General features: G+C 46.9%; 1 protein-coding gene and 1 long non-coding RNA gene across 20 annotated transcripts; one reads left to right on the top strand and one right to left on the bottom strand.

The window, feature by feature from the left end:
- Positions 1-15,158: 15,158 nt before the first annotated feature.
- LOC120103007 (uncharacterized) lies at positions 15,159-28,887 on the top strand. Its single transcript, XR_005505046.2, has 3 exons — positions 15,159-20,520; positions 21,291-21,344; positions 23,688-28,887. It is a non-coding gene; the product is annotated as an uncharacterized LOC120103007 (long non-coding RNA).
- Srrm1 (serine and arginine repetitive matrix 1) lies at positions 28,153-60,540 on the bottom strand. Of its 19 annotated transcripts, none has more exons than XM_063287766.1 (18): positions 60,376-60,540; positions 55,788-55,877; positions 55,307-55,429; positions 53,080-53,250; positions 52,529-52,644; positions 51,053-51,256; positions 49,576-49,764; positions 49,163-49,282; positions 46,118-46,392; positions 40,754-40,834; positions 40,307-40,393; positions 37,525-37,645; positions 37,139-37,180; positions 35,397-35,522; positions 32,569-33,030; positions 31,778-31,973; positions 29,964-30,173; positions 28,153-29,132 (listed from the first exon to the last, which is right to left on the bottom strand). In XM_063287766.1, exons 1-18 carry the CDS (start codon positions 60,394-60,396, stop codon positions 29,025-29,027), a joined length of 2,742 nt encoding a protein of 913 aa, XP_063143836.1. In that variant the 5' UTR covers positions 60,397-60,540; the 3' UTR covers positions 28,153-29,024. The 19 variants fall into 19 exon arrangements, with proteins under 19 accessions (XP_063143836.1, XP_006239246.1, XP_006239245.1 ...); XM_006239184.5 differs by having other exon boundaries at positions 35,397-35,525; XM_006239183.5 differs by having other exon boundaries at positions 37,525-37,669.
- Positions 60,541-71,535: the final 10,995 nt, after the last annotated feature.

Genomic DNA, 71,535 nt, shown 5'->3' on the forward strand with positions numbered 1-71,535 from the left:
CCAGAGGTAATGATGGGAGAGAAAGGATAGGGGGTGGGGAGTAGACCTGTTTAAAAAGGTTCTTTGGAGCAACTCCCATCTGTGTTGTCTGGAAATGTGCAGTTCAGTTCACAGACAGCGTGAACAGCGTGAACAAGCAGGCAGCAGCTTGATCCACTCGCAAACTCTTCACAGATACCGCAGCAGTCCAGGTTGGTAGAGTTCGGTTAGCAACAGTGGTGACATGACCTAGCAGAGACAGCCAGGCCTCAGCTTCCATCGAGTCAGCAGGAGAGACTCAAAGGGACAGGAGAAGTTCTCCGTGTGTCCTCCACATGCCTTGCCTCGGCACGGCTCTTGCCTCAGCAAATGCATCCAATCAGCCTGCGTCCACGGAAGTCGTCACAAGAAGAACTGCAGCACAGCCCGGAAGTTTTCTGGTGTGTTTCTCTCTGTGGAGTCCTGACAGATGAAGCTCAACTACAGTGACTACAGCGCAAGGCAGACCAACACACGCTCGTCGTTAATAAAGAATTCCCAGAACATCCTCCCTTCTGTGTCTGCTTCAGCGAAACTTTCCTTCACGCGTTTGCCCCAGCAAAACACCATCCAACTGACTCCAAAGAACCTTTAAGTTTTTGCTTCAGTGTTTCCACGCAAGCCTGGCGTGGTACCCATGTGGAGGTCAAAGGGGCCTCTTCTTCCTTCCTCCACGTGAGTTTTGGAGTTGGAACTCGGGTCATCCAGTCTGGCAGCAAGTGTCTTTACCTACCGAGCCATCTCGACAACTTTCCATCTTACTTTTTGAGAGAGGGGCGCTCATTGCACCCAGAGCTCGCCGATTGGCTAAGCTAGCCAGCCAATGAGCGTCAGGGATTCACTTGTCTCCGCTGTGGTTACGGATGCCCACCACTTGGCTGGCTTTTTATGTGAGTGCCGGGGATTCGAACTCAGGTCCTTGTGCTTGTGATGCAAGCACTTTGCCCACTGAGCCCCAGTCCCCAGAGGGCTCTCAATAATGAATGTTCTTGTTTTTTTCTTGAGGGCAAGCCCATGGGAAATTAAAATCTGTTCACAAGGCCAAGCTGCCACACCTGTCACAGCTGACATGCGCAAGATGAGCTTTCACAGCCCCCTCCTGCTGGCCTGGTATCGGAAACATTTCGAATTGCAACTTCAGAACAGCGTCTCTGAGAATCTAAGTCCCCGGAGCCACATCTCCGGCATCTTAGATCTCTCTACGTATCCCTACCTAACCTCATCTCAGTTCTCGAGAGACAAAACTGGGGCTTTCTTTGTCTACCAGATGTGTCCCCAGCTGCAGTGGCTCCTGGTATGAGCAACTAGGTACTCTCTTCTTCCTACTGCCAGGGTGGGGGCCTGAGTCAGGCCGCCTGGATTTGAAGCTCAGCTCCACCCACAGCAGCTGTGTGGCTCTGAGAAAATCACCTAACCTTCCTGTCTCTATGGGGAATAACAGTGTTCCCAAGCAGATAAAGCTGTCACACGACTTACTCAGCAATGTTCCCTTTTGTTACCCTCTCCCCTCGCGCGTGGAGACGATGCCAGGGATAGAACTCAGAAACCTAGGCGCAGCTGTGCAGATACAAGTTTGGGGTACAACCCTTAACACTATAAACTGTTCTCTCCAGTCTTGTTTTAAGACAGGCTCTCAGGGGAATATCTCAGGCTAGCTTTAAATTCAGCGGAAGCTGAAGATGACATTGAACATCTGATCCTCCTGCCTCTACTTCCCCAGCGGTGTTAGGCACACCCACCCCTGTCTTATGAGGTGCTGGCGATTGATGGCTTTGCACCGTACAGGCAAGCACGGTACTAGCTGAACTACGCCCCCAGCTTCAATTCTGGCTGAGGCTGGTGTCAACTTCTATACTCCCCGCAGCCTTGGCGTTTGAAGCCCACAGACCTTTGCTCATGCTGTCCCCTTTGACCCTGTTCCCATACACCCCCTGAGTTCCAAGTCTTTCTCAGGTTTCAGGCTTCAGGCCTCCAGGGATCTCTGGCAAACAGTCCTCCACCCTCAGTCCAAATAAACCACTTCCTCCGGGGATCCACAGCTCAGAGTGCAGGGCAGCTCCATGCTGCTTAAGTTGTTTGTGTAACTCGGGGTCCCTCCCGCCCCAGCCCCAGCCCACAAGGGGTCACTAGCTCTCAAAGCTCCATCCCACTGGGGGCTTCCTAACAAATTCCTCCTCCCTCCAACCCGCTGTAGGGGGGGGGGGGAGGGCACACTCCCGCCCAACTTTGGGCTCCAGAGGCTTCAGGTGCTGTCATTGGTCCAGGTAGACCACATGACTGAGTTCACCCAATCATATACGATTGGTGTAGCGGCTGTTTTGGTGGTGGTGGTGGTGGTGGTGGTGGTGGTGGTGGTGGTGGTGGTGGTGGTGGTGGTGGTGGTGGTGGTGGTGGTGGTGGTGGTGGTGGTGGTGGTGGTGTTTTGTTTTAAACTTTGTATTTTGAGTTTTTGTTCTTTACTTTTTTCAAGACAGGGTTTCTCTGCCTAGCCCCCAGTTGTTCTGGAATTGACTCTGTAGACCAGGCTGGCCCGGAACTCGCAGAGATCCGCCTGCCTCTGCCCACGACTGCCAGACGGTTGCTTTTTGGTTTCATTTGGTTTTGGTTTAGACTACTATAGACCGTCCTGAAATTTGCTCTAATGGCCTCAGACTCTCAGTCATCCTCCTGCCTCAGCTTCCCATTGCTCTAATGACCTCAGGTTCTCAGTCATCCTCCTGCCTCAGCTTCCCAAGTGCCGAGATTGCAAGTTTGAGCTGACAAGCCCTGCTTGGTCTCTTTTTTGCAAGCTCCAGGACACTCCGTCTCTAAGATGTCGATGGCAGCCACCAATACACCACTACTGTTGGATCAAAGCAACCTGGAGAGAGGCAGAGTGGGGGACATAAGGTTCCTCAGGTCTCACTTGAAACACTGTATCCATCAATCCCCACGCCTGGCATCTCCTGAGACTGTTCCCCACTCCCACTGTCAGCCGCAGCAGTGGGAGGCGTCCCTGTAGATTTTTAGGCACTTAACTCAAAGCAAACCGGAATCGATGGCCCTGGTGTGGAAAGGAATCCCAGGACTACCTCATATGAAGCAAAGCTGAAGTTTAATGAGATGTTTGAAGCCTGAGGGTTGGGAGGAAGAGAGATGGGAGACACACCGGAGACTATGAGTCTGCGTCTTTCAAGGAAGGATATGACATAGCAAGTGAGCGTGGGTCCAAGCACCTCACCGGGGCATCCCATCTCCTGCTGTTTTTCAATGGCCATATATAGGATGTTGGAAGGTTTCGGTTGCTAAGAAACCTAGGTGAGGTCACTGGGTGGTTCCCGAGGCAGCATCTGACAGGATTAAGATTGATGAGGTAGATAAAGGAAGGTAGGCTATCTTTAACTGTAAACAGTTTAAAGTTCTGTTTGAGAGTTTCAGGATGGGGTTGGGGATTTAGCTCAGAGAGTTTCAGGAAATATCTAAGGGAAGGAAAGGTGCCCTACCCAAGGTCATATGGGCTCAAACTTTAAACCTGGGTTGTTGTTATTTGAACATAAAAGACTACTCTTTTTATACTTACAGCATAGAGCTAGAGTTACAAGCAGTTGTGAGCTCTGAAATGAGTGCTAGGAACCAAACTCAGGTCCTCTTCCAGAGCAGTAAACGCTCTTAGCCACTGAGCCATCTCTCCAGACTTTCTTTATTGTATTAACCTTTTATTTTGGGGGGTTGGGTGGGTGGAGGGATGAGTGCAAACATGCTGTGACTCACATGTGAAGGTTTGAGAACAACTTGTATAAGTTGGTTTTTCTCTCTCCACCCTGTGGGTCCCAGGATCAAACTCAGATTAGTCAGTAAGTTTGGCCGAAATCACCTTTACCCTCAAAGCCAGTGGTTCTCAACCTTCCTAACGCTGCGGTTGACGCCCCAACCATAAAATTATTTTTGTTGCTACTTTTTCTTTTATTTTTAAAGATTTATTTTATATATGTGAGCATATGTCACTGTCTTCAGACACACCAGAAGAGGGCATCAGATCTCATTACAGATGGTTGTGAACCACCATGTGGTTGCTGGGATTTGAACTCAGGACCTCTGGAAGAACAGTCAAGTGTTCTTAACCCCTGAGCCATCTCTCCAGCTCTTGTTGCTATTTTATAACTGTAATTTTGCTACTGTTATGAATAGTAACATAAATATTTTTGGAAACAGAGGTTTGCCAATGGTGTTGCAACCCACAGGTTGAGAACCACAGATCTTAAGCTACCTCACAAACACTCCTCAGTCTTGTGGTGGTGACACATCACCGAGCTTGGTGTTCATATCTCCACCTGCATTCTATTAAATGTATATGGCTGTTTTAGTTGTATGTCTTTCTGGATACCCCGTGCATGTCTGAGGCCCTCAGAGGCCAGGGGAAGGCATTGGCTCTGGGAGTGCTACAGTTTTGAGGGGAAAGGTTTTCCTAATGGGAGTGTTGCAGCTCTGAGGGGAAAGGTGTCCTGGCGGTTGGGAGCCACGGAATACAACAAAGTCACACCACATAGCAAAAGTCACACAAGAGGTTTATTAGGAAAGACACAGAAAGGTGCCTACCGCTGTTCTGAAGAGCAGCAGCAAAGAACTGAGCAGAAGGCAGGCTTTATATAGGACTCGTATGTCCTTCCGGCTTTCCAAGGACCATTGTCATCAGTTGGAGCCGGGCCTTCCCTGCAGATATATTCTCAGGCAAGATAGCTGGCAACTGACTGACGTGTTTGGCCTCACAGAGCCCCTGCCCTTCCTGGAGGCTCGCTGTGACTCAGATGTAGTACTTTTGTCAATAGTCAAAAGTACCCTGGGGCTTCTAGCTAGAAGGGCCCAGACCTGTGGCTTGGGGGCTCAGACAGACTCCAGAGAATATCCAGTCACCCTTACCCTTCCTGTGGTCCACCCTAAACCCGGAAGGAGCCAACCTCTGCACCAGGCCTTCTGGCCCCTTCTTAGCTTCCTTTCTGTTAGACTGTGATGACCACCAGACCTGCTAGAGACACAAGTGTGTTAGTAGGCTGTCTTAGTTGGGGTTTCTGTGAAGAGACACCATGACCAAGGCAACTCTTATAAAAGACTATATTTAATTGGGGTTGGCTTACAGGTCCAGAGGTTCAGACTATTATCATCATGGTAGGAAGCATGGCAGCGTGTGGGCACACACGGTGCTGGAGAAGAAGCTGAGAGCTCTGCATCTTGATCTGAAGCCAGTCAGGAGAAGACTACCGTCTTCCAGCAGCTAGAAGAGGAAGGTCTCAAAGCCTACTCTTACAGTGACACACTGTCTCCAACAAGGCCACACCCACTCCAATAAGGCCACACCCACTTCGACAAGGCCACACCCACTCCAACAAGTCCACACCTCCTAACAGGTCGGGAGGGGGGCAAGCATCTGTAAACCATCATATAGGCTATCCCATGGAAGTTGGACTCATGGCTCAGCTCCCTAAGTCCTACAGCTAGCCTCCGACTTTCACTACGGGATGGGGAATTTGTTTCAGAAGATAGGCAATGAGCACCAGAGGGTTTCTGGGTACACAGTGCACCCCAACTCTTTTTTTTTCGGAGCTGGGGACCGAACCCAGGGCCTTGTGCTTGCTAGGCAAGCGCTCTACCACTGAGCTAAATCCCCAACCCCGCACCCCAACTCTTAAAGAGTGAGTAGGATGATAGAGAGTCAGAGGGTAATCTTTGGCGATGAAGGTTGGAAAAAGTCCCCAGGCACATCTCTCTTCTGTTTTTCAGATAAATGGCCCTGGCTAGCTTAGAACTCACTATGTAGACCAAGCTGGCCTCGAACTCTCAATCCTCCTGTCTCAATATCTCAAGCCTGAGATTACAAGAGTTTGACACCAAGCCTGGCAAAGAGGCAAGAATTTTTTTTCTTTCTTTTTTTAGCTCTCTACCTCAACGGCCTCATTTAGGAAGAAAGCAGAATCAGTCGCTCCCCAGACTGTCCAGGAGGCACTGGATGACACATGCCTGGGCTCCAGATGTGAGAGGCTCCGTGAAGAGATTGTGTAATTCTGAAGCCTCAGCCTGGCACACTGCACTTTCTGAGCAGGGTCGGAGAACTGAATAATCAGAACCACGCAGAAACAGTCCCAGGCTAGCCTGGGCCCCTCCCACCAGCCTGACTCCTCCCATTCTCTCTGGCAATTCACTGCAGTCATCTTTCAGACCATTGGTGGACAGCAAGCTCACTACCAGGGATTAGAGTGCTGGGTTTAAAAGCCTGCACCCCTATCCCATCCCCATCCCCAAAAAGCTGACTTGTCTTTTGACAATACGATTTCTGACTGGTCCGGAGCTAGCCAAATGGGCTGGATCGGCTGGCCAGCATACCAGGAATCCTCCAGTGTCTACCTCTCCCAGTCTTCCTTCGACTCACAAATATGTGCTACCACATGTGGTTCTGGGGTTGAAAAGAAACTATTTTATCAGCTGGACCACCGCCTCAAACCCTCTCCAGTGTGTTTTATGCCCAAGCTGGGGTATGAAACAGCCTTGGATTGATTCAGGTCATGTGACTGCTAGAAACGGTCATCAAAATGGAGCGTCTGGGAACGGGGAGGAACACTGCTTAGTCAGGGTAGTGTCTGTCTCTAGGTTGGCTTTTCTTCCCAACTGGCCAAGGGTAGAGTTTGAAGCTCAAATGGGAAGCTGACGGGAGGAAGGGGGCTGTCTGGACCTCAGTGGAAAGCCAGTGAGGGCTTTCACCGAATGCGGAGCCGCTTGACGGCTTGACGAGATAAGGAGACAGAGACGGTTGCGGTAAGACACAGGTTCCTGTTCAGGACCCCCGGAGACGACCAGCAGAAGCTCCAGCTCTTACAGCTGGATTGCTTGAGAAGCAGGCCCACGTCATTCCTGGCTAGGAGCCTACAGATGCCAGCGAGAGCATGGGCGAGGGCCCATGAGTAATCCTTCCCTCTGTCTGCTCCCACACTTACCCTTACTGGGCGCCGGGGAGCCCAAGCTCCGTGGCCCCAGCTGTGGGGTGGCCACCCCCACATCAGGCTGTGCTGTGCTGAGGGTTGCCATCATCACTCCCCCCATCCCTGCCAGCCCCTTCCGCAGTGTCTGAACCCGAATCCCTACCCCATGAGCTGGCTCCACTCTGAATGGAGCCATTGTGAGACTCGCCCAAGAACCGCAGTGGCTCCACGCCAGCACACGTGGCTCCCTCACAGATGCCCGCAGAGGCCTTAGGCCAGGAGGACCAAGCTTGCCTGAGAGGAGGCTGGAGGGGCTTGAGCGGCTGTACAAGGCTCCAGCCTAAAGAGACTGCTTGCACTCTTGGATGGCCGCAGCCTGGCTTCTGCTTGTCTCTAGTCTGAAAGAAAAGTGGAGGGAGGGGCTAGGCTCGTCCCCGGAACCTTTGGAGATGTGGAGAAGACCTGAGGCTGTGTGGGCTCTGGGATATCTCAGGCTCTCATTAAACCGAGTGCCATAATGGGACAGAAGAAGCCAGAACCATGTTCTCTCGCACAGCGTAGTATACAAGGCCTTGTAGGAGCGACAGAGCCCGGGGGCATTCCAGGAAGGTTTCTGAGGTCCAGAGGTGGGTGGTGAGAAGAGAAGCCAAGGATTTGTTGTCTCCTGATAGACTGCCAGGGTCTTCCAGACCGAGCCTGCCACGATGGTGTCATAACACCCTAGGTACTGTTTACTGAAGACTTACTAAACGTCTGGGTACTCTGTGCGCCAAGAACTTCCTATCTCGTTTGACCCTCAAAACATCCATAGAAGGCAAGCGTTATCCTTATCCCTGGGACAGCGGCTGCCAGGTAGTTGGCTGCACAAAGGAACTGAGGAGGGGCGGGAAAATCCACTCCGTGAGCTACTCCACAGTCTCGCTGAAGCCGGACTTGTTTCCCTCGCGTTGCCGTTGATGAGAACTAAACACGCTCACAACGAGGTTGATAGATCAGGGATTTAAACTTGGATCCGATTCTAGATCTGATCAGTTCCCACACCACATACTTTTCCTGCCTCAGAACCTACCTGCCCGCTCTAGCTGGTACTGTCCTGGGGGGCGGCAGCCTGGCTAGGGAGGCAGGAATTGAGACTCTTCAAGGCTCAAGCTCCACCACTCCATCCACTTCAGTCTTCCCTGTCCATGGGAAAGTGGGTGTTTCTTTTTGTGGTGTTTTAAGACAGGATTTCTCTGTGTAGCCCTGGCTGTCCTGGAACTCACTCTGTAGACCAGGCTGTCTTTGAACTCTGCCTCCTGAGCGTTGGGACTAGCCAGGACAATTGGCAAAAGTACTTCATTTAGGATTCTTGTTCTGTTTCGTTGGAGACAACGTCTCACTATGTAGGCTGAGCTGGCCTCTGCCGGTCTGTGCCTCTTTTTTTTTTTTTTTTTTTTTTTTTTTAGATTTGTGTATTTATTATAAGTACACACATGTAGCTGTCTTCAGACACACCAGAGGAGGGCATTGGATTCCATTACAGATGGTTGTGAGCCACCATGTGGTTGCTGGGAATTGAACTGAGGACCGGACCTCAGGAAGAGCAGTCAGTGCTCTTAACCCCTGAGCCATCTCTCCAGCTCTGGCTTGTACCTCTTGAGTGCTGAGATTAAAGATGTACATTACGGTCCTTAGCTTTGTTTTGTGAGGCAGTCTTCGGGTAAGCCAGCTGACTTCGAACTCACTATGTAGCTGGTCCTCCTACCTCCACCTCCTGAGGCCTGAGATTACAGACGTGTGTCACTGTGCCTTACTTTAGAGTCCTTTGATGCAAACAGGAGAGACCTATTTGGCTTACTAAGACAATGAAGGAATGGATCAGAAGGATTCAGGACGGCCCATGGTCTACAGAGGAGCTGAGCTAGGCCTTGGACCATCTATAAATATGGCTCCAGGGACCTGACAGCAGGCAGAGTGAAGGCCACCTGGTTCCCTTAATGACAAGCCAGGTCCTCATACCAGAAGAAAAGGAAGTTCAGTGATAGAATGCTTGCGTGGCACGAACAAGGCCCTATGTTCCAAACTCAGACCCGGAAAGAATAAATGAGCAAAGAAAGGAGTGGGCGGGGCAGTGGGCGGGGCAGTGGGTGGGGAAGCCCAAACAGCCTAACCTCCCAGTCAGGGTTCAGGGCTGCAGATTGAAGGGAGCTGTGTGAGGGAGGTTCCTTGTGGCTGTGAGACTCACAGGAACCTGCTCACTCAGCCCAGGCTGTGGGTGGCTGTGTGTCCCTGGGCATTGTCACTTCTCTCCTGGACTGTAATTCCTCCGACCTGTGGAAGGAAGTAAATTTAGCCCCTCCCACTGCCACTGCACGTCCAGTGCGTGCATGCCTGCATACATATGTGTGTGTGTGCATCTGGTTTTTTTTTTTAAAGATTTATTCATTTATTATATATAAGTACACTGTAGCTGTCTTCAGATACACCAAAAGAGGGCATCGGATCTCTTTACAGATGGTTGTGAGCCACCATGTGGTTGCTGGGAATTGAACTCAGGACCTCTGGGAGAGCAGTCGGGTGCTCTTAACCGCTGAGCCATCTCTCCAGCCCCTCACAACCATCTGTAATGGGATCTGACGCCCTCTTCTGGTGTGTCTGAAGATAGGGACAGTGTACTCATATACAAAATATATAAATCTTTAAAAAAAAAGTGTAGTCACCATGCTCAGACCACTCTTAGCTTTCAAATTTTCCAGAGGAAAGGAAAGAGCGCTCCCAGAAAGGATGAATCACTGATGAAGGGATTCCAGACATTCCTGAAGATGACTTACACTGGATGCTGTCTGTCACCAAGTAGAAAAACACCCCTCCTTCCAGAAGGCTCGAGGGGCAAAAAGCAGCACAGGCCAGTACCCCACATAGTGATTCTAGAACCCACACAGGGAGTGGGCTATGGGCCTCTAGATCCTAGGGCAGTCACAGAGACCTTGGACAGAGGACATTGGACTAATATTATCCTTGGATCTCAGTTTCTATCTCTGTCAGATAGGAACCAGTTCACTGCCAGCTTACAGCATCTTTCTGAAGCTCAAACAGGCCAAGGCAGAGAGAGAAAGCTGGAGGCCTGGCATGGTGGTGTATGCCTGTGAACCCAGTGCTTGAGAGGCAGAAGCAGAGAAGAGGCGGGAAGATGTCTATGAATTCCAGGCCACCTAGGGCTTCGTAGTGAGACCTTGTCTCAAAAATACAAAATACAAAATGGTTGGAGGGGATGGTCCAGTTGGTAAAGTGCTGCCCAAGCCCAAGGGTCTCAGTTCTGTCTTAGGAACATGGAAGAAAGATTGGCATGGTGGCTACCATGGGCTCGTAGTTGCCCATGGAAGCCAAGGGGCACAGGAACTTAGTTACAGACGTTGGGAACCAAATACCGGTCCTCTGCAAGAGCAGTTCTTGACCTTAACCGCTACTCCATCTCTTCAACCCTGACAAGGTTTTTAAATGTTTATTTACTCAGCTCTCTCTCTCTCTCTCTCTCTCTCTCTCTCTCTCTCTCTCTGTGTGTGTGTGTGTGTGTGTGTGTGTGTGTGTGTGTGTGTGTGTGTGTACATAGGTCTGTGCATACAGACACACTAGTAGAGGTTTTTAGGACAATGCTCAGAGGAGGGCTTTCTCCTTCCACCGTGCGGGTCCCACAGATAGAGCACAGGTTGTTAAGCTTGGTGCCAAGTGTCCTCACCTGCTGAGCCCTCTCAGCAGCCCTTTAGACAGTTGGCTGTCCTGTGTCCCGGGCTGGCTCTGAGCTCCCTAAGTAGCTAAGGATGATTTTGAACTTCTAGCCTTCCAGTGTCCCTCTCCTGAGCTCTGAATTATAGTTAGGGACCCCATTCCCTGCTAACTCACGCTCCTCTCTCTCTCAGTCACCACTGTCATAGACTCTGATGACACCATCCTCATCTTAGAGATAAAGAGTCCCCTAGAGAGAGGAGAGACTACCTCAAATTTAGGCAGCCTGGTTTGTGGTTGGTTTTGTTTCCAGATTTGGGGGTAGGGGGATGGGCATCTCACTATATAGTTCAGTCTGGCCTTACAGTTCTGTGACTCCTCCTACCTCAGCCTCCCAAGTGTTAGGATTAGAGATGTTTGTCACCAATGGCTAGTTTGGCTCCCCTCATTGACTCCTCTGGTCCAGGCTGGTTGAGCAGGGCTGGCGCCCTCTGGTGGAGATACTGAGGCTCTTGTGGTTGCAGTCAAACCATGACTAGACCTACTGTGAGCTAAGGCTTCCTCTCTCACATCTCTGAAAGCTGTTACTGGTTGTCACCTTGGAACTCAGGTGGGAAAATTAGCCTAAATACCAAACAGGGCCTCTTCAGTGCCCCGGGCAAAACATGGTGGCTGCCTTCCAAGAACAAACTTCCCAGGAAATAGGAAATCGTAGCTGTAATTTCCTAAGATTAAAGTCATTTTGTTCATACTCTTTTGGTCAAGGGGAAGGCATACACAGCTCTCCGTCTAGCAAGTCCAAGGAAGATGGGGGTGTGTTTTGGAATCGTCTCTGTCTTGTGTTTTTCTGAGTCCTTTTAGGAGGGGACTCCTTTTCCTAGACAACTTCTACCTCCTTCTGTATATCCAGCTTCACCTTTAAAAATAATAGTGTGGGGCTGGAGAGATGGCCTCAGTGGTTAAGAGCACTGACTGCTCTTTCAGAGGTCCTGAGTTCAATTCCCAGCAACCACATGGTGGCTCACAACCATCTGTAATGGGATCTGATGCCCTTTTCTGGTGTGTCTGTTGAATTTTTCCTCTTTTCTTCTTTTTCTTTTCTCAAAACAAATTCTGGTTGTAAAATATCTATGTGTCATACAAGGGAGCCCAATTTAAAACAAAATCAAACCACTCTTTCTTCTGGTGTGCCCGAAGACAGCAACAGTGTACTCACATACATAAAACAGATAAATAAATCTTAAAAAAAAAAATGATGTGTTCCTGTGTTCCACAGCTAATGTGTGGAGGTCAAACACAAACTTTTGGGAGATGGTTCTCTCCTGTCACTTTTAAATGGGCTCTGGGGATCGAACTCACATTGCCAGACTTGTGCAGCAAGCCCTTTACCTACTGAGCCATTTCATTGGCCCACATTAGCTTTTTGTTTTGTTTCAGACAGGGTCTTATTAATGTAGCCCTGGCTGGCCCGATACTAGCTACGTAAGCCAAGCCTGCCTCTGTCCCTGCTGTGCATTGCCACACCAAGCTTGGTTGGCCTTTTCCTTTTTTTAATTGATTTTTTTTTTAATTTTTCGAGACAGATTTTTTCTGTGTAAGCCCAGCAGTCCTGAAACTTGCTCTGTAGACCAGGCTGGCCTCTAACTCAGAGATCCACAAGCCTCTGTCTCTGCTAGGATTCAAGGCGAGCACTGCAACTGCTTGCCTGCTTTTCTTTCCCTTCCGTCATGAAATGCCTCAGGAGACTCTCCGGCTCCCTGATTCAATAGTCTGGTACCAACGTGACAGAAGATGCTCTTTTCAGACCACCTTCCTCTTTGCCAGGACAGTTCCATTCCCCAATCCCCTCTCCTGCTCCCATGCTGCCTTCTGCCTCCACCGTTCAGACAACCCTACTTAACTTACTTCCCTCAGCAGTGACATCCCCTGCCTTTTCCTCCCAGTGTAAGACAGCAACAGGCAGGTGGGGGCGGATCTCTTCCTACAATGCTAATGGTCTTTAAGGCAGAACTATTCAGCAGAACACATGCAGTTCTTTCCCCAGGAGGAACTGAATTTACTGCTGGGAGGTTTCCAAGCTCAGGATTGGAGGAGCCCTTGAGGATCTTACCCCCCACCTCAGTCCCTGCCCTCCAGCACAACACTTTGCACTCCTTGTTCCTGGGAGGGGCGCCATTTCTCAAGCCGCTTTTATTAGGAAAATGCTGGGTTACACGGCCTCACTGACACGGCCTTGCCGAACAGTGCTGTCCATGAGGAAAGGGTTGCTTTAATTCACGTGTGCAACCGTGGCCACCGTCAAGCTTTCCCAGGACGTGGGGCTTGTGACACATAGGACTTTATGCTCCCGTCACCACTTCCTGAACACTGGGATTACAGCATACGCCATCTTTCCCAGTTTTATGTCACGCTGGAGACTGAACCCAGGGCTTCGAGCATTCTAGGCAATCACTCCACCAACCGGGCAACTATATCCTCACTGCCTAGGACTTTAAATCCGACTGACTGACTGACTGACTGACTGACTGACTGACTGACTGACGAAAGTCGAGACCCTCCTGCCTCTGCCTCCTGAGTACAGGGCTTAAAAGTGTGTGCTGACTCAGAGATCTTGGCACTCAATAGATGTAGACTATTGACAGAAAGGGTCCTCTGAAGGTAGTGTCTCTCCCAGGTCTCTCAGCTTGGGACACACTCCTCTAGAGCACTTCTCAGTTGGCAAATGGAGAAACTGAGTCTTGGGAAGGGATGGAGACTGATGCCCAGCTGAGGCCTGGACTCCAGCCTCCTCCCTCTCCTGGCTGAACTCTGCCTCGGGGCTTCTTGCCAGCCACAAGCACTGAGGCCAAGCAGGACACCTTAGTGCGGGCTCCCAGGCAGACGCCGACACGCGGCACACTCCTTTCTTTTCTTTTTTTTTTTTTTAAGATTTATTTATTTATTATATATAAGTACACTGTAGCTGTCTTCACACACACCAGAAGAGGGCATCAGATCTCATTACAGATGGTTGTGAGCCACCATGTGGTTGCTGGGATTTGAACTCAGGACCTCTGGAAGAGCAGTCTGTGATCTTAACCGCTGAGCCATCTCTCCAGCCCGGCACACTCCTTTCTTAACCCGGCTGGGTGGCTTTTAGCAGCCCAAATACACACGTGGGGAAATTGAAGCTCAAAGAGAGCAAAGAATTTGCCTACAGTGATAACGGATGGCCATCATTTTGAACGAGCAGAATATCCAAAATGAGCCGTCGGGTAGGAAGAAGGCGGGGCCACAGGGAGGAAGGAGAATTACACCTCAGTAAACAATGAACAATGCTTTCGGGTGGGTTCAAGAGCACCCGGATCTGGCCCCGCGCCAGAGAGAAGTCAGAGGAAGCAAAGACATTCCCTGCAAAATCCAAAGCCAAACGTACTTCTAGCAATTCCGCTTAGGGGGGTGGGGGTGGGGGAGGAGTTCCTATAGGATGATCCTATAGGTTGGCTATCAACCAATCGGATCCCTGGTGTGAGTGCTCTGACCAATAGGGACAGGAGCTTGCATTTACACCTTGTAAGGTGGGTTGTAGTAGCTCAAGGATCACCACGAAGGAGCTTGGGATCCGTTGGGTTCTGTTGGTTAAAACTTGCGTAACGGCCTCAGCCAGAGACATGAACTAGTTCTGGAGAAAGGATGACGTCAGCGTCCTAGAACAATGAGAAGTCGGGGACAAAGGATGGTGTTGTGCGTGTGCGTGGGTGCAAGACTTCTCGGCTGTGCAGATGGGGGTTGGGAAAAGACGAGGAGTGCCTAGTTCCGGCTCCCCACCCTCCACGCCCCATACTTCTGTCAGTTCACACAGCCCTTGTGGGCAAGCAGTGGCCCTTGACCTTGGTTCTGCCCAGCACCAGCTAGGCCACGGCATTCACTGCTGTGGATTGGAGGACCCAGAAAGCTGGGCTGAGGCACCCAGGAGCTCAGATACCTCTCAGCAGGGAGGAAGGAAAACAGACGTGGACTTTCCCGCCCAGAGAGACCTGGGAATATCTCCGGGTCTCGTTATTTATGTCAAATGTTACCCAATTTCCTCTGTTCAGAAGCTCTTTGAGACGACGCCGTTAGCTTTAGTCAATCCGAGAATAGACTGAATTGCCTGACGGAGTGGCCCCACACATAGCACAAGTTTTAAATAAGCCATTAAATCTGTCTGTGGACTTCTTAGCCTCGGCCACATTCCTCTGGATGGACGCAGGGTTCTTCCCTGGCACAGACAGGTCCACGCACCTCTACAAGTACGTGAACTCGCCCTGGTCATTCTTCACATCCAGGTGTGGTCTGTCCTTCTGGGGTCCAGCGAAGGTTTGCTTGAGTCCGGCTCTCTCTCTATGTGCTCACCGTCCTGGAACTCACAGACATCCACCTGACTCTGTCCCCCAAGAGCTATAATCAAAAGTGTGTGCCACGATGCCTGACATTCCAGTTATTGTTGGTTTTTAATAGTCTAGGTTTTTTTTTTTTTTTTTTTTTTTTTTTTTTGTTTTTTTTGTTTTTTTGCTACTTGAGTAAGGATCAGTCTCATGTAGCCTAAGCTGGCTTTGAACTTGCTATGTCATGGAAGAGGATCCTCTTCCTAACCACATACTGGGGTTGTACAATGAGACACCACACCCTGTTTTGTGTAGTGTTAGGATGGAGCCTAGGACTTCTTGTATTGGAAGCACTACCCACTGGGCTATTCTTTCCTGCCCTCCCTCCTCTCCTTCTTGTCGCTCTCTCTCTCTCTCTCTCTCTCTCTCTCTCTCTCTCTCTCTCTCTCTCTCCCTCTCTCTCTCTCTCTCATTTATTTACACTGTGGATCTCTTTAGACAATACCAGAAGAGGGATCCCATTACAGATGGTTGTGAGCCACCATATGGTTGCTGGGATTTGAACTCAGGACCTCTGGAAGAGCAGTCAGTGCTCTTAACCGCTGAGCCACCCCTCCAGCCCCCTCCTGCTCCTTTTCTCCTTCTCTCTCTTATTTTTGAGATATGATCTCATGTATTCATGGACCCGGGCAAAGCTCTGACTATGTAGTGGAACTGATTCTCCTGTCTCCACCTCTCAAGTGTTGGCCGCACAGTGGGTATTCTGTCCAGTTTTCTGGGTTCCCGTGGGGTAACTAAAGGACTCATCCCGTGCCTGAGCTGGCCCGGTAGGTTTGTTCTTCGCATGTGCATCCGTGTGTCGGTGTTGGGATGGACTCCGGGTTGTATGCCTATGAGTGACTTAGCCTTGTGAGAGCAAAGCCATTGTTCCTGGTGACCGTCTTCCCTATTGTCATGGGGGCTGGGGCCGAGCTGTGTTATGAGCTTTTGCCTGCTTTGCCTTGTGGGTAATGTAGTCAGGAGCGTGGCTCCTGTTCACTGACTCAACCACTCTGAGTGTTTACTGAGAGCCAGCCAGGCACTAAGTCTCATCCTCAGGCCATGAACGGACGTCGTGGGTAGAACAGAAAAGGGTAGCAAGAACAGAATCCTTGTGCACACCTGGCCTCAGTTTCCCTCTCTCCGAAACAAGACATTTTGTTCCAAACTTCTGGAGGTGCCTCTGAGCGGAAGCGTCTGTGGTGTGTTAAGCTGTGAGTGCTCCTTGCCTGTCAAACATGCATCTTTACCTCAGGCTCCTGGAAGTGGGGCTGGGAAGGAGACCTGGAACCAGAGAGACTGGGCGGTTGGGTGGTGATGGGCTCAGGTTGCAGGCGGGCCTGGCCTGCCAGCTGGCCTGGCCTCAGCCCCTCAGTGGGTCTTTGTCCTACCCTGGTTATCGCTCGGGGTCCCTACTTGGCCCAAGGAGGTCTCATCTGACCCTTAACTCTCGGTGTGAGCCTCCAGCTTGACCCCTGGGCATGCTGAGATCTTGGAATACCAAGCACAGTTCAGATACCAACATTTCCCATCTGCCTCATCTCAGGCGAGCTTCTTATTCTCTGCTGTAAAACCAGGGTGAGAGGCCCATCCCTCCAGCTGACGGGATGAGAAATGGCTTGCACATTAAGCATCTGCTTCGGAATGAGCAAAGCTGCTACTGCAGACTCCTGAGGAGTCTCCCCTTCACCTCCCGTGGAGAGAGAGCAATAAAGATATCTGAAGAGCAACAGACCCAGCCAACAGAGCCCGAGTACCTTGGAGCTCAGCACACTCGATGGGAGTCCCGGAGCAAAGCCCTCCTGCTGCTGTCCTCCTCTTCCTTGCAGAAACAGAGGCTGAGGGCCTTTTGCCTTCTGTCCCCCCAGACCTCTGAGCACTTTGCCTCAGGAGGTATTGTCTGAATGACCTGTTCCACTAACGCGTTTCCTGTCCAAAATTGATTTAAGTAATTCTGGTTAGTTCTGGAAATTCCAAAAGTAAGGGGAAAACTGACAGAAGCTTCTGGAAGGGGTTCTTGTCTCTCTCTCCTTCCAGCAGCAGTGGGTGGGGATGATACTGCGGATGACAGGGGGTCCCGTTTGCCTCTGCATGGGGTCTCCATTGACCTCTGACCTCTGTTTTAAAGGAAGAGAGGACACAGTACATAGGGACTTCATGAGGTACAACTAGTGTGAGTCTGGAAGGCCTAGCTTACGAATCTGGGGCCCGCTGGGTGTGGTGGCGTACATACAGCACTCAGGAAGCAGAGGCGGGCAGATCTCTGTGAGTTCAAGGCCAGCCTGGTCTACAGAGTGAGTTCCAGGACAGCCAGAACTATGTAGAGAGACCCTGTTTAAAACAAAAACAAAAACAAAAACCCCAAACAAAGAATGAAGGAGAATAAGTCAATCAAGATGGAGACAGGATGCTGGCCTCCTACTGCCTTCTCCTCCTCAGTCAGGTGCCCTGTCCAGTGTGTGGTTGACTCATTTCCTGAGGCCCCACGACCTTCACACCGCAGAGGCGCCTTCCCAGCTTGGCTGCTGTCTCCAAGGAGAACCCAGAGAAAACATTAACTCGAAGCCATGGAGTGCATCTGTGGAGTTCCGAGGGGTGCAGCCTCGGAGTCTCAGCCCTCGGGAAGCCAAGCCAAGTAGACAAACCAGTGTGGACAGGACCGGCTGGAGGTCAGCTCGGAGATGCAGCTCTGACATCAGACAGCTCGGCTCTCTTCCCCAGGCCTTGTGCCCACATGTTGCTAACCATGGGACTGTGAGGAACCGGTAGGTGCTCAGGTGCCTGGAGAACAGAGGTTCCTTTAGTTCCCCGGTCACCTCCCACCCACCTCGAGGCCAGCACTCAGGAGAGGCTGTGATGCTAGACACTGATGGGTGCTGATAAGCCCAACACTGGGTAAGCCAAGGCAGGAAGAGGACTGCTTTGAGCCTGAGCCTCAAGACATTGGGTTGGGAGAATAGCTAAGTGGTAGACTGCTTAGCATGCGCAAGGCTCTGGGTTCAAATCCTGTCACAGGATTAAGAAAAAAAAGAGTTGAATATAATTTCATTCTTGGTTGCTGGAGGCACCAGGTTCAAGAGTTCAAGGCCAGCTTAGGTTGCAGGAGACCCTATCTAAAAACAACCAACATCCCGTAATTTCAGATACCACCTTTTTGTTGTTTTAAGGGAACTCCTGAGAGAGAAGGCAAAAGTGTGTTGGTTCACTGGTGTAGGCGTCAAACCTCAAAATGGGCTGGAAAGACAGCTCAGCAGTTAAGCACATTTGATGCTCTTCGAGTTCAGTTTCCAACCTCACATCAGCTGGCTCCAGGGGATCCAACACGTCTCATCTTCTTTGGCCTGTGCATTCACATGCAGACATGCAGATACCTACATACGAGCGTGCACTCACACACACACACACACACACACACACACACACACACACACACACACTCACTCACCACATATTTTTAAATTATACAATTAAGAAAAAGTCCTGGGGGGGCTGGGGATTTAGCTCAGTGGTAGAGCGCTTACCTAGGAAGCGCAAGGCCCTGGGTTCGGTCCCCAGCTCCGAAAAAAAAGAACCAAAAAAAAAAAAAAAAAGTCCTGGGGCTGGAAAGATGGCTCAGTGGTTAAGAGCACTGACTGCTCTTCCAGAGGTCCTGAGTTCAAATCCCAGCAACCACATGGTGGCTCACAACCATCTGTAATGGGATCCGATCCCTTCTCCTGGTGGGTCTGAAGACAGCAACAGTGTAGCCACATACTTGAAATAAATAAATAAATCTTAAAAAAAAAAAAAAAAAGAAAAGAAAAGAAAAAGTCCTTCAGGGCTGGAGAGACGGCTCAGTGGTTAAGAACACTGGCTGCTCTCCCAGAGGACCTGGGATGGGTTCTCAGCACCCATGTGGTAGCTCACAACTGTCTGTAACTCCAGTTCCAGGGGATCTGGCACTGTCTTCTGACCTTTGAGGGCACTCACTGTGTGCATAGGATATGCACACATACATACATGCAGATGCATAATCTGCATAAGCTGCATAATCAACACCACCTTAGCCTGTACTTGTGAACCACATGGAGACTTACATCAGTTTTATTGCAATAGAGCTGTGGAAAAGCAACAAAACAAATAATCTTGTGAAAACTGTGGCTCGATTGTAGGACACTTTTTTAACACGTGCACGGCCCTGGGTTCAAGCCCTCCCAATACAAAACCAAGGGGAAAAAGAAACTCATGTGTAAATTCCCCCAAATGAAGGGTGAAGACCAGCAGTCCTGGGTGACTCGGGTGAGGCTGGGCAAGCAGCCTGTGCTCTTGGCTCCCTCCCTCAGCCCATGAACCTGAACCCCACTGAACAGTCTTAGAAATCCTGTAGAAGCCCTAGACAGAGGGACTTAGGGACTGAGCGGAGCAGAGTGGAGCAGAAGTGGGGTCCTTCTATGAGTGATCAAAGCTCTTGGTGACTGGCACTGGGGGCAATCCAGGAGCGCACCCATAGTGGTCAGCGCTCAGCCCTCAGCAGAACCTGGAGGGAACCTGAGGGGAGCAGCGTCTGTCACAGTCGTCAAAGGGCTCTCAGACCATGCTGGAGTCAAGAACGGGGACACACAGCCACTGCCTGAGTATGACACCCCCTGGGACTGAGCCCTGCCATCCATCAACAGAGGAGTGTGGGGTACACACTTCCCCACCAGCCAAGGACGACTCAGAAAGGTTTGTGACCCTGTGTTAAGGCTCTGCATCAGGAACACAGTACGCTGGTGTCCTACGGTGTTCTGTAGTCCAGGGACGAAGCTGCTGCCCAGAGAAGGGACGCCTAATCCCAGAGGGAGGCTGGGCAGCCATCTGCTCCACTGCAGCTGTGGGGAGGGCCGTCTCAGTGCAGGGCAGGACCAAGGCAGAGAGGCTGCCAGTGGGAGGAGGTTTCCCAGCCAGACAGAAGGCTGGCTGATGCCAGCGCTGGGGTCAGATGATGACAGATTTCCTGCTGAGCCCTCTGGAATGTTTGGAACTCAACAATGACAGTCCAGAAGTTTCTGTTTCCCTGGAAGGCTCCGAAGGGAAAGTTTAGATAAAGACTCCTGGTTTTGTTTTTGTCCTCCTATCCTGCCTCTCCTATTCTGGGGCCTCCACTGGGGTGGAAGAACGGCAGAGACACTTGGCCACTTCCTGTCTCGCATGTCTGTCTTCTCGCTGGCGTTTCAGAAGCTCACGTCGTACCCTCTTACGTTTCCCAGACAGCAAGGCCCACTCATTTCCAAGACCCACTGAAAACATTCCTAGTTTTCAGTTATATACGAAGTATCACTTCATTCTACAGAGAGGAGACTGAGGCCGAGAGAAGGTTGACTCTGGCCTGGGAACTAGCCGAGTTGGTTCCCAAACCTATGCCTTTAGCCTCCCCATCCTTGCTTCTGATGACGCTTGAAGAGGGAGTGTGAGGTGACAGGAAACGGGAAACACGGACTGGTTTTGAGGTATGAAAGCTGGGCCTGCCTCCCCCTCTCCTGCTTGCTTTTGCTAGAGTCGTCCCTTCCCCTCAGGACTTCTGTTGCCTTATCTTGTAAGGGGAGATAATTATAGCAACCGTTCTCCGGGGTTGACGTGTGAATGAGAAGGCCCGGTCATCTGTCACCCAGTGCACGGTGAGCAGAAGACAAGGAGCAAATGAACAGTCACTGTGACAACTCAAATGGGAAATATCCCCCAGAGGCTCATACGTTTGAACACTTGGTCTCCAGCTTGTGGGAGGTTGTGAAACCTTCGGGGCTTTGTACACAGGTCACTGGGGGCAGGTTGTTGAAGGCAACAGCCGAGCCATGTTTCTAGTTTGGTGGGGCTTCCCAATCCACCAAGATACAAACAAGTCACTGCCCTCGGTAGCTGTTCATCCAGGTATGTCAAAACCTTTCTCTGCGGTGGAGCAAAGGTTGCTGTGGTGACCAGTAGACCCCTTATCCCCGGAGTCATAGCAATGAAATCAGCAGATGCATTCAGAGATGGCCAGGTGTGGGGCAAGGCCTGTCGCTCTTCATCAGAGACAGTGGGAGAGATGGAGGGCTTACCAGCCCCCAACCTAAGGATTCATTCCCTCCCCTCTGTCACCCTTGAGTTCATAGGAGGAAGGGAAACTGAAAGCAGGATGCCATAATGTGATTCTCGTGAGGCCATCTCACAGACAAGTGGGACTTTTTGGTGACACAGCTTTCTGAGTCAAATGACTCATGTCTGTGTGTTTCCCTGCAAGGTGTTCCTGTCAGGAAGTCTGAATGCCCCGTTGACCCACCAAGCTGGACTCTGGGTAAGACTTCTTTCTTTCTTTCTTCCCTTTCTTTCTGGTGTGTGTGTGTGTGCGTGTGCGTGTGCGTGTGCGCGTGCGCGCGCGCGTGTGTGTGTGTGTGTGTGGTGTCTGTGTGTCTCTTTTGTTTTTTTCAAGATAGGGTTTCTCTGTGTAGCCCTGGCTGTTCTGAACTTACTCTATAGACTAAATTGGCCTTGAACTCACAGAGATCCACCTGCCTCTGCCTCCTGAGTGCAGAGATTAAAGTCCTACACCACCTCGTCTAGCTGCTACTCTTTATTTAATACCTCATCAGTGGCCTGCCTTGTCCCAGGAAAAGCAACACAGCAGCTACACCAGGACCTCCTGTCGCCCGCCTCTGGCTGAGCCATGGCGGCAGCCAGGTCTTCGAAACCATGACAGACTGTTTCTTTTCAATTAGCCCAAGTCAAAGTCTCTCCCTTTAAGTCTCTTCTGCCATCTGTTTTGTCACAGTAAAGGATACAGTTGGGCTGGAGAGATGGCTCAGTGGTTAAGAGCACTGACTGCTCTTCCAGAGGTCCTGAGTTCAATTCCCAGCAACCACAACACATGGTGGCTCACAACTATCTGTACTGGGATCGGATGCTGTATTCTGGTGTGTCTGAAGATGTATATTCATATACATTAAATATTATTTTTTAAAATAGGATACAGTCACAGGTCTTGATACTAAGTCCCTTGTGTGGCCTGTAGCATCCAGACATTGCGTTTCCCACATCACCTAGCCCTGTGTCCTCACTGGCTTCTGGGAGGATGAAAAGGCCCAGGTTGTTTCAATGAAGGCAGTTCCTAAACTGTCACATTTCCTCTTTTTTTTTTTTTTTTTCAAATAAAGATTTATTTGTTTGTTTTAGGTAAACTGTCACTACCTTCAGACACACCAGAAGAGGGCATCAGATCCCATTACAGATGGTTGTGAGCCACCATGTGGTTGCTGGGATTTGAACTCAGGACCTCTGGAAGAGCAGTCAGTGTTCTTAACCACTGAGCCATCTCTCCAGCCCCAGTCAGTGCTCCTAGCCACTAAGCCATCTCTCCAGCCCCAGTGTTTAAATTCTTGATGCTTAATTGGTAGAACTGATTGGGAAGGATTAGGAGGTGTGACCTTGGTAGAGGATGTGTCACCAGGAGTGGGCTTGGAGGTTTCAAAAAGATTCATGCCATTCCCAGTATCTTGCTGTCTTTATGGGTCGTCGTCATGTGATCTCTCAGTTGTTCTTGCCTCCAGGTCTTTGCTCTGTCATCATGGACTCTAAACCCCTGAAGCCCACTTAAACACTTCCCTTTATCAGTTGCCTTGGTCATGATGTTTTATCACAGCAATGGAAAAGGAACCTAGACACGGGGTGAGTGGCCTGGCAACTTCCAGCTCCAGCCTTTAGCATGGGGCAGTCGGGGTGGCTGGAACTTGGAAGTCTGCTGACGTCCCAACCCCCTTCAAGAGCCAAGAGCAGTGAACTAGAGCTGGGTGGCTGGTGCTCCGCTGCCTCTCTCCACATACAGGGCTCAGGCCCTGCCCGTAGTGAAGATGGGTTTTCCCCCTTAAAGACATGTAATCAAGGGATGAGAGCTTGCTTGTGCGGAACTGAGGTCTCCTCACAGCTGCAGCCTGAGTGAGTGGGGCTGTCTGAGTTCCCAGTGTCAGGCAGGCCTCGAGCCTAACCTTAAACACCTTAATAGCATTTTATTATGAATGTACCGGAAACCATGAGCCACTCCTGCTGACCTACATCACTTCTAATCTCCAACCTCCTGAACTGTGTCAGGTCATGTCATTTTGAGGCAGGATAGCCATGCAATGAAAATTAAGAGGCTGTTATGTTACTGTTATGAGGTTAGTGTTATGAAGGCTGCCTGCATCCTGCATACACCGGATGTTCTGTTCGTTTGCTTGTTTGTTAGAGACAGGGTTTCTTTCCCTAGCCCTGGCTGTTCTGGAACCAGCTCCGTAGCCCAGGCTGGCCTGGAACTCAGAGATCCATCTGCCTCTGGATTAAAGGTGTGTGCCACCACCACCTGGCCTATGCTATTCCTTTTATGTAGAGATATTTAAAACGAGATGTGAAAAGGTAGGGCTGGAAAGATGGCTCAGCGACTAAGAACATTTGCTGCTCTTTCAGAGTTCAATGACTAGAACCTATGGGGCAGCTCACAACTGCCTGTAACTCCAGGTCCAGGAGAACCGATGCTCTCTCTTTACGTGTGCACATGGTGCACAGATGTACATGTAGGGGAAAATCCATACACAATCAAAAAAAGATGTCAAAATGGCAAGGAGCCCGCTTAAGGCCTGAGTGTATATGGCCTTTCGTTTCTTCCTAGATGCAAACCTGAAGTATTTCAGGACTCTCATGAACAGTGCTATCGAAGGCCCTGTATACAATGAAAGCACGTCTCAGCTTCCTTGAGTAGCCCTGTGACCCATGCTCCCTCTCAGTGCACTCCAGAACCTGCTCCGTTATCTTTGAGGCTCTTATCAAACATCTAAGACTTCACAAGCCCTCCAGGTCCTGTACACAGCCACAGGAAGAGCACTGAGGCAGATATCCCCCTCTTGAAAAGCCCTCATGGCACACACAGGTATGTTCTATTGATTTCCCCAGCACACATCTCTGCCTTCTTCTCCCCTCAACCCCCAATCTCTGTCTCTTGTCTGTCCTCTCAACTCTGTGGTTAGATCTGTTAAAATCTTTTCTTGGGTATTGGGGAGGCAATACAGCATGTATGAAGCCCTGAGTTCAAGATCCAACAACACATAAGCCAGTCACAGTAGCACGTTTGTCATTCCAAGTCCCAGAAAGGCTGAGGCAGGCGAATCTCCATGCACTCGGGGCCACCCTGAATCAGACCCGGACTCAAAACGACATGTCCAGCATGGTGACACACGCCTTTGATCCCAGCACTCAGGAGGCAGAAGCAGAAAGATCTCTGGGTTTGAGGCCAGCCTGGTCTACACACCAAGTCCTAAGACAGTCAGGGCTACATAGTGGACCCTGTCTCAAGAAAACAAAACAAACAAAACGAAAACAACTGCCTCAAAAGACAAGCCGTAAGCGAGCAGTTGCTATAGAAGAAACCTGACCCTTGAGTTTGAACCACAGATCTGACATAAAGTGGAAAGAATGGACTTCATAAAGTTATTCTCTGACCTGGGCACGGTGGTACACACAAGCATATTTACACAGCATACACGGATGTAAATGCACCCAACAATAACAAGAATAAATAACACCTTCTAGGCATGGTGGCACACGCCTTTACTAAATCCCAGCTCTTGGAGACAGAGGCATGCAAGATATCAGAGTTGAAGGACAGCCAGGTTTTCATACTGAGTTCCTATCCAGCCAACGATACATGGTGAAACCATGAAACCCTGTCTCAAAACAAACAACAGGGCATGCTGAGATGGCTCAGTGGTTGACAGCAATGCTTGGTCTTCCCAGAGGACTGGGGTTTAATCCCCAGCAACTCTGTGCAACCATCTATAATCCTAGGGAATCCGACGGCCTCTGAGGGCATGCACACGGGAGGTACAAACACATACGCACACATTCAAGCAAAACACCCATCTCTCCCCCCACCCCCATTTCCCTCTCCCTCTCCTGAGGCAGGCAGATCTCTATTAAGGTCAAGTCCAGCCTGGTCTGCCTAGTCTACATAGCTTCAAGCCAGCCAAGGCTATATAGTGAGATCTTGTCTCAAAATAAGACCAAAAATAACTAAAGACAAAAACGCCAAGAAACGAACTGAGGATGCTCCAGGTGGCCTCTGTGACTTCAGCTGATCCACAGGTAGCCAACAGCACCCCAGGCTCCAGGCTCTCTACCTCTTGTGCTGACTTTACCCTCAGAGGGAAACTTTCTGGCAAGAACTGCTGTGGCTCCGGCTATCTGCCATCAGTATGCTGTCCTGGGAAGAGTGGAAGCCCCTTCCAGCTCTGCAGAACTGAGAGGGCTCCTCAGTCCACACAGCCAGCCCTCCATGATGGCCTCTCTTGGCCAATCTATAAAGGCTCTGGTGATGGCTGCCGTCAACCCTGTGACTTAGAAGAAATACCTTGTGGATGTAACCCCTTCCCCCAACTGAACCCGGGTTCTGTCTCCCATTTCATGAGACTCCAACGGAGCCATACGGGTATGAGGGAGGTGACGCTGGCACACATGGGCCAGCCATGGCATGTGGTAGAGATGGCAGAACACTCCGATACAGGATACTTCCTGCCACCTAGTGTGGGTTGGAAACAAGGCTTAGAGGGAGGGGTGGGCTCTGGATTGACAGACAGAACCCAAACCCACTCACTGAACTTCTCAAGACGTCGTGAGTTTCCTCAGCTATGAACTGGAGAGAAATGGGTAGAGCTGGGTCAAGTTCAATGGTCAGTTCATCTGGAAACCCAGGGAGAACTTCTGAGCAGGGGAAAAGCACCTCGTGCTTCCAGGGCAAGGGCAAGGGCAAGGTGAAAGTGCAGAAGAAGCGTTTCCTGAGGGGGGGGTGGGCTGGATGGGGGGGCGCACGCATGCATATGCACATACACAGGAACTGAGTTCAAGGTCACCCTTGGTCATAAAGCTCATGGTCAGCCTGCATATATGTGACCCTGCCTAAAATAATAACAATCAAAAGGAAAGACAATGAACGGAGCAAGCAGTCTTAGAACTCCATAGTATGTCGGCTCATTCTGTGGCCAAGTGGGGATTAGGCGCCACCCAGTGGACAAATCTGAAGACAGTTGGGTCCAGAAAAGAATGGGAAAGTCTCTGTTCCTGTAAGGATGGTGCCAAAGAAATTTTGGTTTTTGCTTTGTTGAAATTTGCCACTTGATAGAACCTTCTATGTAGATCAGGCTGGCTCCCCAGTCACACTGGGCTGGAATACATTCTCAGTGAATGGCCATGGTGTACGGTGTGCACGTCTCACCTGACGGTTTACGCTAACGACTCGCTGTTTATAAGGACTCTATGGAAATGATGCTAAACAAAAATCCAAATTCTAGTAATTTCTGTGTTCAGAAATGGGTCAGGAAGCTTTAAAGACTTGTAACAATGTACTTGGACCACGAACCGTACCAACACGGCAGATAGTGATGGTTTGGAAGAGAGAACCTTGAAGATGAGGACAGTGCTAAGAAAGCTGACCACCTCCTCCATTTCCTTTACTGAGTCATTAGTGCTGCCAGCTGAGACGAGGACTGGTCTTGCTGGCTTGGCCGTGTGCAACGAACTATAGGTACTGTTCACAAGCACAACCGACCCTGGAAGGACAGTAAGACAAGGATCAGAGGGATGGCCCTAAGTGCTATGGTTAGACATGTGCTAACACATGTAGCTCCGTTTTTGAGACAGTGTCTCATGTAGAGCCTGGGTTAGCCGTTAAACAACGTCAACTAGCTGACAGCCAAGGCCTGCTGTATGTCAGGTTTCAGTTGGGAAGAACAAAAGCGCTTGAGTTGCAGGGGTTAGTCATAAATGCTCCAAATTATCGGGTAAACAGAGGCAAACTCTCCAGTGGTGGTCACTGGTTTATACTGGAAGCCTGAACTCTAGAACACTGCTTCTCTTGTGCCGTATGGGTTTAGTTTCTACCTGTTAACACGGGGAAGAACACAGAAAGCAATGCCCCTGAGACTTCCCGTTCTGGAGGCCTCCAGGATTGCCTTCACTGAGCACCCTGTTTTCTTAGACACTCCACATAAACCAGCTCACCCCTGCTCGAGTCTTTCTTTTTGGGGGACAGAGTCTCTCTGTGCAGCCCTGACTGGGCTGGAACTCACTCTGTAGACCAGGTTAGCCTTGAATTCAAGAGATCCGCCTGCTTCTGCATCCTGAATGCTGGGATTTAAGGAGTGCACCACTACAAAAGGCCCCAGATTTTTTTTTTTTTTTTGAAATTTCACCTACATGGGTGTTTTGCCTGCATGTATGTCTGTGTGAGGTTGTCTGATACTCTGGAACTGTAGTTACAATCAAGAGCTGCCATATGGGTGCCGGGAATTGAACTTGGGACCTCTGGAAAAGCAGCAAAGCTTCCAACCACTGAGCCATCTCTCCAGCCCAGTCGCAGATTCTTTTAACGTCAACAAAATGTATTATGAATCATATGAAAGATTCATTTACAGAAAAAGAAAAATACTAAGGATAAAGCTGTCTTTATGTATTACTTTGGAGTGAATGCTAGAGATGAATCAATTTGAGTTCCTCTTCTAGAAATGTCCCACTATTTCACTGCCCCTTTCCTGGTCATCCCTTCCCACAATCCTTCCCGTTACCCCTCCCCTGACTCTTAATCCAGGGCTTCTGAAGGGCGTTCCAGATTCCAGCCTGGAAGTCTTAAGTGTCCATGTCTTTTGGTTAAAAGCCATAAATAACAAAACACCCTTAAGTGTTCCTGAAATTCAGATGTGGGCATTTTGTATTCTAGTTTCATCGGTCAGAAATCACAGTCAAATTTACCCACACCTTCAAATACTCAGCTCAGACTTGTGGTGTTCAAGATCACCTTCCTTCACAAACGTGGGCTTCCCTCATCTCCCAGTCCACCTCCAACTCCCTCTGGGAGTGTGCCAGGCCCTTCACACCTGAACACAGGGACACTGAATAGGCCTCACCCACTTTCCATGTTCCAAGAACACGCCATACTTTCCCTTGTTCTCAGTCTTTGCAGTAATTATTAAATTAAGAAGGGGGAGAGTCCATTCCTCACTTTCTATTTTTCCCTACGCGCCGAGCTCTACCAAGTTCGGGCTGGCTTGTCCTCCCCAGCAGGTGAATAAGAGTGAGTGGCAATGTTCTTAAATTTAGAAATTTATTCTGTTTAATCCACAAGCTTTATATAGCTTTAGTTAAAAAATAAAATAAAATAAAACAAGTGAAATCAAGACACTGTCCAGGCCCTTCCAGCCGGCCAAATACAGGAGCTCCTCAGTTGTGTGTACCAATTGGAAGAGTAAGGGAAACCATGAATGGGAGCCACCATGTTTCATAAAACAAATTTATGTAACTGAAGGGTCCTTCCTGGGTCTAGTGAATCGCCTTTACAAAAGAGGAAGAAAAGGGGAGAAGGAAACAAAACAACACAACCGGAAGGAGAAAACCCAGAGTTCCTAGTCAGTTTAGGAACTGTTCCATGGGGCAGCCCTGTAGCTCAGGAGTGCGGCGCTCTAGAGCTGGGATGCTGCCAGGACAGCAGACTCCATGGGCAACAGAGTCAACACTCACTCGCCCAAACCTCTGTGGTACTTCAACAGTGCTCTCACTTCTGGGCAAGCTTACAAACCTATACAAGGTTGGAAGCATAATTTACATGGGTGCTAAGATTCAAGAGAATAGGGAGAAAAAGAAAAGACCCCAACCTTTTGGGAGAGGCGAGGGCATTTAAAGGAACCACAAAAATGCCAACAATATTCAAACCCCCTTTTTTAAAAAAGAGATTTTTTTTTGGCTTAAAATATTTCACTCTAAATGTCAATGGAAGAATTGTCACTAATACACCGTGGACACCTTTGTAATGTAAATCCATGCCCCCCTTTTTTAACATGGTGAACTTCAACCTAGCAATTATTACAACAAATGTTATAGTCTAAAGCTCAAACACATTTTAGCAATTTTGAAATTGAATTGAGTACAAACCAAATAAAATTTACAACGTAACAAACATGTCCGCCTAGGACTGTGGGGACACTTGGGCCTTCCGCATGGATCGAAGGGCCTTCTCCCGAAGGTGCCTCTCTAAGTCATCAAGGTTGTCATCTTCAGCTTCACTCTCAGTCTCCTGAAAGACAAACCCAAACCAGGCAAATATTAAGTCTTGAGACACAGTGGGAGAACACTGAGCACAGACCAGCACCAAACCTCAAGTGCACACACAGCGATGTCGCTTTGTAGCCTAGGCTTGTTTAAAATTTGTTATGGTGCCAAGATCAACCCTGAGCTTCTGATTTTTCTTCGTCAACCTCCCAAGAGCTGGGCTTACTAGCACGCATACCACCATAACCAATTTATCTGGAGCCTTGAGCATGCTTAGTAGGCCCTCACCAACTGAGCTATAGTCCTATGCTTGCTATGCAAGTAGGAGGACCTGAGCTTGGAGCCCCCGGTGGCAGCCCAAGTACTGAGGAGCTGGTCCAGCCATGGGCCAGCAGCCTACCTGAAACGGAGCTCCAGGCAAGACAGCTTAGGGAGCTTGCCCCCAACCTGATGACTTGTGTCCCATCCTAAGGAATCAACTCTACAAATTGCCCTGACTTTATAAAGTGCAATAAAAACATGAGATAAGAGACAGACAGACAGACATCAAGTGCATACTGATGGCTGAGCACACACAGATCCTGCTGTGATCAGTTACTTGGGGATGTCCCCACCTTTGTCTGTTATGTGAAGTGGTAGTATACATGTCCAGCCCACAGCAAAGGGCCTGTGCTCCGTCCCTTAAAGGTAGTTTTAAAAAGTTGAAGCATTCCAGCATTAAGCCCTTTCGAACCCAAAATTTGTACTCTTCTTGATTCTGGCAGGCCACCAAGAAACATCAAAATACTACAGAGAAACAGGAAGTGGCTAGAAAGCACAACCACTTCTCACACGGTAGGCAGAGGCGTGTGAATACCTTCCTGGGCTCTGGTGCTGCCGCAGGCTCTTCCTGGGCTGATGGAGTGGCGGCAGCAGAGACAGCTGCAGGGGCAGCAGGAGCTGGGGTGGCTACGGCCACAGCCTTCTCCTTCTTGTGTTTTTTGTGCTTCTTGTGTTTCTTATCCTTCTTATGTTTCTTGTCCTTCTTCTTCTTCTTCTTCTTTCCACCTCCTTCTTGATCAGAATTCTAGAAACCCAGAAACAGCGAAGTAATCGAGCGGATTAAAATCTTTGTTTTTGGCTGGAGGGAATCTTTTTTTTTTTCTTTTTTTTGGAGCTGGGGACCGAACCCAGGGCCTTGCGCTTGAGCTAAATCCCTAACCCCGGCTGGAGGAAATCTTAACAAATGCATTTTTTGCAGGACTGCAGAGACAATGCCACACCAAGGGCATCCTCAGAGAAGTGAGACAGACTCACTAAAGCCAGGATCCGCCCACAATCAGTTGAAGAGACTCAATGCTGACTGACTCCTACAGCTTCCTTACTAACTCTCAGCCAAGTTTCCAGCTACAGGCTGTTGAATGGGGTGCCAACAGCTGGGGTCATGAGCTAACACAAGTTGCCTTCCAGCTCCTGAACATGAACAGTCAATGAGGAACAATTATAAACCTCTCACAACACTCAGCTAACACCCAATTTAATTTAAAGTGCCAGGAGCCCAAACATTGCCAGGACAAACCGTGCACATTTTAAGGGTGGGAGTGATTTGTCTTACTCTACAGAGATGTTCCTCTTATAGGAGTTAGTCCTTCCAATCTACCGTGTGCATCCCAGGGACTGAATTCAGGTTTTCGGACTTGGAGGCAGGTGCCTGAATTAACTGATCATCTTACTAGCTCAGACATTCCATTACAATGGGAAAGCACCTCCACAGGCCCTGTAAGTTACGCCCACGTCTAAGTAAGATAACCAGACCTATCTTTGCATCTACTAAACACCATGGGTTAGTCAAACTGCTACAAACACGCTCCAAACAAACTGACCTACAGCCAGGCAAAATCACCTAATACAAAAGCCAGCTGTTAATAGCACTGACTGGCTCATGCCATTCATTAAATATCAGCAGGAGGTTTTTTTTTTGTTTTTTTTTTTTGTTTTTTTCCCTTTCTTTTTTCTTTTTTTCAGAGCTGGGGACTGAACCCAGGGCCTTGCTACCACTGAGCTAAATCCCCAACCCCTCAGCAGGAGTTTTTATTGTTCAATTGCCTAGAAGAGAGAATCAAATCCCCATTGAAGTACAGTTCCTACTGAACACTTACCACGTTCACACTACAAGGTTCAAAGATTTAACTGGCAGGGGTGGCGGTGCATGCCTTTAGTCCCAGCACCTTAGAGGCAAAGGCAATGACCGTATGATCTATGGAATTCCTAGACAACCAGAGCTACAGAGAAATCCTGTCTTGGGGAAAGGATGGGGATGGGGGGATTTTAACTGAACCACCATACACTACTGTCTTTACACTATATTTATATACATTATTTGAACTGAATCTAATTTGTAACAGCATTGTTTTTGAGACTGTGCAGCCCAGGGTAGCCTTGAACTAAGACACCAGTCTGCTTCCGCCTCTGTCTTCAGAATGCCTGGGATTAAAGGCATATGCCAAAACATCGGGTTTTAAAAAATTTCATGCACTAACTGGTTTTATGAGGTATAGTCACAAGACCAAGACTGAGGCTCGCCTCTTACTCCTGATCCTGCGTCTGCCCGGAGACCTGGGACTGTTAAATACCCACTACCACTCTCATCCGACTAATTTATAAGCTGTCCAAAACCAAGCAGGTACATACCCTGGCAGGGGACGGGCTTGGTGTTGGGCTTTTAGCCTTCTTGGCTGGTGCTGCAGGTGACCAGTTTGTGGAGGGTGACTGAGACTGCACAGGAGAGGGGGGTGCTGGAGGCTTTTTAGCTGTTGGCTCAGGAGATCCAGAGACAGAGCGGGAAGATGAAACCCTTCTTACGGACTGAGGGCTTGGTGAGGCAGCCCTAGACAAAAGGGGGGAAAAGGCACAGTTAAGAAGACATCGAAAGGACACACACTTCAATCACCCAAGTCTTTACAGGGTCATTCACGCCTACAACGCTACCATTTTCCTAACGGTTCACCCTGCAGGACACTAGTGACATCAGCTCCTTAGTTTCCTAAAGCATACATACTCATGTGCTTGTCTGGGGCTGGAGAAATGACTTGGAACTGGGGTTCATTTTCTAGCACCAACACAGCTCACAGTTAACTATAATTTCAAGGGATCTGATACCTGCTTTTGGCCTCTGTGAACTGCCCACAAGAAGTGTACAGATACAGACAAAATACCCATTTACATAAAATAATAAAGAGAAAAAAAATAAGCTCATTTCACTGGAGACTCAGACACATCTCTCAAATACCTGATGCTAAGAACCAAGCAGAGCCCTCTGGAATTTGTTTCTCTGTAGCTGTGCTCTCTTCCCCCAGTGCTAGGATTAGAAGTGTGTGCTATCACTGGCTTCCCCATTACTTCTTAACTGTTCAGTGAGAGAAAGGATTCTACATGCTAGACAACTACGTATCCTAAGGAAAGAAAGCAGTGGGCATTTTTACTTTTTTATCTTTTTGGGTTCCGGAGTCCTGGAGACTCTCCTAATAGGCCTAGTACTCGGAGACGGGGACTGCCTTCCTTGGGGAGACGCTGAAGCTCCTCTTCGAACAGGGGGAGGGCTTGAGGTCTGAGGCGCCCGAGGTCGTGGTGAGGGCGAGTGCCTTTTGTTTGGTTGTGGTGACCGGGCCTCCCGAGTGGAGCGGCCTGGGGAAGACCCTTTCCTATGCTTTGAAGATAAGGAGGGTGAGCGTCTCTTGGTGACTGGGGGGCTTCTTTGTTTAGGAGGTGGAGAGTGGGAAACCCGGCGCTTTGGTGGAGGAGATGGCGATGCCCTTCGCTTGGGTGGGGGTGGGGGCGAGGCAGTTCTCCTCTTTGGAGGTGGGGAAGGAGAGTATCTCCTCTGGATGGGAGGAGAGTATCTTCTTGGAGACGGTGAGCGGCGGCGTGGGGGAGGAGAAGGGGTCCTAGAAAAAAAACAACACAGCAATAAAGATGAAATGGACAGTATCCAAAATATTAAAACCGTTGTTGCTATTGCTGCTGCTGCTGTTGTTTGTGCACACCCACATCATGCATGTTAGGGCTGGTTGGGTTAGTGGCAGCAATTCTCCCCACCCACCTTTAGGATTATGGGATCACACTTAGAGCACTACAGTTTGATGGCAAGCACTTTCACCCACTGAGCCATCTTGCTAGTCAATCCAGAATCAGGAAAATTAACTAAAGAGTAACTAGCCATAACTATGCTGTAGGAGATATATTTCAAAGTAATACACACTCCACCATGAGTGACAAGAGGATACTGTGTTGTATTTAATGGAGAAAGTTGAAAATTTCAGAAACAATTAAAATTCATCAAACCAAGAAAATGTATACAATTATATAAAACAAAGTAGTGTTTCACAAGAGAACTTCACACTGTGTGTGGTAACTGTGTTGCCAGGCAATTGGTTAAAGCAAACCAGGCAATCAGGCAAAGCAGACTTGAGTTCTACTGTGACAGGAGCTGGAGAGATGGCCCCCACCCTGCACCCCCCACTTTGGTGTTTTTCAGACAAGAGTTTCTCTGTGTAGTCCTGGCTGTCATGGAACTTGCTCTGTAGACAAGGCTGTCCTCAAACTCAGAGAGGTCTGCCTGCCTGCAGTTGAGCATCTGTGCTGCCATTGCTTGGACAAGGCTCACCTCCAGAGAGCACTTGCTGACCTTGCACAGGGCCTGGCTTGGTGCTGAGCACTCATCCATGTGGTAGCTCACAAAACCTTGTGAATTCAAATTTAAGGGGGATCCAATGCCATTTTCTGGCTTTCATGGTCACCAGGTACACAGCGCACACACAGATATGTAGACAAAGCACTCTACAATAAACAAACTAAGAAGGTTGCATGCAATGGCACTGTTGTCTCCTTTGAACTAGCATCCTAGTTTTTTAGTGAAAAGCTTTCAACAGACTGCCAAGTCTTCTGTCTCAAAGGACCATTTTTAGTGTAAATTCACTGCCAGGCAAAGGTATTTCTTTTTTTTTCGGAGCTGGGGACCGAACCCAGGGCCTTGCGCTTGCCAGGCAAGCGCTCTACCACTGAGCTAAATCCCCAGCCCCGCAAAGGTATTTCTAAAAGCTCGAGCCAGCTTTTCTGTTCAAGGTGACAAAATCCTGTTATGTTCTATAAAAATTACCAAGTAATACAACATTTAGGAAAACTGCACAATTCGTGCTTGGATTTTCAACAAAAATTCCTGTTCAGATCTAGGTTTATAATAAGCCAATCTTCAGGCAAAGTGGTAAAACAGAACTGGATAGTTATTTAATAATTCTGGCTAGGCACAGTGGATCCAATTTGTAATCCCAATAGCTCGGAAGTAGCTCAGCCTCAAATCTGAGGTCTGTCTGCTATATTCACTAAAATTTTATTAAAGGAGAACAACTGCTGCCTAGGAAAAGATAATACCCCACTAACGGAAACAAAGGATCATTCTACAGTGAGTGCTTGCCATCAACCACACACACAAACAAATTTAGGCTGGTTCCAGACCAGGGCTGATCTTTCTGCCTCTGCCTCCTAAGAGCCAAGATTATGTTGGTGTGCTGACACACACAGCACCACATGATGTCATTTTCTGAAGGGCTCTAACCTCTTCCTTCATGGATTATCCTTTTGATTTGGGACTCCCAGCACCTGTCAGACTAGGGTTCTACATGACCAGCAGGAGCATTGATCATCGAGGCTTTGGAGCTGCGCACATTGCAACAGCTCAGTGCAATGGCCAACGTGCACTTAGATGGTTTCCAAAGACTCTTGTACTAAAGAGCTGACATTTCTCACTCCCTCACCCTGGATATCCATCTATTTTCTTCTCCCCTTGTTTGTTTGTTGGGCAAGGTTTAGCTTCTCTATACCCAGGCTGACCTCAAGTCAAAATTTCCCTGCCTCAGCCCTTCAAGAGTTTAGATTCTGAGCATAATACTCTTGGCTCCTATTCATTCTCTCTCTCTCATTCATTCATTCATTCATTCATTCATTCTCATATTCCCTCCTCCCGGCAAATCTCTGCAGGGTTTTTTTGTGTAGCCCTGGCTGTCCTTCCTTGAACTCCCTTTGTAGATCAGGGTGGACTTGAATGCAAAGACCTGCCTGCCTCTGCCTTCTGAGTGCTGGGATCAGAGGTTAGCATCACTGCTGCCCTGACCTATTTTCTGTTTCTACAGAGTTCTGTGACCCATAAAGGAGCTCACACTTATGTGACGCTTTACGACACACAATGCAATGTCTCTCACAAAGCAACTTCTATCACAAAGACCCAGAGTTACCATGAGTCAATTGGACACAGTACCTTCGTCGTGGTGGTGGGGTGGGAGATCTGCGCCGCCGAGGAGGTGGGGGAGGAGGGGGAGGAGGGGCTGGAGAAGGAGATCGTCGTCTTCTGGCAGGAGGTGGGGAAGGACTTCTCCTCCTTCTACTACTAAACAAGAAATTAGAATTATCCTCAGTCGGTGACATTCATAATTTAAATCCCTCCAGGAAGCATATTTCCAGTGGTTAACTAACCCAGAGCATAAACTTATTTATGTTTTGCTTTTGGTATGAGTAAAAGACAGCTTTGTGATGTTAGCTTCAGGCAAAAACACACATTTGGTTATGACATAAACCACCCAACAGAGGGAGGAAAAGAAAATAAAAAAACTGACACTAGAACATTTATTTTAGTTGGGACACAAATAATAATCAGTTGGGAAACTTAGCCGAGATTTTTGTGAACCACTTGAGGGCTAAGTTCAGCCAAGCTGTGTTTTGAAAAGGTTTTTCAATTGACTTTGATTCTTCATGAGAAACACTTTGATGTAACAGACACCAAACTACTTAAGACACCAATCTGGAAGCCCTGGCTTAGAGCGGCCCCTCCTCCACAGCACAGAGACTGAGGGAAGCCCAGAGGGACTGCACACACTAGGTGACTGCTCTATCTCCAACCTTCACACTCTTATCGCTAAGAAAGATAAGTCCCATCACTGAAAACCGACTGGGCATTACACCCACCAATGCCCTAAAGACAAACCACAAACTTGTCTCAAGTACTAGAGCCACTCTGGGAGTAATGTGGTTAAAAGGACATTCAAGAACCAAATACGACAATTCTGAGTTCTACAATAAACCTCCGACACAAGCCACATACCAAGTGCCACATATTAACAAACTAGAAGCAACCTCACAAAAGACTTAAATGACAGTTAAGCCAGTTTGTCACCATTGACAAAGGAGAAAGGAGTCAATGCAAACGGTCCTTGGCTCCTTGTCCAGCCAGCGCTGACACTGTAAGCCCAGCTCAGTTTCTAAAGCTTACCACACTCTTCAGAACCCACTACCACATTCAATCTCCAACCGGATTTGATTTAGGTTTGCTGGTGATGTGTGATTAGTACTTCATATTAACATTTACATAAACACTCAAAATTATACTTAAATTTTATCCTCTCTAATGTCTGACACTGAGTCAGGCGACTACGGCGCATACCTTTAATCCCAGTACCTGGAAGACAGAGGTAGGTGGATCTGTGTTTGAAGTCAGTCTGATCTACATAGCAATTTCCAGGACAGCAAGGGCTACACATAAAAACCCTGTCTCAAAACCAAAATTCAACAAATGGGGGTAGAGGGAGAAAGCCAGGGTTGATAAGATAAGCTAAGCAGATTGCCACTGAGCCTGAAGAAAGGAAGAGTTCGACTCCCAGGATCCACACGGTGAACAGTGAACCAGTTCCTGCAAGTGTCCTCTGACCTCCAACAGGTACACGGTGGCACATGTGGAATCACACATATCCATGACAAATAAAAATACAATGATGACTTTAAATAAGTCACTCCCTACTGAGTCTAAAGACCCAGAATTCCCAGATTAAAAAATAATCTAAAGCCAACTCCTCACACAGATCTTGCACCATTTATCTGGCGTGGTAAAAACAAAAACACACACACCAAAGCAACTTAAGGCTTCCTCCAGACATAATGTGTCCGTGAGCGGGGAACTAGGTAAACTTGGTATGGAACCCTAATTTGCAAACACAGTGTCTAACCAACCTTTTAGTCACTGGCGACTGCCATCGCTTTCCCATCTGCATCCTGAGAGCAGTGGAGAAAAACAAATGTCAAGAATTCCACTCATGCAAATTAAATCCTTCTTGTGGAAGCACTTTTTAAAGCTTCAAAAAGTCTGGAATTAATGCTACAATTTAATTGCTCTATTCATGCATAAATAAGGCAATCACTCAAAACTTGTCTGGTTTTAATGTTAACTACCAACAGCAAGAAAAGCCAAACTAACCAAAAGAGCCCAAACCAACCATTGCCTATAAGTTCTGACACCAAAAATCTACCCAATTCTAAAGTAATTTTGGGGCCCAAGCTATAAATTACAGTTTCAACCCAACCACAGATCAGTCAAAACCATTAATGAAGACTGTTACCGAGGGGAAGTCTCTTTTTGGCGCTTTCGAGGTGATGGAGAGGCACTCCGAGAAGGAGAATGTCTCCGCCGCCTGCCTACCTCACCATTCTTCACATGGGATCTCTTGGGCCGCTCATCTTCTGAGGTGGAAGAGGAGCCAGAGTCTGTAATCACAGAGCAAAGAACAACAACAAAATATCACACACACACACACACACACACACACACACACACACACACACTCTCTCTCTCTCTCTCTCTCTCTCTCTCTCACACACACACACACACACACACACACACACACACACACACACACACACACTCACTCTCTCTCACTCTCCCTCACTCCCAGCCCCCTGTACACTTTACACTGCATGCTCAAGGTCCTGGGTTCTATACCCAGCACTGGAGAAAATGTTACTTAGAAGTTAAGACTCAATGACAAGGCATTTACCTAGTATGGCATGAAGCCATGAGTTCAATTCTCAGTACCATTAGGACAATCTAATCAGTACAATTAGTGACAGTCAACAGCTCACAACCAGCAGAAAACTAGCAAACCTAAGACTAGTATATCTCAAGAGTCCTGAGACCTGTATGGCTCTCTTAGGAAAGGAATCTAGGGACGTAAATGAATCAGGCTTGTAGGTGCACGCGCACATCTGAGGACAGGGATGTGGAGGAAGGAGAATCTCAAGTTCAACATCAGCCTCAGCATCACAACAAAACTCTAGTGAATTTTTTCTCAATTAATAAAGTAAAGCTTCTAAAGAACCTAAGGGCTGATGTTGTAACTAGCGGTAAAGCACATGCCCAGCATGAGAAGGCCCGGGGTCACACACTAGTAGCAAAAGAACAACAAATCACCAATATGCCACTTGAAATAGAAAATAAAACTGCTACTGTGGGGTTGGGGATTTAGCTCAGTGGTAGAGTGCTTGTCTAGGAAGCGCAAGGCTCTGGGTTCGGTCCCCAGCTCCGAAAAAAAGAACCCAAAAAAAAAAAAAAAAAAAAAAAAAAAAAAACCCAGGCTACTGTAATTACAACTATAGCTGAGTGAGGGACAGGGTGTGGCTGCTAGGAGAGAGCTTGCCTTAGCACATAGGAGACTCTGGGAATCCATCCCCAGTACTGCATAAACTGAGTACAGTGGTGCAAAGCTGGACTCTCAACATTAGGGGGTGGAGTAAAAAAACCACAAGTATAAGGTCGTTTTTGCCTAAACAGCAAGTTAAAGGCAAGCCTAGGTTACACGGAATCCTTTCTTAAAACCCAAAACCAAACACATAAAACCCAAATAAGTAACACAAGAACAGAGCCTCTGGCTTAAGACATTAGGCTTCTGCTCCCCCCGCTCTTTACTTATTTACTCTATGTGAGTACACTGTCGCTGTCTTCAGACACATCGGATCCCATTACAGATGGTTGTGAGCCACCATGTGATTGCTGGGAATTGAACTCAGGACCTCTGGAAGAGCAGTCAGTGCTCTTAACCACTGAGCCACCTCCCCAGCCCACCCTTCCTTCCTTCCTTTTTTTTTTCCTTTTTTTCGGAGCTGGGGACCGAACCCAGGGCCTTGCGCTTCCTAGGCAAGCGCTCTACCACTGAGCTAAATCCCCAACCCCCCTTCCTTTCTTTCTTGTTTGTTTGTTTGTTTTTTTCGGAGCTGAGGACCAAACCCAGGGCCTTGAGCTTGCTAGGCAAGAGCCCTACCCCCATCCTTTCTTTTTAATCTAACAATCAGAACTATAGTGAGTTCCAAGCCAGCCACAACTACAGAGTGAGGTCAAACAAAAATAAAAACCAAATAGCCACAAGCCACAATAAATGAAAGAGAGTCATAAAAACTAGTATGGTCTTCTAAACTACAGACTCCTGATATAGAACAGAATTGCAGAACTGCCTAGTAGACTCATACTAGGAATAAATTAGTCTTCCAATTTCATTCTGTTTTCCTATTGTACTCTAGATCAATTACCTTTTGTTTGGTTTGTCTCTGAGACAGGGTTTCTCTGTGTAGCCCTGGCTGTCCTGGAACTCACTCTGTAGACCAGGCTGGGCTCAAACTCGAGAGATCCACCTGCCTTTGTCTCCAGAGTGGTAGGATAAAAGGTGTGTGCTACCACCACTTGGGTCCAATTACCTTATATTTAACAATGTTGAGAATAAAGCTCAGAGTTTTGTACATAGTAAGCTATACTCTACCAGAGCCACATTCCTAACCGGATTTATTACCTACCTAACAATAGAATAATTTAAAAGCAAAACTTAAAGGCTTAAAACAAGAGATGCCTAGTGCTCAACTGAGACCTATAGCGCAAACACAATCCATGAAGGCAAACACTCAGACCCTCAGCAGTTAAGAGAGTTGGCTGCTTCGGTTTGATCCCCATCCCCCACGTGGTGGCTCACAGTGTCCACCATCCATGTTCTCACTGGATCTGATGCCCTGTCTTCTGGTTTCTTTGTGGGGGCCAGATATAAACATGGTGGGAACAATGCATGCAAGTAAAACACAAATATGCATAAAATTTTAAAGGGGGTGGGGGGAACACCAGGGTCTCATGTAGTCCAGGCTGGTCTCAAATTTACCACACAGCCAAGAGTAACTGGACTTCGCCCTCCTGCCTTCACCTTCTGAAGGACAGCATCGTAGGAGTCTTCCTGTTCGCTCTTCTGGGGACTCTCACTATGTAGCCTTCACTGGCCTCACACTCTACAGGAACTCCCCTGCCCTAGCTTCCCAGTGCTACGGTTATCACAAGTCTGAGAGTACAAAGTATTTGCTTGTTGTCCATACCAGATGAAGACTGCTGGTTCTGTCGTCTATATTGTCGCCTCTGCTGCACAGAATCAGCTGCAGCCATTTTGCTGCCTTTGTCTTCCTCTGAAAGATGGGTATGTTTGGAAAGTGCTTCTTAGTTAGACACAGGAAACGTAGTGCAGTACAACACAACAGGCACTCGGCTACACTACCACAGGTCAGTCTAGGAGACATCAATTCTGCAAACACTCCAGCTAGCTGTCAAGACCCCAAATTATGTCTAAACACTGAAGAAAAAGAATGAGGTTTAGACCAAACAGAGCACAGTTAAAGGCTGGAGCTGGGAATCTCAGAAAGTCTATGTGATGTCACTTTCAGCTCTTCCCTACTGTGGTGTCCTGTACAATGAATCTCCAACCCCAGGGAATAGTCACATATGGAAGGAAAGATAAAAACCATCTCCAGAAAGTCAATACAACTTACCAGACTCAGACAGCTCCACTTTTCTAGGCTTGGGTGCTGGAGAAGGTGACTCTCTTTTCTCAGTGCCTTTATGTTTTGTCACTAAAAAATATAGAAAAAAAACCTCACACAATAAAAAGAACAATGTTTTAATAGTACAAGAATGGGTCAGACTCTTCACATGAAAAATTTAACACAGAAAGCCTCAAAAACTAGTCCTACAGGGCTAGCGAGAACCCCGCACTGACTGCTCACGGCCCACACAGTAAAATCAGCTGGAGGCACACACTTGTAACCCAGGACCCCAAGCGCAGTGGGAGGTGAGGATGCGGAACCAACCTGCAAGTTTGTGGCCCACCTAGCCTGAATACACACAGCAGCAGAGAGTAGGGAGACCCTGCCTCAACAAGGTAGAAGAGAATCATCAACTCTCAAAAACTGTTTTAAAAACAAAAACAATTATGTTGCTCTCTAGGGACTGGAGGCCTTGGCTCAGTGGTCAAGATTGAACTCTGCTCTTGTAAAAGATGAGTGTGGCCCCCACCACCCACACTGGTGGCTCACAAACACAGGTGACTCCTGTTCCAGGGGATCTTGTGCCTCTGGTTTCCAGGGGCACTTGCAACCAACTCCATAGGCCCAACCCCCACTTGTACATTAAAAAAATGTCTTTGCCTTGATGGACACATGCATACCAGACGTGGGAACATGCATATTTGCAAACATGCACAACTCATTCACATAAAATAATGGTAATAACTTAAAAACCTTGGGCAACCAGTTCCAAATCTCCAGCCTTTCCCAAGAGAACTACAGGAGACTCTCGGAAGTCTCCTTCAGTGGAGCAAAGGTGGGGTTGGGATGCTGTTCCAAACCAAACAAAAGGCAAAGGCAAAGGCAAAGGCAAAGGCAAAGGCAAAGGCAAAGGCAAACACACACACACACACACACACACACACACACACACACACACACACGTACGTACGTACGTATGTACGTACGTACATTCAGTGCCAGAGCTTGTCTGGCAGGAAAAAGGAAACCAAGATGGACCAGGGTGCTCTTCCTTCAAGGCCCCCCCCACTGCAGGAGTCTCCATTCTTAATTTTCCTTAATGAACCTACCTACACCTGCTCTACTTTAAAGACTAAAACTCACGCAGGAAAAGTTACTTGGTCTAGGAAAGAGTATTTGGCTATCTAACCAAGAGGCCAAAGGCTCCTTAGCCACACAAAACCTTCACCATACCCAGAAGATGTTAAAGACTAAGAGTGAAGAAGGGGCTCTCCCTAAAGCCCAAGAGAAAGGAAGGGGTTGGGGCTGCCCGTACAGCATAAGACAGCCAGACCAGATTTAAGTTCCCACGAGGGAAATTGGTTTTCTAAAGTAGAATCACTCTGGTGAGAGAATGAACCACACAAGGACCTCATATCAACTGGAAAATTATGGTATGTCTTTTGAAAACTTCCTGGGACATATATACCTGGGTTTTGTTTTGAATCAGGTCTCATTACCTAGTCCTGGTTGGCCTCAAGTTCACAGTGATCCTTCTGCCTCAAACTCCAGAGAACCAGGATTACACACATGAACCACCAAACCCAGATATGTATACTAATAAACACTGTTGCTAAAATAAGATTCTATTCATTCTCATACCCCCTTTTAGAAGAGTTCTTTGGAAGCTTTAAGTAAAATTACATCACCACATTGAGAAACACAGAGACAACTGAGCAAACTGGGACTAGGAACCCAAGACTCTGTGTTCAGGACACTGATCTCACGACCATTCTCTCCTCTTAGGAGCACCCATGGGGCTGTTCAGATGGCTCAGCCATAGTTAAGAGCACCCGGATTTGGTTCCGACCATCCACACAGCAGCTTATAATTAGCTTTAATCCACTTCCAGGGGATGGATCTGGGGTCTTCTGAACTGTGGACACCAGGTACATATGTGGTACTCTCACAGATATGCAGAAAAACCCTCATGAGCGTAAAATAAATCTTGAATACAACCAAGTATATAAAAATATAATCATTACTTTTACCATGGATTGACTTCAAAGGCCACTTGAAAAGGCCCATCAAAGAAACAAACCCTTAAGGCTTAGTTGTTTTATATACTAAATGAATTTTGATAAACTGATTAGAATAGTTATGACTTATTTAATACTATAAATCCTGTCACAGACACCAGGACATAGCCATGAGAACTGGATCTAACACTCTCTGCTAGAGTACTCAAAGAGGAAATCACTATTGTAACTTCCCGGCAAGCCCTGTGTCCCTGAGTTACATTCTTGTACTTGACAACCCCAACTAGTAGTTATTTGGACAAACTACTGAATTGGGCACAGAGTGTTGAACACCTGACATTCTAAAATTCATAAAGTAACAGCGGCTGGAGTGATGCTCAGTGCAGTGGTCAAGAGCATTTGCTGCTCTTACAGAGGATGTAATTTGGTTTGCGGTACCTGCATGAGTAGCTCAGCCACGTTTAACTGCAGCTCCAGAGTGGATGCATCTTCTGGCCTGTAGACACCTGCATAGTGTGTATATATTCCCTACCACAGAACACATTACTGACAGGACTGCCAGTCTAGATTACATAAAGACTTTATAGACACAAATTGAAACCAAACAAAAGCCCCCACACCCCCCACCAAAGTTACTATCTCAAAGGACCAAAGTGGCTTGTTTGGCTGTAAGAAAATGTAGTGGTTATCCCTACAGGATAAATTGGTGCATGTTAGTTACGGAATAAAATAACTAAACTGTAACACTGCTTTTATATATCGAGACAAGATCTGGCCTCAAACTGGCTATGTAATACTGGAATGAAAAAAAAAAAGAACTGCGCCCTCAGCGGATGGTGGTGGAGCACCTTTATAATCCCAGTACTTGGGAGGTGGAGGCAGAGGCAGAGAGAGGCAGAGAGAGGCAGGAGGAGCTCTAAAGCCAGCCGGGTCTACAGAGTTCCAGCACAGCCAGGGCTACACAGAGAAACTGTTTCAGGGGGACAGGGGTGGGGTGCACTGTCACATGGAGCCAACATTACATATTTTGTTAAAAAAGTGTGAATAAACACATGGGAAAGTTCATCCTGACTCAATGTCTCAGTAAGTCTTTAGTACTATTTACAGCATACGCTTTATCCTTTAACCCTTGAGATAAAAGCATTACTACAAGTAACATTTTCTGTATTTTTCTAAATGAGATTTTTCCTTTTACTGTTATGTTAATAGTGTTTTAATAATTCAAAGAACAAATCATTCTAGCATGAAGTCAGAAATCCGAGACCAACTCTAAAACCAGAATCTTAAAACATTTCAACAGTCCTATTAATTATTAATCTCAGATTGCCCAAAAGATAACTTGTCACATAGGAAAATACATGAAGCATTCACAGAGCACAATTTAGCTGATTTAAAAGGGACAAGCTGTGGCAGGACACTTGACTCAGAACAAGTTCATGCAGTACTCAGATCATGACTGATTCAAAGTTGCTTCAAAACACCCTCAGAAGGGACTGTGAACTGTGCTCAATGACTGACCACCAAATCCCACTGCTCTTCTCTCCTTACTCCTAGTTCATTAGCCCATTATCAACAACAGATCCTAAGATGGCCAGCTAACATCTCCTCAGGAACTCCACACTATAGGAGTGCCCCTGCCCTAAGTACCCAGAGACCCCAACGTGGGCATTTCTGATCACAGTACCTAGTGGAGAAGCCAAACAACTTCCTCATTCCACCCTCCATCTTCCTCCCTAGTCACCAGAGACATCCCTCAGTGGAGCAGCAACTCAGCAATTCTCACTGCGCAGTAACAGGAATGGACACTTAAACTCTTACTAACTGTGGCTAAGTCACTCGATCAAAGAACCTGACTACTGTGGTCTTCTGTAGCTGTCAAATCTCAACACTACGGTCACATCCACAGAGCTCAAACCTATTTAGAGCTTCAGTGGACATAAAACAGACTAAACTGCCCACAGTGTAACTGTCTGGTTAAAGAGGCTGCTCCTTGCCTCAAGCCTACAAGAACACACAACAGGTCCCGCTGCCCACAACCGTGTCTCCTGAATGCAGTTATCTATGACACGTGTGCAAGGCCCACATCAGAGCAGGAGCCTGGCACCTGTGCAGGCTCATAAGTCGGTAACTAATAAGTTCCAACAATGGCCATATTTTAATAGTTAACTCCTTCAGTTCAGGTAGAATAAAATAACTTCTATATAATCTAAATGAAAAAAAAAATGTATTTTCCAAAATAATTGTGGGAACTCTGAACAGTTTTTTTCTTCAGAGAGCTTTCTAGCTCTAAACACAAGAAATGTTTATGCGTGTAAATGTCATAGGAAAGACAAGTGAGCGAGAGCAATGAGTACTAGATTAGGACATGGTGATGGACTCAAAGAGAGGCTGAAATGTGCTCATTTTTATATAAAATTAATACAACGCATGCTAAAAAATAGTTAAATATCACACATTTGGTTACTGAATGAACTTGATGTTAAAATTAAGTAATGATCTGTACTTTAGTTTTTATGGTTTGCCATTTTTAGCAGGTTCTCTTCCCACAGCTATCCCTCGGTGGAACAGGTGGAACGCACAGCTTGACTAGGCCTTGTGGTGCTCCCTTGTTATCCAGGCACTTTGGGCAGTCAGTGGGCTCAGAACACCACTCTCGAAAACCCCAACCCTCTCACCCCCCCTCCACTCACCTTTCAGGCTGCCCCTATTTCTCCAGCCCTAGCACCAAAGGCACCACCGGAATGGATCCTCTCCCTTTTCTTCACGTGTGCTTAGTGCTAAATAAAGCAAACCCCAGCAAACCAGTTTCCACACTGACTAATACACACTCTACTTTGGCTGGCACAACCACAGGCCTCCAGTTCTTCAGAAACCAATCTACTGAACAGAGTAGGGACATCATCTTAGATTGTAAATCCATAAATCAATCAAAGAAATAAAGCAAATCAACCTTGAAGGGGACACCATGTCCTTCCCCTGGGAGCATAACTGTGACCAAAAATAACAACAGACACAAAGTCTGCAAATAAGATATTAAACAAAAGCCTTAAGCAGAGGTGTGGGGAGGGAGGGTGGAAAATAGTTAACTGATCGGTCTCAATAAAACGAACCTTTACAGTAAGAACACACGCTTCAATTTGTTACCCCACTCAAACAGCCTCAACCGAGCTATGATCTGTGCCACCTGTGCATAGAGGACAATGAGGAAAAAAAGCATCTTTACATATTGTCCCATTTCAGCCAAGCCCATTCAGTGTCACATAGAAAGTACTGCCCAGCCTATTCTGGTGGAAGGTAGGTACAAGTGGGCTCACCCAGATGCCAAAGGGAACAAAGTGCGTTGTGTTTGTACCTTTACCCGAGGTTCTTCCTGGAGACACAGACACACGACTTTTTCTTGCACGGTTTGACTGCTGGGGAGTTGGGGAATGGCGAGTTTTGGGTGGCGGAGTTGCTGGAGATGACGGCCGGTGCCTTCGCCTCGGAGGACTTGCCGAAGGTGATAACCTACGAGTTTTCCGAGGAGGGCTGGATGTCCTCTTGGGAGGCTTCTTTGGCGGTGACCGGGAACGAGATGAAGAGGACGACGAGCTACTTCCAGACAGCGATGCGGAAGAACGTCTCCTTCTGTGGAAAAAGCACTCACTTCACTACCTGCGTCCCTTTGAAGAGTGACTTCACAGTATGTACAATATGCACAGAAACACAGCTAGTTCTTTTAATCCAACTTTTGAGTTTATGTAGCTAAGTACATAAATTACTTCAAAAATATTGGAAACAAAACCATAACCTAGGACAGGAAACAGCTATCTCTGAGAGTAAAACACATAACTCCTGATTGTGTTTGAGCTATGAATGCTATAATCCAGTAACCAAGCAGCCCCTTCCAGAAGGGAATACTGGGGTTATGGAGTTTGCACAACTTTGAGGGTGAGAGACAGAGACAGTGAGAGGGAGAGAGTATTGTTCATTCAGAGTGATGTCTAGCAGCTTTTAAGTTTCACTAAAAAATATGTGCAAGATTTGAAATTCATTTAGCTACATAAACTTAGAAGTAGGGGCCTCTCGAATTCTGCAGCAAAATCTGTGGTTAAGTTCTGTTGCAATTACGTGTACCTGCAGAATTCACCTTTGGCAGAAGAATTCCTGAGAACCTGAAAAAAAGAAACCCTACCTTAAGTGTGAGATTAAAAACTGGCTGAAAGGGAATCTTACACAATCTTCAAAATACCGTGACTGCTACATCGCTTAGTGCGCACTACTGAGACATGCTGTTCGCCAAACTCCAGTGGAAGAAACTGGTCTCTCTCCCTAAGGGAGCACCGACATCACTTCTTCCTGAAGCAGAAGGATCAATCTGAAGAGTGTGATGCCTGGAATTTCACCACATTGTCTGTCCTGTCCACCAGCCGCACCAGCAACTTTGCACGCTCAAGTTCTGATCCCTCGATAACGATCCCAGAGAATGGTATTGCAGTTGTTCTGTTGTTAAAAGTATGGGTCTAAAATGCTACCTGTGAAGATGTAACTTGAAGGAGCTTACTGGGGATTTTCCCATTTTCTAGTTTGTCCGGTTGTCTATAAAGAACATTAACTCAACAGCTTTTCCCAGGGCTAGGAGTGCACTTCCAAGGTGGAGCACACAATCAGGCCAAGTGAGGCCCTAGTTAAACTAGCAGCAACAAGGAAAAATAGAAACCCAAGTTCTATACAAAGCAGAGTTGAAAAGCAAGCTCAGGCAACAAACCAACAAGGCAGAAAAACTCTGTTCTTGTGCATCAGGCCTCCACTTTGGGTAAGGTTAGGTATATCTTATTATGACACTAGTAATGGCTTTATCTAGGAATGGGATTATGGGAACTGTCCTTTTATGGTTCCTCTGTCTGAGTTGTTACTAAAAGTTTCATTACAAAGTGTGGCAGACGAGTTACTGGCAGTTGTGAGCCCCTGATGTGGGTGCTGGGACCTAAACTCCAGTCTTATGGAAGAGCAGCAAATGCTCTTAAGCACTGAGCCATCTCTCCAGCTCCCTCAAACAACAGTTTTGATACATATATTTTTTATACCACTATATTCTAACCACCACAATTCCCAATATCCTGATTTCTAAAAAGGAACTGAAGTAAAACAGATGCCTGTCTGCTTTAGAAGACCTTTGAATGCTTTATGACTATCTGTTTGTTTGAATACTGGCAAAAGGATAAATAAATTACATAAACAACAAAAACAACAACAACAACAATAACAACAACAACACCACCACTACCACCACCACAGTACGGCAGGCAGAGATGGCTTAGCAGGTAAAGCATTAGTGTCTCTCTAGGACATTGGCTCCCAGCACCATCAGGTGGCTAACAACTGCAGGTTACTGCAGATCCAAGGGATCTGGAGGCCTCTGCACTCACATGCACATAACCACACGCAGACACACACCTACACATAATTCAAAATACATCTTTTTAGAAAAAAGAAAGACACTGTAAAAGTACTTGCTCTGCCTGGTGACTCAAGCTCAATCTCCCAGAACCAAAGGAAGAGGAGGACAGACACTGTAATAGCCCACTGACCTCCAGTCGCCAAGTATTTGCACGTGTATGTATACATACAAAGTAAGTTAAGTTCTTAAAACAGACGGCTGGAGATGGAGTTTTTAAACTGGTAAAATAAGCTCGTTAACTCTGTTGTCAGCTGCCTTTCAAAGGGAGGCAGCTTAGGGAAGGATGGCTCAGGGCTTAAGAGAAGCTTCTCCTTTTGCAGAGGACCTGGTTTCAGTTCCTAGCACCCACATGGTAGCTCACAGCCATCTCTAACTCCAGTTCCTGAGGATCCAGCACACTCCTTTGTCTTCTGGGGGCACTTCACACATGTGTTACACAAATGCAGACAAAGTACTTTGTACACACAACACACAGAAAACTTGCCATTTCTTTTTTTGGTGTGAGTGTGTGTATGTGTATAAAACAGAGTCTGTGAAGAGGATGACTTTGAAATTCAGGGCCTTTTCCCTCTACCTCCAGTGTGCTGAAATCACAGGTATGAAACACCATCCTGAGGTCTGTACAGTACCGGGGAAAGACCCCAGCAGGGCAGGGGTTCTCGCATTCGCAGCAAGCATCTTACCAACTGAAGTACACTGCTAGTTCTTAGTCCTTATCCAGAGAAAAGTTTTAGTGAGCTCTCAGAGGCCTAACATACAGAATCAAGAAGACCAGTGACTATTTCTTTCCCAACATTAGATGTCTTTCATAGCTAAACTGTTGCACGTGAAGTGCATCAAGATACTTCGCAGACTCCCTAGTACAGTTTGTTTGCCAGCAGACAAAAAAATTTGCCCCCTAAAATTATACCAAGGATTACCCTAAGTTCCAGGCACCCGACACTAAGAGAGTCTCACCGTCTCCCTGGAGACCTACTCCTCCTGTGCCGTGGTGGAGGAGGCATCCGTCTTGGTGGAGTTCTTCTTCGGGGAGATGGTCGTCGTCTGGGGCTTGGTCGCCTTCTAGGAGAGTATGATCTGCCATAAGAAACAGAATTAGGCCCCAAGGACAAAAAACTTCTTGTCACTAATTTCACCACCACCACACTCATGCAGATTCTTATAGTACACAGCAAACTGGACTTCTCATAAAGAGGCTGACTAGATCAAATGGCCCACAGACACAAAGTCCAGTTGAGACAGCATCTCCTCACTGGCTTAACTGCCGGTCACCTTCATCCTTAATGTTTTCTGTAACTGTCACTGTTTACTACTTTGGAAACCAGCACACACAACTAAAAGTGCACACCAGTCCGGGGGCAGCAACACACCTTGATCGGGATCTATGTCGCCGTCTGGGTCTCGTATGAGAAGGTGACCGAGAACGAGTCCGGGACCGTGATTTGGAACGTGACCGAGATCTTGGTCGAGTCTTTTCCTTTTCCTTTTTGGAATTTTTTTCTGGAGATGGTTCTTTGGGCTCTGGTACAGGCTCAGGCTTGGGAGCTTTCAAGATGTCACTGTGAAAATAGCATTTTGTTTTGTTCCCCCGACTCTCCTCAGAATTCCATGCCAATTCAATCATTGGCTATCTTTAGAAAGTATTTATGGAGGTTGGGGATTTAGCTCAGTGGTAGAGCGCTTGCCTAGGAAGTGCAAGGCCCTGGGTTCGGTCCCCAGCTCCGAAAAAAAGAACCAAAAAAAAAAAAAAAAAAAAAAAAAAAAAAAAGAAAGAAAGAAAGTATTTATGGTGCAAGCTTGATCACCTGGGTTCAGTTCCTCGGAACCCCACAGTGACAATGAAATTAAAGCCACACTCTTAACCATGGGGCCTGTCCCTCACTACTAACAGATTAAAGGGTAAAAACAGATGCAGAGCACCATATTTTTTAAAAAAGTTTTCAAAACCTGCAAATACCTCTTGGTTTCAAAGGACAGGTACACATCCTGATTCACTGAGCAACTAAGAATTTATATCCCCTTTTCATGTGTGGGACAAGAACTGTGTCACTGTCAACTGCATGAGTCCAGAAAGCCTGATCCCTGGGAGCCTTTGGAGCCATGAAGGGAAAGAGGCTGACTTGACCAAACAGCCCATAGGCACAAGGTCCAGCTGAGACAGGATCTCCTCATCTCCTCGACCACCAGTCAAGCAATCAGTGGATAGCGCTTTGTAGTGGCCATGGATGGGTGCTGTGTGAGCAGTGTGCACGACTGCAGAGGCTGCGTGCAGTGCTGTGTGGCCTTGTAAGCTATGAGACTGGATGCAGCAGATGCATTGTGCTCAAGAGAAACGCAGCCATGGGGCACAAACGGTTCCCCTGAAGAGGGAGGGTAGCTTTTATTTAGGATATTTTGTACCCCAGTTAACAGAAGTGAATAAATCTCTTTGCATTTGGGGGTAAAGATGTTTAATAGGATATAGGTCAGTGACAAAAACTGCAAAACTCTGGGTTATATCCCCCTATTACAAAAAGAAAACAAAACAAAACAGGAATTTGTCCACAATATATTGTGGCAAGCAGGTAGGAAAATCAATAATTATGATCTATAAAATTTTTGAAACAATATGGAAGATAGGCAGTCACCTCTGGGGCATTTTCCTTATTTCACACACACACACACACACACACACACACACACACACACACACACACACACACAAATTCAGCTTCATTTCCAACACTAACTTTATAATATTAAAAAACTTAAGAAAAGGAAAACTGGTACTTTGCTTTGAAGTTAGCAGTGTCATCTGAGGGGGCACAAACAGCCTGACAAGACTATGTAACAGAGTTAAGAACGTGCCTTGTAGATGTGGCCTCTTGTACTGAAGAGTCTTTCATTCTCACTGATGGTTCTGGGAGCTCTGGAGATTTCTCCTTCTTTTCTGGGGCAGGGGAAGGGCTCCGGCTCTTGGTTCTGTGACGGGGAGATCGAGAGTGACTGCGCTTTCTCTCTCTCCTGACAGGGGAAGATCGTCTTCTAGGGGAAGGAGATCTGGATTTGCGTCTAGGATGAAAGCAATTTTTTCAGATTTTTTAATAATGTAGTTTAGAGTAGACAAAGGGAAAATCAAGGATTAATCTTTTAAGTTACCCAATGTTGTCTGTATCTGAGAAGTTTCACATGGAAACAAGATATCCATTTCATCTACTTGAGAAGGAAAAGGCCAGAGAGAACTAGAAGGACAAGCAAACAGAGGTAACAGCCTCAAGTACCAGTTAGAAGGGGAGGCACGGAGTTGGGCTGGAGGCACCGGTTCTCAACTATTCCCAACGATCACTCAAAGACCAATGCCTCAGACGAAAGTGCTAAAGCAACTCTTCCTTACCAGGAAGTCAGCCCTGTATACCAACGTACCACAGTATAGGTAGCTCCTATCAGAGATGCCCAGGCAGAGCCTCAAGATGCAGGAAAATGGATGGTGCAATACAAGTAGTACGTTCTCAAGAAAAGAGAAATGCCAAATGTTTATTGGCGGGAGCCCCTTCTTCCTTTCTAAGCTGTAGTGCGCCTAATCCAAAAATATTTACTAGTTTTTAAAAACTGTAGTAACGCTAAACGGCAGGGTGGCTTGCGCTCAGCCTTAGAGGCACTCCTTCTGTAAGTTTCCAAACTCAGCACAAACTAAATAACAAAAATATTGCTTCCTCTTTTCTTTACGAATCCCCAATTTATTTTTAAAAGACCTAAGAATGAAAAGCCTGATGGAATTCTCACCTTTTACCACAAATATAGCAGAAGCTGACCGTGGACTTAAAAATGTGAGCCTAACAATAGTCTCATGGGAAGAAAGAAGAAAACAAATAAATGATCTGAAGGTTGGGCTCAGTACAACCATCTAAGAAAAGCAGAACACGGAATTAGGTAAGTATATGAATGCTAACGAGCAGATTTAATAAAAGGGAAATGGAAATAGTCAGAATACAGTACCAACAAAAATCCCAGTGCTTTATTTAAGCAAAGCAATATGAAATCCTCATTTCTACTTAAGAATGAGTAACTCATCTAAATTACAGAGGTGATCACGGGTTTTTTTAAGAGTATCTTAGCATTGCCTGGACTGGCCTAGAAGCCAGCCCTACCCCCACTGCCTCAACCTCCTGGGTAGCTGTATAAAATATGCCAAAGTGCTGGCAAGAAAGGCTCTCTCTAGCCCAGAAGCACACAGCAGCTCTCCAGTAAAGCTCCCCAGGTCTTCAAGCTGGGAGCTTCTGCCAGAGCACCCCTCAGGACCCAAGGCACCTAGAAAACACTGTCCTTGTATCTGTTCTGTCCTACCTTCTTGGGCTGCGAGACCGCTCCCTCTTCTCTCTGCTGCTTTCTTTTTCTTCCTTATCCCTCTTATCTTTATCTTCATCTTGTTTTTTCAGAGACGCCAATTTTTCTTGTTCAATCTGTAAGCACACAGTGAGACGCTAAGAGCCAGCCATCAAAGCACCCCACACTGGCGTGGCAACCACCGCGGCTGGTGCAGGGGGCTCCATGCTCTCAACTTTACTCTTCCAACACTCTTTCCGTTATCCTTTATCATTACTATAAATTTATAGCATTTATTTAAAGTCTGTGACTTTATAATTACTGCCTATGTGAGAACTTGCACATATTTTTTCCATACTTCATTTAAATTCTCTTTTAAGGTAAACTAAACACTAAACAAAACCAAAGATCCCTGCCAATCATCACTGACCTCTGGGAAAAAGCTGCTCTAATTTTCGTGAGAGTGGTAAACCACAACCAGTGTACAGTCACACCACAAGTTAAAAGCTCTCAAAGGAAACAGCTATCCTTAAAGCAAACCATCAGCCTCAAGTCAGTTCAAAAAGGATTACTTGTCTCTGCTTTATCTCTTCCTTCTTCAACTCTAGGAAAGCAGAAGGGATTCCGGCGATATTTTCTTGTGCACTTAACAGCAGAGGCCACAGTTCTCCCATGAACTCTCTAGCATTCTTCCCATTCAAAAATCCAGTCAGGTTGATTTGCATCATTTTGGAATCTGGGTTCTGCGAAAAGACATGACAGGAAGAAAACCAGGTTACTTCAAAACCAACGAACCAACCTGAAACTCACGTAAATTAGTATTTAAGTCTACCATAAGGGGCTTAGGTACATATATACAAATATATATGCTCCCTACTTGCTTCTTGGTGATATAATTTCTAGATAATCAAAATTTCCCTCACTGAACCAAAAGCATTAGAGCAGCCTTTGTGGGTTTCCTTAAGTATTTAGACTGTGTGGCTGTTAGTGGGCCTCATGTAGTTATCAACTTTAAAGACAATCATGGAACAAACACTATACATTCTAGCACTTACTAACAATACTTGCTTGGCTGGAAAACTTGCCCCAACAAGAAGTTGAAAACGTACATAGACACTTCTCTTTACACTACGGTAACTTTCTGTAAACTGTCTATTATCTAGTGTTCAGTTACAAGAACTAACAGGTTATGCATGCAGTCTGTAACATCTGAAGACTAAGCTAGAAGCCTGACTACTGCACATGGAAACCTATTACTAGCAATGCCACAGATGCTCAACTGTCCACAAAACTAGGAGTCAAGATTTCTAAAAGTAATGTGGGTTTTTAAACACTAGGTCTGTTGGTCAAGCAACAAGGTCCGTATAACAAGCACAGCTCAATAGCACAAAGCAAGTACAGATTCCAGGTGTCTTCAGTTTCTTCTTGGAACCTTGGGGGTTTGGAATCGCCAAGTCCCCTGTAGAGAAAGATGTTCCCTTGGCTTGCTTCCGACTCCCTACTGCAACTCAACCACCTTGAGTTTAATGTTATATCATTTATCTAAATTGCAAAAGACGAACAAGCAATAATGAGTACACAACCACAAAAAAAGAAAAGATTGTTTAAAAAGTTCTAAACTTTAATCTCATGCTCACTACAAGGGGAATACTACCAGATATTTAGGTTTTAAAGTGTACTAAAATTCAAATCAATAAAGCATTTCTCCAATAAAGTTTACTATTAAGCATTTATAAAACAGTCTCCCATGTTTCTGGTTTCTAAATGAAATAAATATACTTAAGTATAAAGTCCTTTCTTAAAATTAAGTCTTAAGAAATATTCAAAGCAAAATAATTACCACATTGTTTTAAAAATGAAATACCTTATCGTTTGGAATGGTAACTGTTCTGTCAGAATTCAAGCATGAACTCTTGGGAAGAGGAGTAATGTAAAAGTAAATTCCCATCAGTGATTTACCAAAAGGTTTTATGGTACATCTTTACTGTCCTTGGGATGCCATGACAAAACAGCAAACTATGTTATAACAGAAATGGTTTAAACATCAGCTGTAATATCTTGTATTATTTAATATTGGAAGATAGGAACAATCATGTTAACTGGCTTTTCTAGGACTGTCAAGTTATCTGCCTGAAATTTTACTATAATGTAAATAAAATCCTGTGCCTTAATTCTAACTGGTAACCAGCTGACTTGCAACTACAACTTAAGTCTTTAGTTCTTTTAAAAGCAACATCCAATCAAATCAGAATCGCCCCTCATGCTTCAAATACATGTCCACCTCAAAATGCTACTTTAAAGAGCAGTATACAGCTTTACCAATTGCTCTTGTTTGTGTTTTTGTTGTTGTTGTTGATGTTTGGCCACTTTACACAACTCACCTCCAAACACACACTGCGTCATCAAGGGAGTTGGGTCAGAGCGACATTGGGACACTCACTCTGCTGTGACCTAATAAGGTGATGGTGCTATACTTCAGACGCAAGGAATAACTTCCATTTTGGTTCAGGCCTTTTAAATCATAAATCACATTATCATTAGAAAATTGCTGTCAAAGTAACTTAACATGTAACAGCAAAATTACAAACAGTAAGTTTGATTTTTCACCTGTGTAGCTTTCAAAACTATGCACCTTCACTAAACCTCCAGCCTTAACAGTTGTTTTACAAAGTGAATTCTTTTCACAACAAACATTGTAAAATATCCCTTCTAGATTTGTATTCCACAGAAAGCCTGAGTTTCCACAGATTCACAAATCATGTCACATATTCAGAAGTAAGAGCCATCTGTATATTATACCTTCACTTCCAGCTGGTTGAATATAAACTCAATCACAACATCATCTTCGAATCCAAGGATCTCAGTCACTCTTTTTGTTATCCAAGGCTTTATAACCTCCAAATTTACTTTGCTCATGTCCACCTGAGGAGACAGGCAAACCAGTAAGTCCAACTTTACTGCAATAAGAGTCACTTTCTCTAACGGTTTCCTGTAGCTCATGTACATTTAAAAATTTATCTAGGGGTTGGGGATTTAGCTCAGTGGTAGAGCGCTTGCCTAGCAAGCGCAAGGCCCTGGGTTCGGTCCCCAGCTCCGAAAAAAAAGAAAAAAAAAAAAATAAAAAAAATAAAAATTTATCTAGCATGCTCATTCTTTGGTTGCACTGTGTTCATGGTATGGCTAAGGGGGAACAAACTGTGAACTTTTTTTTGCACAGAAGTTAACAGTTCACCTCCCCACCCTTAAAATGCAACAACTGCAACAGTCCCACCCAGAGTACCTTTTTTTCTAGACATTCTGCAAATTTCAGCTGCTTGAGGAGTTTCTTCTGTTTGTTGCTGAATCGATTATCCTGCTCCGCACTTGTTCCCTGAAGGATGCAAACACATGGCTTAAGAATGCAAGATTTAACTTCTCCTGTTTCAGTTAAAAAAAAAACCAGTACACATATGAAGGGGTCAGAGGACAACTTTGGAGAGTGAGTTCCCCTTCCAACACGTGGGCCCCAGGGACGGAACTCAGTTCATCAGGGTTGGTGGCAGGTGCTTTATCCTTCTGAGCTATTTTGCCAGTCTTTTCTAAAATAAAATTACAACGAAAAACTTAAGTTTCCTCCATTAGCCCAGGACAGCAATCAAACCAGCAGCAATCTTCCTGTCTCAGTTTCCCAAGTGGCAGCTTGAATCACCATACTGTTGATTAACTAATATTCAGATATAAAATGTATGTTCTTTTCTTGATGTAGTTGACACAAAGCGTCTATATTTTAATATTAAAAAACATTAAGTCAAATATAATACAGAGTAAGATACCCTCTCCACAATCAATGTTAACTTTGACATAGACTTTTGCAGGTGATTAAATGAGAAAACTGAAACTTTTCAAGTTTTCATCTTCTAAAAATAGCATTGATTCCAAGATTACAGTGGCAGGAGAGCCACAACTTTATGAATGAAGAAACAGAAGCAGGAAGACTGCAGCAAATTCCAGTGTAGCCTGCTAGACACACCAAGTTCCAGTCAACATAGCAGAACACTATCAGAAGACTGAAACCAGAGGATGGAGACACACCTCAGTGGCAGTGCTTACCCAGCATGCAGAGGAAGCCCTGGGTTTAATCCTAGTACTACATAAACCTGGTATGGCAGTACTTGTAATCGGAGTCCTAGGGATTTGAAAGGTTAGAATTCAAGGTCAATTTGGTTCCACAGCCTGAGAGATACGGGAAACCCACTGTGCTGGAGGGGGTGCATGCCAAGAACCAAAAATGTGGGGCACAGTGGTACACAAATATAATCCAAGCATTTGGGAGTTTAAGGAAGACAAGCTATCTTTAACTGCACATAGGTCAGCTCTTCCATTCTGTCTCAGAAAGAAAAATGGATGGTGGAGGATGAAAGGATGGAGAAAAAGGGGGAAATGGAAATGGGGAAGAGAAGGAGAGAGGAGCAGAGAAAGAGAAAGGAGAAAGTGTGAATTAATGAATTTAAAGTCAAGTGAAAAGGCATACTCATAATTCTAAATTCTAAGACAAGCAAAAAGGATTGGGGGTTCAAGGCAGACTTGTGAACCCCAGGGGACTCTAGTTGGGGGACAAACAAGTTGCTGAGTGCACGAAAACAAAATTTCACCAAAGGACTCATCAGAACATCATGGCATCACAGTTTTTTGTTCATTTCATCCTTCATCCTGGCTCAACTGAACACAGAAGGAACTGGCTCTGATGTGAAATCTGCAGATTAGTTTGCTGACTAGCTACAGTCCCTTGAAAATCGATCAAGAAAACTTTTGTTTGGCCTGAGTATGGCATGCAGCACTCAGCTATCACGTACAACACCCGAGGTATGGTTCCCATTACTGTATCAGCAGCAAAAAGCTTTGGGTAGGCTGTGGTATCCAAAACCTCCAATGCCAGCACTCAGGAGGCAGAGGCAGGAGGGTCTCCACCTGTGTTCCAGGACATATGGTGGACACACAACCTAATCTCTGAGGATCATATGTCAAATTACGGGCAATGAAGCAAAACATAAAGATGAATGTCTGGAGCTGAAGGGGTTTGCAACCCCTTAAGAAGAACAGTATCAACCAACCAGACCCCCCCCCCCAAGCTCCCAGGGACCAAACTACCATCCTAAGAGTACACAGGGATGGACCTATGGCTCCAGTCGCATATGTAGCAGAGGATGGCCTTATCGGGCATCAATGGGAAGAGATTGGCCTGTCAAGGTTCGATGCCCCAGTGTAGGGGAATGTTGGGGTGGGGAGGTAGGATGGGATAGCGAGTTTCTAGAAGGGAAACCTGGAGAGGATAACATTTAAAATGTAAATTTTTAAAAATTCAATAAAAGAAAAAGATGGGTATCTGGGATGATAGGATGCCAATTATACTCATTTGATCATTACATGGCATTATTATGTGTAACTATTAATGTTGGTGAAAAGATCAAACCTATTCAAATCACCTGGAAAGTGATCCAGAAAGGCTGCAACTCAGTAGTAGCACTTGGCTAGCATATACAAAAGCCCTGTGCATGGGCCTGAGGACTGCAAAACCAAAAAGGTTTTAAAGAAAAAAGTAAAAAGTTTTGGGCTGAGAGTGGTAGCCTATTATCTTTAGAGATAGGCCACCTCTAAAGAGTTCAAAGCCAGTCTGGTCTGCATATCATGATTTTGTCTCACCTCTGCCAAAAAAAAAAAAAAAAAAAAAAAAAAGGAAGGAAGGAAAGAATTTTACCTTGTAAGACTGTTGATCAGTAAATACTATCACCAATTCTTAAATCTAATTCTAGTCAAAATTAGGTTGTACTAAATAACTGATCTAAAATTCCCCCCCCATTCTCCCCTTTCTTTCTTTCTTTTTCTTTTCTTTCTTTTTTTTTTTTTTTGAGACAGGGTTTCTCTGTATAGCCCTGGCCATCCTGGAACTCACTCTGTAGACCAGGCTGACCTCAAAATCAGATCTGCCTGTCTCTGCCTCCCCTCCCAGAGTGTTGAGATTAAAGACATGGGCTGGCAATCTAAATTTTTCTAACTCACCAGAGTTTAAATACTCCTGACTCCTCCCATTTTGCCAGATGTGCCTGAAACTCTAGAATTGGGAGGTCAAGGCAGGGCTCTAGGTCTAAGGTTAGTCTGTTAGAGAACCTAGTTTCAAAACAGTTCAATTGCCCTATAAGACCCAACCCAGGGACAATGAAACTGCTTCATCTAGGAAAGTGTAAAAAGAATATTTTTAAAACTGGGTTCTTTTCCAGATTCTGTCCATTTCAAAGGACAACTTCACCTGAAAATTGACATATTACTTTGATTTCTTTCTTCAATCCCCTTTCCACTAGAAATAACTGACGGGGCTGGTACTGGCAATACATGCCTTTAATCCTATCATTTGGGAGCCAGAGACAGGCAGATCTCTGAGTTCAGGTTAGCCTGGCCTACAGAGTTCCAGGGTGTGCCAGGCCAAGGCTACACCGAGAAACCATGCCCTGAAAACCCAAAATGAAAATGGTAGGAAAAAAGAAAATAATCGACAAGTGAAAAAAAAAAACAAAAAACAAAAAACCCCAAAACCTTTAACTGTTTTTAAGTGTAATGCCCATGTCATAAGACATGAGTATTGACTACAAAAGATTAAGTGCCTAGTTTGTAGTGCAAATATTTGGGGTGCTGGAGATAGAACCCAGTGTCTTGTTCACGTTAGACAAGCTCTCATGAACTACATACCCAGTCCCAAGAGGCATCCTTATTATCTCCTTCGGTCTTCCTACCTTCCTTTTTTTTTTTTCCTTAAAAAATGCACACAAACTGTAAACTAGCTCGATCCAGGGAATGCAAAAAAAAAAAAAAAAAAATCTAAACCGCATGAGAGAGATGAGAGAGAGCTGGGACTTGGGACTTTTACCAAGCAATCTCTATGAGGTTCTACTCTGGATTCAAAGAATCAGCGATCCCGAAAGGGAGCGTTGTTACTTTGTAATCTCACAAGTGCCCGTTCCCACACACCTAGATCTCGACTTGTACCTAATTTCCTTCAAGAGTGGACCTAATAAACTGCTTTAGTGTGGGATACCAACTCCAAGGTAACGTCCCTTGTCTTGGACTTAGGGTAGAATCAACAGCCTCTAAACATGGGCTGTAGGGAAAGGGTGCTAGCGAAGAGCGGGAAGCGCTGTGGACGCACACCGTAATCTGCCTCCACCCTCGCAGACACAGCTCGCTCTAAAAGCCTCCAATTCAAATGTTCCAACTACAAATTATCTTAAGTTCCCCTCCCCGAAGAACTATCAAATTGGGCGGGAGCGCTCACGAACTCTGACCCTGCGCCGCCGCGAAAGCTTAAGACCCAGAGGGTGGACCCTGTACGTAGGGATTGGGGGCTGGGGGGACATTCGCTTTCTCCAAAGCTGCCGCTAAAAAAAAAAAAAAAAAAGCCCCTCTTCTCAAAAACCTCTCTCAGGACGTATCCCCAAACCGTACAACCGGTACCCCGCAGCCGCCTCAGGCTTCCCAGAGGCCTCCCCCTAGTGACTTCCTCCTTGGGGCTCCGCTAGGCCCCAAGCCCCGGCGTCCGGCGCGGCGTCCGGACTGCAGGCCTCACCAGACGGCCGGTGAGGTTCGGCTCTAGCCCATTCCCGCCGCCATTTTCCGGCCACCGCCGCCGCCGCGTAGGGGGGACGATCCCAGAGGAGGAGACTGCGCAGGGGCACACCGGTCTCGGCCGCAACGCCGAGGACAGGGTGCGCTAGCCACAAGCCCCCTCGGGGTCTCTAAGGCCTCCCTCCACGGGCCGTCCTGTCCCGAATTTTGAGCGCCCCCTCGGGTCTTACAAACAAACCTCTCGCCTCTACCCAGATCCCCGCGCTACTACTTACGCGGAAGAATCCCGCGTCCATCTTGCTGCCTCGCTCGGAGATCGCTCCCTATCCCAGTGTGCACCGCGCCGCCGCGACGGAGGGCGGGACCGGCAGAGGGGAGCCCAGCGCCGGGATGCTGCGCGCGCCTCTCCACCCGCCCGCTCCGGCGGGCATGCAGCTGCGCCTGCTCAATACGCCACGAGGACGACACGCATGCGCAAGCGTACCAGGGCGGCAGCAATGAGGGGAGGTGAGCTCGGCGACTGCAACCAATGGAAATAGGAGGGCGAATTCTTGGGCCGCCCCACCCTACAGATCTTTTTTTTTTTTTTTTTGTGGCGCACGATCTGCGGTGTTCGCGCGATTTGAGTTGATCCTTCCTTTGATCCGTAGTGGGAGGATGGGGGAAGGGGTTGAGGTGAGATGTCGGGGAGGCCTCAGTCCTGGGGTGGATGGAGTAGCCATAAAAGAGAATGATTGCATAGGGGTGGTGCTGATGCGGCAGCCTGGTGCGCCAGTTAGTTGTCATTGTGAAAGTTGAGTGGGCTTTAGGAGGTTGCGGGGGAAGGGGGGGGCGGGGGCGGGGAGTTGATCCTGGAGTGTCAGCTCGAATAAGCCCGCGTTTTAGCCGGATGTGCGTCGCATCTGGCTTGTGTTCGAGGTGTCCATTGGACACCTCTCTGTACTTCTGCTGCGAAACCACGCTGAAGGGCAGGAAGTGGAAGACAGCCAGGGGCGGCCCTGCAGTATATCCACCAAGCGCCTTTTCTCTTTCTCAGAAAAAGCTTTTCGGGGGCGACTTTGTATCATTGCATATTTCACAGACACGCGCTCCTCCTCTGCTTTTTCATGGAAAAGTCGGGAAGTGGACTTTGTCGGAGTGTCAGTGTAAACACCCGAAGGTCTGGGTTTCAAACTTATAAGGGGTTGAGTTTCCCACTTGGACGCTGGCAGACCAGATATAACTAGGTTCGTCCCCTCCATCAAAATCATCAAATCAAAAAAGTGGGGGAAAGCCATGTCGAGCCTTCTCAGTCTCTGTAGTCTTTCCTTTTGTTTAGGGCCAATCTTGCTGTTGAAAGTCCTCGTTCCTGCACATCCCACTCCCAAGCCATCAGGAAATGCACATGCCACTATGATGGAGGCCCAAGGCCCCTTATCTGACTTGAATTCCTACATTACCTCTGAAACAGATATCCCAATTCCTGACCTTTCCACCCAGCATCCATTTTGAACGAGGCTGGAAGAGTGATGCTGTTGAAAACCATAGGTATCTGTGAGTTCAAGGCCAGTCTGGTCTACAGAGCAAGTTCCAGGACAGCCAAGGATACATAGAAAAACTCTGTCTCAGAGTACAAAGAAAGGGAGGAAGAAAAAAAAAAATAGGCATTCATCTGCTGAAAAGTCTCCAGTGGTTTCTCTTATTTTTTCCCTCCAAAAGTCAAAATTGCTCTTTCCTTGATCCCTTGTACCTCAACCCCACTCACTGAATTTCCTGCTGTCCAAGGTTTGTACCTGTCTCTGATCTGCATGAAACCTCTGATCAGGATTGGCAACCACAAGGTAACTTGGCAATCCTCAAATTTCACTCTAATGTCCCTCAGGAAGGAGGCCTACATACCCTCCATCCCCAGCTTTTATCACCCGATACTTAGGGGATTTTGTTGTTGTTTTGTTTCGTTTTGACTTGACCTCAACCTTTTGTTTCTCATGAAGAATGGTGCCCTCTGGTCATTCTCTTTACACCCTACAGCTGCCAAATCTTGACTTCTGCTTCTCTTAATATTTCATAGTAGATGTGGTAAGGTGAGCCTGAAATCCCAGCATCTGGGTGGCAGAGGATGTCTGAGGATTCTGATTCTGAGGCCGTCCTGGTTATAACAGAAAACCCTGGGTAAAACACTGGACAAGATGATTCAGGCCTTTAACCCTGGCACTTATAAGAAATCTATGAGTTCCAGAACACCCAGAGCTACATAGTAACACCTTGTTCCAAATGTGTAGCACTGGCTGTCCTAGAACTATCTCTGTAAACCAAGCTGGCCTTGAACTCACAGATTACAGCCTAAAAAACTGCCAGTTAATGCCTCCTGAGTGCTGGGATAAAAGGCATGCACCACCACTATCTAGCTTAGATGTGTTTTTTTAATACTTATTTTTATGTATGTGGGTCTGTTGCCTGCATGTATGTCTGGTATACTATATGCATGCAGTGTCCAAGAAGGGCAGAATAGAGCATCGAGTCTCCTGGAACTGGAGTTACAAACTGTTAAGTCACCATGTGGGTGCTGAGAACTGAACCTGGGTCCTCTACAAAAGTAACTGCCAGCCCAGTCTTTAATACTGGTCTTTTGGATTGCAGTCCGGATCTGCGTAAGAACACATTATCTAGTTTCCTTGCCTTCAGGGTTGATTTCTCATTCCACCCACCATCAAAGTGATTTTCCAAGATAATTATCGAGAGCCTGTCCCATTCAATTAAAAACCCTGCAGTGGCTTTCTCTTGTCCTCCAGACGAAGCCCTTATGATTCCGAGTACGCTGGCTCTCGTCCATCTTCATTCCGTGGGCACAGTCTTCTCTTCACATCCCTCAGAGCTTTGGGCTGTAACACTTGAGCTATATCCCCAGCCACTTCCTCCATCCCCGCCCCCACCCAACCCCTGACATTTAACCTGAAGCTGTTCTAAACGACAGAGGTTTGCAGATTGTGAACAGGTTAGACTTGAAACGGCAGTTTTTTTAGCCTGTAAGTCTGTAAGCCTACAGTGACTAAGAAGTCACAGGGAGTTCTAGGCTGGCCAGTGCTACTCCGTGTGTCCCTGTCTCAAAGAAAGCACCACTCAGATGCCATTTCTGTAAGTCCTTTTCTGGCCAGCCCTCCTAAAGTGGTAGATGCCCTCTCCACATGGATTAGTGGGCACGGTTATTCTATTTACATGTTTACGCATTCACTGACTTCTCCCTGTATTTCTTTTCATTTTCCTTACGCCTCAGTATTTGTATAGTCAGGCAAGCACTCTAAACCATCTAAACCGAGATAGGGGTTCATCCTCAGCCCCCTTTTTAAATAAATGCTCTTGAGTCGGGGGGTAGTGATGCACAACTTTATCCCCAGCACTTGAAGGCAGAGGCAGGTGGATCTCTGAGCATTCGAGAACAGCCAGACCCTGTCGAAAATTAAGTTTCCCTATGAGCTGAGGTGTCAGAGAGTTGCCCTGACTGACCAAACTTGCTTTTTTATTTTTAGCCCAGTGGACATATGGAGTAGCACCTTAGTTTCTTGAGTAAATGTGGTTCTAGGCTGGCACCCCACATCTGGACTGGCCCACCCGTCTACCTGCAGTTCTTCCTGTCTGTGGGTCTTGGGATGTAGCTTAGTGGTAGAGTGCTTGCCCTAGATTCGATTCACAGCGCCATAAATAAAAGTTAAAAGGTTCTGTGAGCATCGGCAAGGATCACACATAGCTGATTGTCCCCCAAACTTAAAACAATGAATCATCACCTCGAAGTCTCTGTGGGTCAGGAATCTGGAGTTGCTTAGGTGAAAGGCTCTGGCTTAGGTCTCTTGGGATATTGGCTGTGATCCACATGACCGTTGGCAAGCGGCCTGGGTTCTTTGTGCTGTTCCTGAGTTATTATCCTGATACTGCCACGTGGCTTTCCTCCAGAGCTGGTGCTCCAAAAGAGAACACAAGCACGAAAGGACCTCAAAAGACACATAAGATATCCTACTAGTTACAGTGACTACATGGGGCATAGCAGAAGAGAGCATGGGATACAAGCCTGTGTTGCAGCCTCTTGGAAGGCCCAGGTGAGAGAATTCTGAGGAACAGACTGGCCTGGACAGTGTAGAGACTATCATGAAATAACGTTTAAGAAAAGGTACACTGTGACTCCATGGTCTGGAGAATAGTTTCTTCTGCTCTGTGATGGACCACACATTCTGTCCCCTTAGTTGGGATTCACTGGTCCGTTCTTAGTGGTGGTGGCAGGTTCATTTACTGCCAACACAAGGCAGAGCCAGGCAGAACTCAAGAGTTCAAGGCCAGCTTGGTCTACAAAGCTGGGATGTGGCTGCAGGCTGGGATATGACTGCAGGCTGGGATATGGCTACAGGCTGAGGTGTGGCTGCAGGCTGGAGTATGGTTAGAGGCTGGAGGTTCAGCAGGTTCAAGTATGTCCATGTCTTCCTGAGGACCCAGGTTTCTTTTCTTGCACCCACATCTGGTAGCACACAAGCACCTGGGCTCTGTGGTACCTGCATGCACGTGGTGGGAATAAACTCAGGCACACAGACATACACGTAAGTAAGAGCCAAGGGTGGTAGTAAGCCTTTAATCCCAGCACTCTGGAAGCAGAAGCCAGGTAGGTCTCTGAGTTTGAGGGCAGCCTGGTCTACAAAGTGAGTTAGTTCCAGGACACAACCAAGGCTACACAGAGAAACCCTATCTCAAAAAAATAAAACAACAACAACAATAAAAGACTAGAGACAGCTTAGTGACAGAGTGTTTGCCAAGCATATCTAAGGCCGATCTAAGGCCCTTACTTCAATCCTCGGTACAGAAAAAATGGGGGGAAAATTGAAAAACCCACAACCTAACAAGGCTGTCAAACTGGCTCTGGGCGTCTGGGTGCTCACTGACAAGTCTGATAACGGCCTGAGTTCAAAGTCTGTCTGAGTACAGCCAGAACCCATATGGTGGAACAAGAGGATGAACTCCAGCAAGTTGTCTTCTGAACACACACACACACACACACACACACACACACACACACAGCATATACGCACAGCATACAAATAATAAGTAAATATAAATTTAAAATTTGAAAATAGACGTGAAAACGACCTGTAAGTAAATACTAAGAGTCACTAGATGGCGCTCTTCCCTCTGGGGATACCGGGCCTCTGTGCAGGTGGGGCTCCTGAGAAGAAATGAGTGGTTTGATCCTTGTGTGCTGGGCCCTTGCTACGTGTTCTTAAAGGAACACAAAGGAAGTAGAAGGAGTTTACAGGACAGCTGGGAAAATGTAGCAACAGGCACAAAGGAAAATGTAACTATGTTTCTTGTTTTTCCTTCCATTAAAGATCTCCACCATATTACAAGCAGACGTTGTTTGCCTGTGTCTTTTATTGTCGGTCTGTTTTGTTTTGTGTTTGAGACATTACATATAGTCCAGGCTAGCCTCTAAATTTTTTTTGTAGCTTAGGATGACCCCTGAGTTTTCTGTTTTCCACCTCACATATGCTAAGATTACAGGCAGGTACTCAGCTGTGTCGTATATTTCTAATAAGGGCTGAGCTGGGCACAGTGGCACACACCTTTAATCCCAGCACTGGCGTGGCAGAAGCAGGCAGATTTCTGAGTTTGAAGCCAGCCTGGTCTACATATCGAGTCCCAGGCCAGCTAGGGATGTCTGTATACTGAAATCCCTTTTCAATAATAAGTAAATAAGGGCTGGAAAAGTAAGAGGAACACCAGTGTGTGTGTGTGTGTGTGTGTGTGTGTGTGTGTGTGTGTGTGTGTGTGTGTGTGTGTGTGTAGGGGGTGGAATCAGGAGATGTGTCAAGAATTCTCTCCTCCAGTCTGTGCATTCTCTCTCCTTCCATCTTCCCTCCATTCCCCTCCCTCCTCTCTTTCCCTTTCTCCTTCCACTCCTCCCTCCTCTCCCCTCAATCTCTAGGCAGGAGCTCACTGAGATCCACCTGCCCCTGCCTCCTACGTGCCATCCCACCCAGCCAGATGTATCTTTTCTATACTATCTCATAACAGCAATTACAGTTTAGCTAGCATGAGACAGGCAGCTCTATGTTACTCTTTTAAATACACCAGCCAGAGCCAGGCATGGTAACCCCCAAGCATTTGGGCGGTCTAGGGAAGAGGATCAGGAGTTCAAGGTCACACTCAATACATACCAAGTTTGAAGTCAACCTACGTTATGTGAGACTCTAGGTCAAAAATAAGTGGAGAGCCCAGAGAAAGGGCTCAGTGGCTAAGAGCTGCTCTTGAACTGCTCGTGCAGAGGATTGGTTCTCACAACCCATTTTGGGCAGCTCACAACTGCCTGAAACTATATCCCAGGGGTATCCAGTGCCTCTGGCCTCTGCAGACACTCATGTGCACATACCCACACATGGACATACCCATAATTAAAAGTAATTTGAAAAATTAAAAATAACTAGGTAAGTAAATGGATACATAGCTAATTTGGACACAGTAATAACAGGGTTGTAATAGGCTGGATTCCTGCTCCTTCCCTTTGTATGTAGAGTCTCCTACCTACGCTTCAAACTAGCTAGGCCTAAAATTCTTTTATGCCTCTGAGACATCAATGCTGGTTTGGTCTTGGTAGACCCTTCCTCAAGCTGCTGGGATTGACAGTGTGGAGCTGTGTTTTGTCCCTTCACCAATGACCAAAAGCTCCCATATCTTGCCTGCAGTGGCAGCCATAAACCAGCAGTGACATCATCTGAGTTCATTTAAAAGTGGACCACAGGGTTGGGGGTTTAGCTCAGTGGTAGAGCGCTTGCCTAGGAAGCACAAGGCCCTGGGTTCGGTCCCCAGCTCCAAAAAAAAAAGAACGAAAAAAAAAAAAAGTGGACCACACTGTGCTTGCCACTCTGGTCTCTCTCTCTCTCTCTCTTTCTCTCTAAAGATTTACTTATTATATATAAGTACATCGTCATTGTCTTCAGACACACCAGAAGAGGGCATCAGATCCCATTACAGACGGTTGTGAGCCACCATGTGGTTGCTGGGAATTGAACTCAGGACCTCTGGACAAGCAGTCAATGCTCTTAACCGCTGAGCATCTCTCTCTCTCTCTCTTTTTTTTTTTTTTTTTCTCTTTCTTGGTTCTTTTTTTCGGAGCTGGGGACCGAATGCTGAACATCTCTCTAGTCCTGGTTTTTCTCTTTTTTTCTTTCACATCTAAATCTTTAGCTTGTTAAGATCCTTACCACCCTGTTTTATTGGGTTAGTGAGATGCTCAACAGGTAAAGGAGTTTGCCACAAAACCTGATAACTTGAGTTCGAATCCCAGAGCCCACAAGGTGGACAGTGAGAACTGACTCTCTCACGCTGTCTTATGAAGGCAGGGTTGGTTACGAGTCACAAAAGGAGCCAAGTGGTGCCTTTAATTCCAGCACTCAGAGGCAGAGACAGGAGGATCTCTGTGAGTTCAAGGCCAACCAGGGTTACACAGAGAAACTCTGTCTTCAAAACAAGTAAACAAACAAAAAAGAACACCCCACCCCCATGAAAAGGGGAGCTAGAGAGCTGGCTCAGCAGTCAAAAGCATTGGCTGCTTTTCCAGAGGACCCAGGTACGATTTCCACCCATGGAATGGGTCGCAAGTGTCTGTAACTCCAATTCTAGGAGATCCCATGTCCTCTTCTGGCCTCTACAGGTAACCAGATTCATACATACAGACAAAACACACAAAAACAGCATATATGTACCTTTTGTCTTTTGAGACAGGGTTTCACTGTGTAGCCCTAGCTGTCCAGGAACTCACTTGGTAGACCAGACTAACCCGAACTCAGATCTGCCTGCCTCTGCCTCCCAGTGCTGGGATTAAATGGGACTTAAAAGTGTGTGTGTCACCATGCTTGGCAGGAGACTGTTAGATCCCCTGGAAGTGGAGTTATAGATAGCTGTGAGTCACCATGTGGTTGCTGGGAATCAAACCTGGGTCCTCTGCAAGAGTTGGCAGTGCTCTTAACTGCTGAACCATCGCTTCCCTTCTTAAAACAATATTTATTTATACTCAATCGTACATGAGTCTGTGAACACATAGCTGGCCTACAGAGGCCAGGAGAGGGCATCAAACCTCCTGGAGCAGGTATCAGGTGTCTGTGAGATGCCCGACAGATTCTGGAAGCCAGCCTTAACCACTGGACCATCTCTCCAGGCCCTCCTCATTTCCCTGGCTTCCAGAGAGGGTCTTACTCTAGCTCATATTTCCTACCGTCTGGTCTCTATGTCCAAGTGCTGGGATTAAGGGCTTGTCGCAGTGAGCCCAGTCTTCCTATAGACCTTTATTGTTGCTATCTTAAGTTCTTTGCCTGCTGACTCCAATGGCCTCAGCATTGGTGGATCTCTTTCTTTTTGGCTTGTCTTTCTCTTTCAGACAGGTTACAGTCAACTGCTGTTGTTAGTTTAAGACTCGGTTTTATTGTTAATTATGTGTAAATGCATGTGTCTATGTGTGTGCACATGAGTCCAATGCTCATGGAAGCAAGCAGAAGTCATTGGATCTTCTGGAGCAGAAGTTACAGGCCATTTGTGAGCTATCTGATGTGGGCGCTGGGAACTGAACTCAGGTCCTCTGCCAGAGCAAGGGCCTTTAACCACTGAGTCATTTCTCCGCTTTGCTGAACATCTTATTTATTTATTTATTTATTTATTTATTTATTTATTTATTTATTTATTTATTATATGTACACTGTTGCTGTCTCAGACACACCAAAAAAGGGCATCGGATCCCATTACAGATGGTTGTGAGCCACCATGTGGTTGCTGGGATTTGAACTCAGGACCTCTGGAAGAGCAGTCGGTGCTCTTAACTGCTGAGCCATCTCTCCAGCCCTCATTTCCGTATTTGGAGTCCTAGAGAGAAGAGGAATAAAAAGGAAAATGCTTTTAAAGACGCACTACCCAAAACATTGCTAGTTTTTACTTAAAAAAAAAGTCCCGGGGGCTGGAGAGATGGCTCAGTGGTTAAGAGCACCGACTGCTCTTCCAAAGGTCCTGAGTTCAAATCCCAGCAACCACATGGTGGCTCACAACCATCTGTAATGGGATTGGATGCCCTCTTCTGGTGTGTCTGAAGACAGCAACTGTGTACTCATATAACTAAAATAAATCTTTTTAAAAAAATGTTTTTAAGAAGATCACCGGGGTTGGGGATTTAGCTCAGTGGTAGAGCGCTTGCCTAGGAAGCGCAAGGCCCTGGGTTCGGTCCCCAGCTCCGAAAAAAAGAACCAAAAAAAAAAAAAAAAAAAAGAAGATCACCCTGAGGCGGATCTTCTACAAACTGTGGAAAACCAAAGATGGGAGAAACTGTGAGGGGCCAGGCAGATGGCTCTGTGACTAAGCACATTTGTTGCTTTTACGGAGACCCCAAGTTCAGTTCTCAACACCCATACGACTACTCACGCCATCTGCAACTCCATCTCTGGGCGTCTGAGGGCCGCGTGTAGCTTCCGTAAGCACTGGGCATGCATGCGCTGCACATACATACATACCAGCAAACACACACCCATAAAATAGTTTTTGTAAAAGAAAGATAAAATGAGAAAAGCGGCCATAAAAATATGGCTGCACAGCAACAGGGAACTAATGGTAAGAGTGACATCTACCTTGGAGCTGAAAAACAGAAGAACTACATTTTTGAACAGGAACAAGTCAGGGCATTGTTTTGGGGGCCGAGCAGGGGTTGCAGTCGGAGGCTGTGGTGGGCTGTGACCGGGGAGATGGGGATGGGGCAGTCTGGGCCTGGTGAGAGAGATTGCCGATGGTTACTGAGGCTACATACCGTTGCCTAGCTTGTTTGCTTGCTGATTTAAAAAAAAAAAAAAAAAGCAAAACAGAGTTTGAGCCAGGTGGTGGTGGCACAGGCCTTTAAACCCAGCACTCAGGAGGCAGAGGCAGAGGGATCTCTTGAGTTTGAGGCCAGCCTGGTCTATTGAGTAAGTTCCAGGACAGTCATAGCTGTTATGCAGACAAATCCTGTTCACCCCCACCCCACCCCACCCCCCCCCAAAAAAACCCAAAACACCAACCAGAGTTGGTTTTGAAGACCAGGTCTCATGTGGCCCAGATTGGCTTTAGGCTCAATCTGCAGCCTAGGCTGTCCTTAAGGTCTTCATTCTCCTGGGCCTCTGCTTTGGAAGTGAGTGCTGCTACACGTGCAGCGCCAACCCTGGCTGCAAGCGTGTTTGCAGTGAGTCGCGTTAAGCACACGAGAGGAGCAATCTACAGCAAGGAAGGAAGTTCAGGATGAGATGGGAGGAATTATGAGGCCAGAGTGGTCCAGGACGACAGTGCACCGTGCACGGTGAATCGAAGAGCCCAGTGGTGCCCTATGGGCTAAGGACAGACAAAAAGGTGCAGCACAGGGAACAGGCATGACCTTCCTGACATCTGTTACTGAGAACAAACTGTCCTGGTTGCTCTCCCATTGCTGTAACAACACGACAACTTGAAGGAGAAAGGTCTTATTTCGGCTTGCAGCGCTGGGGAACTGGGGAGACACAATCCATTATGATTTGGAGAACTTGGTGGCAGAAGCAGGAAGCAGAGATCATGAAGTGAGACCACACAATAAACTCATAAAACCCATGCCCAGCAAGGCTCCACAGCCTTCCGGAATAGCCCTGGCAGCTGGGGACCAAGTATTCAAACACAAGAGCCTATGGAGGGCTTTTTGGTCCCCCCCGCCCCCGGAGCTGGGGACCGAACCCAGGGCCTTGGGCTTCCTAGGTAAGCGCTCTACCACTGAGCTAAATCCCCAGCCCCCTATGGAGGGCTTTTAAACTCTAGCACGAGTGCCACAACTTTCCATTCTAGGTTGTAGATTCTCCTACAATGGTGCCTCCAAGAGAAGAACTGAACAGCTAGAGAGGGAACAACACATACACATAAAATAAATCTTTTCAAAAACCTTTAAAATGCTGGTATGCTTCTCTGAGGTCACTTAAGGTGAGGCAGCATCAGGGAGACTCTAAGCCTAGGAGAACACGCCTGTCACCCACTGATGAGGAGGTGAGGAGACGGAGAGTTGGAGGGCAATCAGGGCAGCACAGAGGTGTGAGGTCACCTGGGTGATCCAGAAAGACGCCAGCCCAAGTAAACGGAAGCATCGAGAGGCCCGTGTACATCTTACTCATTTGAAAGATTGAACCCGATACCCAGGCTGATACAAAAGGCCTTCTCGCAAATGCCTGAAGGGCAGCCTCTTTCCACCTGTGTCTCTCAGATGTGCCCAGACCGCTGGCGTCTGGGGCAACAGCAGCTGCTAAGCTGCTGCCATTTGTTTCTTTGCCAGGACATTGCTGTGGAGGGGACGGGTGCATCAGGACAAAGGACTACAGAGCTGGAACAATGCCCCTGTGTGTGCTCCCATCTAGTGGGCTTCAGACAACTCTCGGAGACATTTTTGGTTGGGTTGCTGT

Source organism: Rattus norvegicus, chromosome 5, assembly GCF_036323735.1.
Source record: "Rattus norvegicus strain BN/NHsdMcwi chromosome 5, GRCr8, whole genome shotgun sequence".
Lineage (NCBI taxonomy): Eukaryota > Metazoa > Chordata > Mammalia > Rodentia > Muridae > Rattus > Rattus norvegicus.

Coding starts and splice junctions, on each gene's coding strand:
- Srrm1 (XM_006239182.5), bottom strand. CDS start 60,396: ATGGACGCGGGATTCTTCCGC. Junction 53,251..55,306: donor TCAACCAGCTGGAAGTGAAG/GTATAATATACA, acceptor GTCTTTTCGCAG/AACCCAGATTCCAAAATGAT. Junction 40,835..46,117: donor AGGAAGAACCTCGGGTAAAG/GTACAAACACAA, acceptor TATATTTTTTAG/TGACAAAACATAAAGGCACT.